At 47.2% G+C, this 71,344-nt stretch overlaps 1 protein-coding gene across 1 annotated transcript; it reads left to right on the top strand.

The window, feature by feature from the left end:
* The first annotated feature begins 47,534 nt into the window (after nt 1–47,534).
* LOC104046115 (guanylin-like) lies at nt 47,535–52,811 on the top strand. Its single transcript, XM_009506205.2, has 3 exons — nt 47,535–47,681; nt 50,650–50,839; nt 51,730–52,811. Exons 1-3 carry the CDS (start codon nt 47,607–47,609, stop codon nt 51,795–51,797), a joined length of 333 nt encoding a protein of 110 aa, XP_009504500.1. The 5' UTR covers nt 47,535–47,606; the 3' UTR covers nt 51,798–52,811.
* The last annotated feature ends 18,533 nt before the right edge of the window (nt 52,812–71,344 follow it).

Here is a 71,344-nt window from a genome sequence, read left to right as displayed (position 1 = left end):
AGTATGGCCCGGACCAATATAGCCCAGTATGGACCGGACCACTATAGCCCAGTACGGACCGGACCAATATAGCCCAATATAAGCCTATATGGACCCGACCAATATAGCCCAGTATGTACCAGACAAATATAGCCTTATATGGACCGGACCAATACAACCCTATATGGACCAGACCAATATAGCCCTATATCGACCGGACCAATACAACCCTATATGGACCGGAACAATATAGCCCTATATGGACCGGACGACTATAACCCTATATGTACCAGACCAATATAGCCCTATATGGACTGGACCAATATAGCCCAGTATGGACCGGACGAATATAGCCCTATATGGACCGGACCAATCTAGCCCACTATGGAAAGGACCAATATAGCCGTATACGGACTGGACCAATATGGACCGGACCTATATAGCCCAATATGGACAGGCCCAAAATAGCCCAATATGGACTGGACCAATATAGTCCTATATGGACTGGACCAATATAGCCCTACATGGACCGGACCAATATGGACCGGACCAATATAGCCCAATATGGACAGGCCCAACATAGCCCTATATGGACCGGAACAATATAGCCCAATATGGTCCGGACCAATATAGCCCAATATGGACCATTATAGCCCAATATGGACCGGACCAATATAGCCCTATTTAGACCGTAAAATATAGTTCACTATGGACCGCAGCAATATATCCCACTATGGACCGGACCTTAATAGCTGAAAATGGACATGACCAATATAGCCCAATATGGACCAGAAGCCTATCGCCCAGTATGGAACAGACCAATATAGCCCAGTATGGAACAGACCAATGTAGCCCAATATGGACCGGACCAATATAGCCCAATATGGACACCAAGACTAACCGTTTGGCTGCTAAAAATGAAGGCTTGAGCTTTAGAAGAGAAGGGGCTTGGACCCCTGGAAGTGAGGGTTTGGCTGCTAAAAATGAGGCCTTTGGCCTTAAATGCTGAGGGACTTAAAACCCTAGAAGTGAGGGTTTGGCTGCTAAAAATGAGGCCTTTGGCCTTAAATGCTGAGGGACTTAAACCCCTAGAAGTGAGGGTTTGGCTGCTAAAAATGAGGCCTTGAGCCTTAAAAGAGAAGGGGCTTGGACCCCTGGAAGTAAGGGATTGGCTGCTAAAAATAGGGGCTTGAGCACTGAAAGAGAAGGGGCTTGGACCCCTGGAAGTGAGGGTTTGGCTGCTAAAAATGAAGGCTTGAGCCTTAAAAGAGAAGGGGCTTGGACCCCTGGAAGTGAGGGTTCGGCTGCTAAAAATGAGGTCTTGAGCTTTAAAAGAGAAGGGGCTTGGACCCCTGGAAGTGAGGATTTGGCTGCTAAAAATGGAGGCTTGAACCTTAAAAGAGAAAGGTCTTCGACACTTGGAAGTGAGGCATTGGTTGCTAAAAATGAGGCCTTGAACCTTAAAAGCAGAGGGGCTTGGACCCCTGGAAGTGAGGGTTTGGCTGCTAAAAATGAGGCTTGAGCCTTAAAAGAGACGGGGCTTGGACCCCTGGAAGTGAGGGATTGGCTCCTAAAAATGAGGCCTTGAGCACTGAAAGAGGAGGGTCTTGGACCCCTGGAAGTTACCATTTGGCTGCTAATAATGAGGCCTTGAGCCTTAAAAGAGGAGGGAATTGGACCCTTGGAAGTAAGTTTTTGGCTGCTAAAAATGAGGCCTTGAGCACTGAAAGAGGAGGGAATTGGACCCCTGGATGTGAGGATTTGGCTCCTAAAAATGAGGCCTTGAGCCTTAAAAGAGAAGGGGCTTGGACCCCTGGAAGTGAGGGTTTGGCTGCTAAAAATGAGGCCTTGAGCACTGAAAGAGAAGGGGCTTGGACCCCTGGAAGTTAGGGATTGGCTGCTAAAAAGGAATCCTTGAGCCTTAAAAGTAGAAGGCGCTTGGACCCCTGGAAGTAAGGGATTGGCTGCTAAAAATGAGGCCTTGAACCATAAAAGCAGAGGGGCTTGGACCCCTGGAAGTGAGGTTTTGGCTCCTAAAAATGAGACCTTGAGCCTTAAAAGAAAAGGGGCTTGGACGCCAGGAAGTGAGGGTTTAGCTGCTAAAAATGAAGGCTTGAGCCTTAAAATAGTTGGGACTTGGACCCGTGGAAGTGAGGATTTGGCAGCTAAAAATGGAGGCTTGAACCTTAAAAGAGAAAGGTCTTCGACACTTGGAAGTGAGGCATTGGCTGCTAAAAAGGAGTCCTTGAGCCTTAAAAGTAGAAGGGTCTTGGGCCCCTGGAAGTAATAGACTGGCTGCTAAATTGAGGCCTTGAACCTTAAAAGAGAAGGGGCTTGGACCCCTGGAAGTGAGGGTTTGGCTGCTAAAAATGTGGTCTTGAGCCTTAAAACAAAGAGCTGGGACCCCTGGAAGTGAGGGTTTGTCTGTTAAAAATGAGGCCTTGAGCCTTAAAAGAGAAGGGGCTTGGACCCATGGAAGTGAGGTTTTGGCTGCTAATAATAATGCCTTGAGCCTTGAAAGAGGAGGGTCTTGGACCCCTGAAAGTGACCGTTTGGCTGCTAAAAATGAGGCTTGAGCCTTAAAAGAGAAGGGACTTGGACCCGTGGAAGTGAGGGTTTGGCTGCTAAAAATGAGGCCTTGAGCCTTAAAAAAAAATGGGTTTGGACCCCTGGAAGTGAGGTTTTGGCTGCTAAAAATGAGGCCTTGATCATTAAAACAGGAGTGGATTGGGCCCCTGGAAGTGAGCGTTTGGCTGCTAAAAATTAGGCTTTTTGTCTTAAAAGAAAAAGGTCTTGGACCACTCAAAGTGAGGGTTTGGCTGCTAAATAAGAGGCCTTGAGCACAGAAAGAGAAGGGACTTGGACCCCTGGAAGTGAGGGTTTGGCTGCTAAAAATGAAGGCATGAGCCTTAAAAGCACAGGGGCTTGGACCCCTGGAAGTGAGGATTTGGCTGCTAAAAATGTGGTCTTGAGCCTTTAAAACAGAGGAGCTTGGACCCCTGGAAGTAAGGGTTTGGCTGCTAAAAATCAAGGCTTGAGCCTTAAAAGAGAAGGGGCTTGGACCCCTGGAAGTGAGGGATTGACTGCTAAAAATGAGGCCTTGAGCCTTGAAAGCAGAGGGGCTTGGACCCCTGGAAGTGAGGGATTGGCTGCTAATCATAATGCCTTGAGCCTTGAAAGAGGAGGGGCTTGGACCCCTTGAAGTTACCATTTGGCTGCTAAAAATGAGGCCTTAGGCCTTAAAACAGATGGGGCTTGGACCCATGGAAGTAAGGGATTGGCTGCTGTGCTGGTTTTGGCTGAGAAGGGGTTAATTCTCCTCACTGTGGGGGTCAGCTACCTTTCCAGCTTCCCGCGCTCTGCCGCGTGGCGGGGGGGGCTGGGAGGGGCAGGGCCATGGTGGGGGCGGCTGACCCCGACTGGCCAATGGCAGGTTCATTCCATACCATGTGACACCATGACCAATATATTGAGGTGGGGGCAGTTGCAGCGAGGGCGGAGGCGGCGTGGCGTCGGGTCGGCGGGCGGCGCGCGGCTGCGGCGCGGGCAGTTTGTTCCGGCGGTTCGTTCCCCCTCTCCCCTCCCTTCCCCCCACCCCCCCGGGGCTTTGCGCCTCTCGTTGTTCTCCTTTACATTGCATTTCTACTGTTGTTTTCTTTTAATTCTCGTTGTTCTCCTTTACATTGCATTTCTACTGTTGTTTTCTTTTAATTTTAATTATTAAACTGTTCTTATCCCAACCCACGAGCGTTACCCTCCTGATTCTCTCCCCCATCTACCGGTGGGGGAGTGAGCGAGCGACTGTGTGGGGCTGAGCTGCCGCTAAACCACGACAGTCTTTTTGGCGCCCAACGTGGGGCTCAAGGGTTGGAGATAATAACAGCTGCTGGTCACAGCACCATGTTGTCCTTTTTGCAGTTGGTGTTACAGATTGGTGTTGGTTTGTTGAGTCTGCTGTGTTCTGCTGTGATTAGTAATGTTTTGCCTACAAGATTTGTTATACAAACACTCGTTTTCAGCTTTATCTGGTATTTGGGGTTTTTGCTGAAACCGTTACTGTACTTTGGATACCACCTTGTTGAGGCAATTAGCAATTATACCTCCTCCTCTGAGAGATTTTATATGGAGGAAATACAGAATAATACCTTTGCAACTTTGTTCTATGATGTCTGTGCCTTTGTTACAACAACGTCTTTGTATCTTGAACATCCTTGGGTGGTTAAGGTGCACTTATTGTTAGTTTTTGGGCAGGTTGTTTTGGTTTTGACTAAGCAACTTAAGAATATCACCCAGAAATCTGCCCCGAGGCTTGATAGTTACGAGTGGCAGGGCATGTGGGATAGCATGGGCAAATCCCTAGGGCAGTGGGCACCCCCAGTGTTTTGGAGTTTCACCCCTGAACAAGTGCAGAATCCTAAAAAACTAGTAGAATATTTGGAGAAAGTATGTTGTTACGCTGGGAACTCCAGAGAGACACAGATAACTGCAACATGCTGGGGTCTGGCCCATGCATACCGAGCCCTGCTCAACAGCATTCAGTGCCCCCAGGGGGAAGAGAATGTCTCTGGATTGAAATGCAAAGTGACTGGCGCTGTAGACAATCCAGCCCGGACGACAGGCACTGCAGCCACTCAAACCCCCACAACAAGTACCGGAGCTGGCTCAGAAAATAAACCCGTACCAGTATCAGTTGCCCCCATACACAAGACAAAATATTGGAAGCGGACATCAACTCGTTTAGAACGGGATGATGAAGAACCAGGGCCATCGCGGGGAGAGGAGGGAGAAGTAATAAATGAAATAGAGACCACCCGATCCCTGTCCTTAAGCGAGTTGCGAGATACGCGAAAAGATTATAGCCGTCGTTCAGGTGAGCACATTGTCACCTGGCTGCTCCGATGCTGGGATAATGGGGCCAGTAGCCTGGAACTAGAGGGAAAAGAAGCCAAACAATTGGGATCCCTTTCTGGGGAAGGGGGCGTTGACAAAGCAATTGGAAAAAAACCACAAGCCCTCAGCCTCTGGAGGCGACTCCTGTCTGGAGTGAAGGAAAGGTATCCCTTTAAAGAAGATGTTACATATCGCCCAGGAAAATGGACAACTATGGAGAAAGGCATCCAGTATCTAAGGGAATTAGCTGTGTTTGAGGTGATTTATGGTGACCTGGATGATCAACGGTCATCCAAAGATCCAGATGAAGCCGAGTGCACACGACCCATGTGGCGGAAGTTTGTACGGAGCGCACCACCTTCGCATGCAAAGTCATTGGCAGTGATGTCCTGGAAAGATGACGAGACACCAACGGTGACAGAGGTGATAGATAGACTCCGAGATTACGACACAAATATCTCTTCCTCGCTTGTCTCTGCTGTGGAGAAACTATCCCAAGAGGTCCAGCAACTCAAAGAAGATCTGTCCTACTCCCCACCTCGACAGAGCAGTGTCTCAGCTGTTAGGAATAAGCGTCCTTTGGCTCAAAGAAGGGGATACACACCACGGGCCACCCTATGGTTCTACCTGCGTGACCACGGAGAGGACATGATGAGGTGGGATGGCAAGCCTACCTCGACCCTACAGGCACGAGTGCATGAACTGCAAGGAAGAACAGTCACTCAGGGGGGCTCTTCCAGGAAAGCTGCTGCTCCAATTTCCAGTGAACAAGTCCCCAGACAGAGGAGTAGAAGCGCAGATTTTATTTCTAAGTGTAATAGAGGGACTCCTGATTCACATTTGCAGGAAGTGAGTTGTGACTGCCATGATCAGGACTAGAGGGGCCCTGCCTCCAGCCGGGTGGAGGAAAGGGATAACCGGGCCTACTGGACTGTGTGGATCCGATGGCCTGGCACGTCCGACCCACAGGAGTATAAAGCTTTAGTGGACACCGGCGCACAGTGCACCTTAATGCCATCAAACTATATAGGGGCAGAACCCATCAGCATTGCTGGAGTGACAGGGGGATCCCAAGAGCTAACTGTATTGGAGGCCGAAGTGAGCCTAACTGGCAATGAGTGGCAGAAGCACCCCATTGTGACTGGCCCCGAGGCTCCGTGCATCCTTGGCATAGACTACCTCAGGAAAGGGTATTTCAAGGACCCAAAAGGTTACAAGTGGGCTTTTGGTGTAGCTGCCTTGGAGACGGAGGAAACTGAACAGCTGTCTACCTTGCCCGGTCTCTCAAAGGACCCTTCTGTGGTGGGGTTGCTGAAGGTCAAAGAACAACAGGTGCCAATCGCCACCACAACAGTGCACCGGCGGCAATATCGCACCAACAGAGACTCTCTGATCCCCATCCATAAACTCATTCACCAACTGAGGAGCCAAGGAGTCATCAGTAAGACCCACTCACCCTTTAACAGTCCCATATGGCCAGTCCGGAAGTCCAATGGAGAGTGGAGACTAACAGTAGACTATCGTGGCCTGAATGAAGTCACTCCACCATTGAGTGCTGCTGTGCCAGACATGCTAGAACTTCAATACGAACTGGAGTCAAAGGCGGCCAAGTGGTATGCCACAATTGATATTGCTAATGCATTCTTCTCAATCCCTCTGGCAGCAGAGTGCAGGCCACAGTTTGCTTTCACATGGAGGGGCGTCCAGTATACCTGGAATCGACTGCCCCAGGGGTGGAAACACAGTCCTACCATTTGCCATGGACTGATTCAGACTGTACTGGAACAGGGAGAAGCTCCAGAACACCTTCAATACATTGATGACATCATTGTGTGGGGCAGCACAGCGGAAGAAGTTTTTGAGAAAGGAGAGAAAATAGTCCAAATCCTTCTGAAAGCTGGTTTTGCCATAAAACAAAGTAAGGTGAAGGGACCTGCACGAGAAATCCAGTTCTTAGGAATCAAATGGCAAGATGGTCGTCGTCATATTCCAATGGATGTGATCAACAAAATAGCAGCCATGTCTCCACCAACTAGCAAAAAGGAAACACAAGCTTTCTTGGGCGTTGTGGGTTTTTGGAGAATGCATATTCCAAATTACAGTCTGATTGTAAGCCCTCTCTATCAAGTGACCCGGAAAAAGAATGATTTCAAATGGGGCCCTGAACAACGACAAGCCTTTGAACAGATTAAACGAGAAATAGTCCATGCAGTAGCTCTTGGGCCAGTCCGGGCAGGACAGGATGTAAAAAATGTGCTCTACACCGCAGCCGGGGAGAATGGCCCTACCTGGAGCCTCTGGCAGAAAGCACCAGGGGAGACCCGGGGTCGACCCCTAGGGTTTTGGAGTCGGGGATACAGAGGGTCCGAAGCCCGCTATACTCCAACTGAAAAAGAGATATTGGCAGCATATGAAGGGGTTCGAGCTGCTTCAGAAGTGGTTGGTACTGAAGCACAGTTGCTCCTGGCACCCCGACTGCCAGTGCTGGGCTGGATGTTCAAAGGAAACATCCCCTCTACACACCATGCAACTGATGCTACGTGGAGTAAATGGGTCGCGCTGATCACCCAGCGGGCTCGAGTAGGAAACCCCAGTCGCCCAGGAATCTTGGAAGTGATTATGGACTGGCCAGAAGGCAAAGATTTTGGATTATCACCAGAGGAGGAGGTGACACGTGCTGAAGAAGCCCCACTGTATAACCAACTGCCAGAAAATGAGAAGCAATATGCCCTGTTCACTGATGGGTCCTGTCGCCTTGTGGGAAAGCACCGGAGATGGAAGGCTGCTGTATGGAGTCCTACACGACAAGTAGCAGAAACTGCTGAAGGAGAAGGTGAATCGAGCCAGTTTGCAGAGGTAAAGGCCATCCAGCTGGCCTTAGACATCGCTGAACGGGAAAAGTGGCCAGTGCTCTATCTCTATACTGACTCCTGGATGGTGGCAAATGCCTTGTGGGGCTGGCTGCAGCAATGGAAGCAAAGCAACTGGCAGCGCAGAGGCAAACCCATCTGGGCTGCCGCACTGTGGCAAGATATTGCTGCCCGGGTAGAGAACCTGGTTGTAAAGGTACGTCATGTGGATGCTCACGTCCCCAAGAGTCGGGCCACTGAAGAGCATCGGAACAACCAGCAGGTGGATCAGGCTGCCAAGATTGAAGTGGCTGAGGTGGATCTGGACTGGCAGCATAAGGGTGAACTATTTCTAGCTCGGTGGGCCCATGACACCTCAGGTCATCAAGGGAGAGATGCAACATACAGGTGGGCTCGTGATCGAGGGGTGGACTTGACCATGGATATTATTGCACAGGTTATCCACGAATGTGACACATGCGCTGCAATCAAGCAAGCGAAGCGGGTAAAGCCTCTGTGGTATGGGGGACGATGGCTGAAATATAAATATGGGGAGGCCTGGCAAATTGACTATATCACACTCCCACAGACCCGCCAAGGCAAGCGCCATGTGCTTACAATGGTAGAAACAACGACTGGCTGGCTGGAAACATATCCTGTCCCCCACGCCACTGCCCGGAACACTATCCTGGGCCTTGAGAAACAAGTCCTGTGGCGACATGGCACCCCAGAGAGAATTGAGTCAGACAACGGGACTCATTTCCGAAATAGCCTCATAGACACCTGGGCCAAAGAGCATGGCATTGAGTGGGTGTATCACATCCCCTATCACGCACCAGCCTCTGGGAAAATTGAACGGTACAATGGACTGTTAAAAACTACACTGAGAGCAATGGGGGGTGGGACATTCAGGCACTGGGATACACATTTAGCAAAAGCCACGTGGTTAGTCAACACGAGGGGATCTGCCAACCGAGCTGGCCCTGCCCAGTCAGAATCCTTACGTACTGTGGAAGGGGATAGAGTCCCTGTAGTGCACACAAAAAGTATGCTGGGCAAAACAGTCTGGGTTCTTCCTGCCTCCGGCAAAGGCAAACCCATTCGTGGGATTGCTTTTGCTCGAGGGCCTGGGTGCACTTGGTGGGTGATGCGGGAGGATGGAGAAATACGATGTGTGCCTCAAGGGGATTTGATTTTGGGTGAAAACAGTCAATGAACTGAATGGCACAATGTGAACTGCTATATAATACTGTGTGTCACCTCTGTGTTGTACCAATGATATCAGAGTACGAGCCTCCCAACCCATGGAAGATCAACTATGAAACAAGCTGTGCAGCAGTGATGGAACGATGACTGACTCGGTATGCAGCAACCCAACGCCACACACCATCCCTCCCACCCGGAAAGACTGATACAACAGATGGAGCCCAGAGTCATGGACTGGATGAACTCAATGGACATTTTTAATGGACATTGTACAGGGAAGGTCCATGAACTAAGGGAATGATGTCTGTGTATTATGTTAAAGGATGGGAAGGGGAGGGGTGGTGGTTGGTATGGTTGTATTGCATCATATGGGACCTGGGCATGGTGTAAATGGTATGGAATAAGGGGTGGAGAATGTGCTGGTTTTGGCTGAGAAGGGGTTAATTCTCCTCACTGTGGGGGTCGGCTACCTTTCCAGCTTCCCGCGCTCTGCCGCGTGGCGGGGGGGGCTGGGAGGGGCAGGGCCATGGTGGGGGCGGCTGACCCCGACTGGCCAATGGCAGGTTCATTCCATACCATGTGACACCATGACCAATATATTGAGGTGGGGGCAGTTGCAGCGAGGGCGGAGGCGGCGTGGCGTCGGGTCGGCGGGCGGCGCGCGGCTGCGGCGCGGGCAGTTTGTTCCGGCGGTTCGTTCCCCCTCTCCCCTCCCTTCCCCCCACCCCCCCGGGGCTTTGCGCCTCTCGTTGTTCTCCTTTACATTGCATTTCTACTGTTGTTTTCTTTTAATTCTCGTTGTTCTCCTTTACATTGCATTTCTACTGTTGTTTTCTTTTAATTTTAATTATTAAACTGTTCTTATCCCAACCCACGAGCGTTACCCTCCTGATTCTCTCCCCCATCTACCGGTGGGGGAGTGAGCGAGCGACTGTGTGGGGCTGAGCTGCCGCTAAACCACGACAGCTGCTAATAATGAGGCCTTGAGCACTGAAAGAGGAGGGAATTGGACCCCTGGATGTGAGGGTTTGGCTGCTAAAAATGAGGTCTTGAGCCTTAAAAGAGAAGGGGCTTGGACCCCTGGAAGTGAGGGTTTGGCTGCTAAAAATGAGGCCTTGAGCACTGAAAGAGAAGGGGCTTGGAACCCTGGAAGTGGGGGTCTGGCTCCTAAAAATGAGGCCTTGCGCCTTAAAAGAGAAGGGTCTTGGACCCCTGGAAGTGAGGGTTTAGCTGCTAAAAATGAAGGCTTGAGCCTTAAAAGAGTTGGGACTTGGACCTGTGGAAGTGAGGATTTGGCTGCTGAAAATGGAGGCTTGAACCTTAAAAGAGAAAGGTCTTGGACACTTGGAAGTGAGGGATTGGCTGCTAAAAAGGAGTCCTTGAGCCTTAAAAGTAGAAGGGTCTTGGGCCCCTGGAAGTAAGGGACTGGCTGCTAAATTGAGGCCTTGAACCTTAAAAGAGAAGGGTCTTGGACCCCTGGAAGTGAGGGTTTGGCTGCTAAAAATGAGGTCATGAGCCTTAAAACAGAGGAGCTTGGACCCCTGGAAGTGAGGGTTTGTCTGTTAAAAATGAGGCCTTGAGCCTTGAAAGCAGAGGGGCTTGGACCCCTGGAAGTGAGGGTTTGGCTGCTAATAATAATGCCTTGAGCCTTGAAAGAGAAGGGGCTTGGACTCCTGAAAGTGACCGTTTGGCTGCTAAAAATGAGGCTTGAGCCTTAAAAGAGAAGGGACTTGGACCTGTGGAAGTGAGGGTTTGGCTGCTAAATATGAGGCCTTGAGCCTTGAAAGCAGAGGGGCTTGGACCCCTGGAAGTGAGGGTTTGGCTGCTAAAAATGAGGCCTTGAGCCTTAAAAGAGAAGGGGCTTGGACCCCTGGAAGTGAGGTTTCAGCTCCTAAAAATGAGGCCTTGAGCCTTAAAAGCAGAGGGGCTTGGCCCCTGGAAGTAAGGGTTTGGCTGCTAAAAATGAAGGCTTGAGCCTTAAAAGAGAAGGGGTTTGGACCCCTGGAAGTGAGGGTCTGGCTGCTAAAAATGAGGCCTTGATCCCTAAAAGAAAAGGGGCTTGGACCCCTGGAAGTGAGGGTTTGGCTCCTAAAAATGAGGGCTTGAGCCTTAAAACAGGAGTGAATTGGGCCCCTGGAAGTGACGGATTGGCTGCTAATAATGAGGCCTTGAGCACTGAAAGAGAAGGGGCTTGGACCCCTGGAAGTGAGGGTTTGGCTGCTAATAATAATGCCTTGAGCCATACAAGAGGAGGGGCTTGGACCCCTGGAAGTGAGGGTTTGGCTGCTAAAAATGAGACCTTGAGCTTTAAAAGAGGAGGGGTTTGGACTCCTGGAAGTGAGGGATTGGCTACTAAAAATGAAGGCTTGAGCCTTAAAAGAGAAGGGGCTTGGACCCCTGGAAGTGAGGTTTCAGGTCCTAAAAATGAGGCCTTGTGCCTTAAAAGCAGAGGGGCTTGGACCCTTGGAAGAGAGGTTTTGGCTCCTAAAAAGAATGCCTTGAGCCTTAAAAGCAGAGGAACTTGGCCCCTGGGAGTGAGGGTTTGGCTGCTAAAAATGAAGGTTTGAGCCTTAAAAGAGAAGGGTCTTGGACCCCTGGAAGTGAGGGATTGGCTGCTAATAATGAGGTCTTGAGCCCTAAAAGTAAAGGGGCTTGGACTTCTGCAAGTGAGGGTTTGGCTCCTAAAAATGAGGCCTTGAGCCTTAAAAGCAGAGGAGCTTGGACCCCTGGAAGTGAGGGTTTGGCTGCTAAAAATGAGGCCTTGAGCCTTAAAAGAGAAGGGACTTGGACGCCTGGAATTGAGGGTTTGGCTGCTAAAAATAATGCCTTGAGCCTTGAAAGAGGAGGGGCTTGGACCACTTGAAGTGACCATTTGGCTCCTAAAAATGAGGCCTTGAGCCTTAAAAGAGGAGGGAATTGGACCCTTGAAAGTAACTTTTTGGCTGCTAAAAATGAGGCCTTGAGCCTAAAAAGCAGAGGGGCTTAGACCCCTGGAAGTGAGGGTCTGGCTGCTAAAAATGAGGTCTTGAGCCTTAAAAGAGAAGGGGCTTGGACCCCTGGACGTGAGGATTTGCCTGCTAAAAATGAAGGCTTGAGCTTTAAAGAGAAGGGGCTTGGACCCCTGGAAGTGAGGATTTGGCTGCTAAAAATTGAGTCTTGAACCTTAAAAGAGAAGGGGCTTGGACCCATGGAAGTGAGGCTGCTAAAAATGAGACCTTGAGACTAAGAAGAGGAGTGGATTGGACCCCTGGAAGTGAGGGTTTGGCTGCTAAAAATGAGGCCTTGAGCCCTAAAAGAGCAGGGGCTTGGACCCCTAGAGTGACCGTTTGGCTGCTAAAAATGCGGCCTTGAGCACTGAAAGAGAAGGGGCTTGGACCCCTGGAAGTGAGGGATTGGCTGATAAAAATGAGACCTTGAGCCATACAAGAGGAGGGGCTTGGACCCCTGGATGTGACGGATTGGCTGCTAATAATGAGGCCTTGAGCACTGAAAGAGAAGGGGCTTGGACCCCTGGAAGTGAGGGATTGGCTGCTAATAATAATGCCTTGAGCCATACAAGAGGAGGGGCTTGGACCCCTGGAAGTGAGGGTTTGGCTGCTAAAAATGAGACCTTGAGCCTTAAAAGAGGAGGGGTTTGGACTCCTGGAAGTGAGGGATTGGCTACTAAAAATGAAGGCTTGAGCCATAAAAGAGAAGGGGCTTGGACCCCTGGAAGTGAGGTTTCAGGTCCTAAAAATGAGGCCTTGTGCCTTAAAAGCAGAGGGGCTTGGACCCCTGGAAGTAAGGGTTTGGCTGCTAAATATGAGGCCTTGAGCCTTAAAAGAGAAGGAGCTTTAACACCTGGAAGTGAGGATTTGGCTGCTAATAATGAGGCCTTGAGCCTTAAAAGAAAATGGGTTTGGAAGCCTGGAAGTGAGGTTTTGGCTGCTAAAAATTAGGCTTTTAGTCTTAAAAGAAAAAGGTCTTGGACCATTGAAAGTGAGGGTTTGGCTGCTAAATATGAGGCCTTGAGCCTTAAAAGCAGAAGGGCTTGGACCCCTGGAAGTGAGGGATTGGCTGCTAAAAATGAAGGCATGAGCCTAAATAGAAAAGGTGCTTGGACCCCTGGAAGTGAGGGTTTGGCTGCTAAAAATGAAGCCTTGAGCCTTAAAACAGGCGTGACTTGGAACCGTGGAAGTGAGGGTTTGGCTGCTAAAAATGTGGTCTTGAGCCTTTAAAACAGAGGAGCTTGGACCCCTGGAAGTGAGAGTTTGGCTGCTAAAAATGAAGGATTGAACCTTAAAAACGAAGGGGATTGGACCCCTGGAAGTGAGGGTCTGGCTGCTAAAAATGAGGCCTTGAGCCCTAAAAGAGAATGGGCTTGGACCCCTGGAAGGGAAGGTTTGGCTGCTAAAAATGAAGTCTTGAACCCTAAAAGAGAAGGGGCTTGGACCCCTGGAAGTGAGGGATTTGCTGCTAAAAATGAGACCTCGAGCCTTAAAAGAACAGGGGCATGGACCCCTGGAAGTGAGGGTTTGGCTGCTAAAAATGAGGCCTTGAGCCTTAAAAGAGTAGGAGCTTTAACACCTGGAAGTGAGGGTTTAGCTGCTAATAATGAGGCCTTGAGCCTTGAAAGAGGAGGGGCTTGGACCCCTGGAAGTGAGGGCTTGGCTGCTGAAAAGAATGCCTTGAGCCTTAAAAGCAGAGGGACTTGGCCCCTGGAAGTGAGGGTCTGGCTGCTAAAAATGAAGGCTTGAGCCTGAAAAGAGAAGGGGCTTGGAACCCTAGAAGAGAGGTTTGGGCTCCTAAAAATGAGACCTTGAGCCTTAAAAGAGAAGGCGGTTGGATCCTTGGAAGTGAGGGTTTGGCTGCTAAAAATGAAGGCTTGAGCCTTAAAAAAGAAGGGGATTGGACCCCTGGAAGTGAGGGTCTGGCTGCTAAAAATGAGGCCTTGAGCCTTAAAAGAACAGGGGCTTGGACCCCTGGAAGGGACCATTTGGCTGCTAAAAATGAGGCCTTGAACCTTAAAAGAGAAGGGTCTTGGACCCCTGGAAGTGAGGTTTCAGCTCCTTAAAATGAGGTCTTGAGCCTTAAAAGCAGAGGGGCTTGGCCCCTGGAAGTAAGGGTTTGGCTGCTAGAAATGAGGTCTTGAGCCTTAAAAGAGTAGGAGCTTTAACACCTGGAAGTGAGGGTTTAGCTGCTAAAAATGAGGCCTTGAGCCTTACAAGAGGAGGGGCTTGGACCCCTGGAAGTGAGGGCTTGGCTGCTGAAAAGAATGCCTTGAGCCTTAAAAGCAGAGGGACTCGGCCCCTGGAAGTGAGGGTCTGGCTGCTAAAAATGAAGGCTTGAGCCTTAAAAGAGAAGGGTCTTAGACCCCTGGAAGTGAGGATTTGGCTGCTAATAATGAGGCCTTGAGCCCTAAAAGTATAGGGGCTTGGACTTCTGCAAGGGAGGGTTTGGTTCCTAAAAATGAGGCCTTGAGCCTTAAAAGCAGAGGAGCTTGGACCCCTGGAAGTGAGGGTTTGGCTGCTAAAAATGAGGCCTTGAGCCTTGAAAGAGGAGGGGTTTGGACCCCTGGAAGTGAGGGTTTGGCTGCTAAAAATAATGCCTTGAGCCTTGAAAGAGGAGGGGCTTAGACCCCTGGAAGTGAGGATTTGGCTGCTAAAAATGAAGGCTTGAGCTTTAAAAGAGAAGGGGCTTGGACCCCTGGAAGTGAGGTTGCTAAAAATGAGACCTTGAGACTTACAAGAGGAGTGGATTGGATCCCTGCAATTGAGGGTTTGGCTGCTATAAATGAGGCCTTGAGCCCTAAAAGAGCAGGGGCTTGGACCCCTAGAGTGACCGTTTGGCTGCTAAAACTGCGGCCTTGAGCACTGAAAGAGAAGGGGCTTGGACCCCTGGAAGTGAGGGATTGGCTGATAAAAATGAGACCTTGAGCCATACAAGAGGAGGGGCTTGGACCCCTGGATGTGACGGATTGGCTGCTAATAATGAGGCCTTGAGCACTGAAAGAGAAGGGGCTTGGACCCCTGGAAGTGAGGGATTGGCTGCTAAAAATGAGACCTTGAGCACTGAAAGAGGAGGGGTTTGGACCCCTGGAAGTGAGGGATTGGCTACTAAAAATGAAGGCTTGAGCCTTAAAAGAGAAGGGGGTTGGACCCCTGGAAGTGAGGTTTCAGGTCCTAAAAATGAGGCCTTGTGCCTTAAAAGCAGAGGAGCTTGGACCCCTGGAAGTAAGGGTTTGGCTGCTAAATATGAGGCCTTGAGCCTTAAAAGAGAAGGGGCTTTTACACCTGGAAGTGAGGGTTTACCTGCTAAAAATGAAGTCTTGAGCCTTAAAAGCAGAAGGGGCTTGGACCCCTGGAGTGAGGGTCTGGCTGCTAATAATGAGGCCTTGAGCCCTAAAAGAAAAGGGGCTTGGACCCCTGGAAGTGAGGGTTTGGCTGCTAATAGTGAGGCCTTTAGACTTAAAAGAAAACGGGTTTGGACCCCTGGCAGTGAGGTTTTGGTTGCTAAAAATGAGGCCTTGATCCTTAAAACAGGAGTGAATTGGGCCCCTGGAAGTGAGGGTTTGGCTGCTAAAAATTAGGCATTTAGTCTTAAAAGAAAAAGGTCTTGGACCATTGAAAGTGAGGGTTTGGCTGCTAAATATGAGGCCTTGAGCCTTGAAAGCAGAGGGGCTTGGACCCCTGGAAGTGAGGGTTTGGCTGCTAAAAATGAGACCTTGAGCCTATAAAGAGAAGGGGCTTGGAACCCTAGAAGAGAGGTTTTGACTCCTAAAAATGAGGCCTTGAGCCTTAAAAGAGAAGTGGGTTGGATCCTTGGAAGTGAGGGTTTGGCTGCTAATAATGAGACCTTGAGCCCTAAAAGAACAGGGGCTTGGACCCCTGGAAGTGAGGGTCTGGCTGCGAAAAATGAGGCCTTGACCCTTAAAAGAGAAGGGTCTTGGACCCCTGGAAGTGAGGTTTCAGCTCCTAAAAATGAGGCCTTGAGCCTTAAAAGCAGAGGGGCTTGGCCCCTGGAAGTAAGGGTTTGGCTGCTAGAAATGAGGTCTTGAGCCTTAAAAGAGGAGGGTCTTGGACCCCTGGAAGTGAGCGCTTGGCTGCTGAAAAGAACGCCTTGAGCCTTAAAAGCAGAGGGACTTGGCCCCTGGAAGTGAGGGTCTGGCTGCTAAAAATGAAGGCTTGAGCCTTAAAATAGAAGAGGTTTGGACCCCTGGAAGTGAGGGTCTGGCTGCTAATAATGAGGCCTTGATCCCTAAAAGAAAAGGGGCTTGGACCCCTGGAAGTGAGGGTTTGGCTGCTAATAATGAGGCCTTTAGACTTAAAAGAAAATGGGTTTGGACGCCTGGAAGTGAGGGATTGTCTGCTAAAAATGAGGCCTTGATCCTTAATACAGGAGTGAATTGGGCCCCTGGAAGTGAGGGTTTGGCTGCTAAATATGGGGCCTTGAGCCTAGAAAGCAGAGGGGCTTGGACCCCTGGACGTGAGGGTTTGGCTGCTAAAAATGAAGGCTTGAGCCTTAAAATAGAAGGGGCTTGGACCCCTGGAAGTGAGGGTTTGGCTGCTAAAAATGAGGCCTTGAGCCTTGAAAGTGGAGGGGTTTGGACCCCTGGAAGTGAGGGTTTGGCTGCTAAAAAGAATGCCCTGAGCCTTAAAAGCAGAGGGACTTGGACCCTGGAAGTGAGGGCTTGGCTGCTAAAAATGAGGTCTTGAGCCTTAAAAGAGAAGGGGCTTGGACCCATGGAAGTGACCATTTGGCTGCTAAAAATTGAGTCTTGAACCTTAAAAGAGAAGGGGCTTGGACCCATGGAAGTGAGGCTGCTAAAAATGAGACCTTGAGACTTACAAGAGGAGTGGATTGGACCCCTGGAAGTGAGGGTTTGGCTGCTAAAAATGAGGCCTTGAGCCTTAAAACAGAAGGGGCTTGGACCCCTGGAAGTGAGGGATTGGCTGCTAAAAATGAGACCTTGAGCCTTAAAAGAGGAGGGGTTTGGACCCCTGGAAGTGAGGTTTCAGCTCCTAAAAATGAGGCCTTGTGCCTTAAAAGCAGAGGAGCTTGGACCCCTGGAAGTGAGGGTTTGGCTGCTAAATATGAGGCCTTGAGCCTTAAAAGAGAAGGGGCTTTAACACCTGGAAGTGAGGGTTTAGCTGCTAAAAATGAGACCTTGAGCCTTAAAAGAGAAGGGGCTTGGACCCCTGGAAGTGAGGGTCTGGCTGCTAATAATGAGGCCTTGAGCCCTAAAAGAAAAGGGGCTTGGACCCCTGGCAGTGAGGTTTTGGCTGCTAAATATGAGGCCTTGATCCTTAAAACAGGAGTGAAATGGGCCCCTGGAAGTGAGGGTTTGGCTGCTAAATATGGGGCCTTGAGCCTTGAAAGCAGAGGGGCTTGGACCCCTGGAAGTGAGGGTTTCGCTGCTAAAAATGAGGCCTTGAGCCTTGAAAGAGGAGGGACTTGGACGCCTGGAAGTGACCATTTGGCTCCTAAAAATGAGGCCTTGAGCCTTAAAAACAGAGGAGCTTGGACCCCTGGAAGTGAGGGTGTGGCTGCTAAAAATGAGGCCTTGAGCCTTAAAAGAGAAGGGGCTTGGACCCCTGGAAGTGAGGTTTCAGCTCCTAAAAATGAGGCCTTGAGCCTTAAAAGCAGAGGGGCTTGGCCCCTGGAAGTAAGGGTTTGGCTGCTAGAAATGAGGTCTTGAGCCTTAAAAGAGTAGGAGCTTTAACACCTGGAAGTGAGGGTTTAGCTGCTAAAAATGAGGCCTTGAGCCTTACAAGAGGAGGGGTTTGGACCCCTGGAAGTGACGGATTGGCTGCTGAAAAGAATGCCTTGAAACTTAAAAGCAGAGGGACTTGGCCCCTGGAAGTGAGGGTCTGGCTGCTAATAATGAGGCCTTGAGCCCTAAAAGAAAATGGGTTTGGACGCCTGGAAGTGAGGTTTTGGCTGCTAAATATGAGGCCTTGATCCTTAATACAGGAGTGAATTGGGCCCCTGGAAGTGAGGGTTTGGCTGCTAAATATGGGGCCTTGAGCCTTGAAAGCAGAGGGGCTTGGACCCCTGGAAGTGAGGGTTTGGCTGCTAAAAATGAGGCCTTGAGCCCTAAAAGAAAAGGGGCTTGGACCCCTGGAAGTGAGGGTTTGGCTGCTAATAATGAGGCCTTTAGACTTAAAAGAAAATGGGTTTGGACGCCTAGAAGTGAGGTTTTGGCTCCTAAAAATGAGGCCTTGAGCCTTAAAACAGGAGTGAATTGGGCCCCTGGAAGTGAGGGTTTGGCTGCTAAATATGGGGCCTTGAGCCTTGAAAGCAGAGGGGCTTGGACCCCTGGAAGTGAGGGTTTGGTTGCTAAAAATGAAGGCTTGAGCCTAAAAAGAGAAGGGGCTTGGACCCCTGGAAGTGAGGGTTTGGCTGCTAAAAATGAGGCCTTGAGCCTTGAAAGTGGAGGGGTTTGGACCCCTTGAAGTGACCATTTGGCTCCTAAAAATGAGGCCTTGAGCCTTAAAAGAGGAGGGAATTGGACCCTTGAAAGTAACTTTTTGGCTGCTAAAAATGAGGCCTTGAGCCTAAAAAGCAGAGGGGCTTAGACCCCTGGAAGTGAGGGTCTGGCTGCTAAAAATGAAGTCTTGAGCTTTAAAAGAGAAGGGGCTTGGACCCCTGGACGTGAGGATTTGGCTGCTAAAAATGAAGGCTTGAGCCTTAAAAGAGAAGGGGCTTGGACCCCTGGAAGTGAGGCTGCTAAAAATGAGACCTTGAGACTTACAAGAGGAGTGGATTGGATCCCTGCAATTGAGGGTTTGGCTGCTATAAATGAGGCCTTGAGCCCTAAAAGAGCAGGGGCTTGGACCCCTAGAATGACCATTTGGCTGCTAAAAATGCGGCCTTGAGCACTGAAAGAGAAGGGGCTTGGACCCCTGGAAGTGAGGGATTGGCTGATAAAAATGAGACCTTGAGCCATACAAGAGGAGGGGCTTGGACCCCTGGAAGTGACGGATTGGCTGCTAATAATGAGGCCTTGAGCCTTGAAAGAGGAGGGGTTTGGACTCCTGGAAGTGAGGGATTGGCTGCTAAAAATGAGACCTTGAGCCTTAAAAGGGGAGGGGTTTGGACCCCTGGAAGTGAGGTTTCAGCTCCTAAAAATGAGGCCTTGAGCCTTAAAAGCAGAGGGGCTTGGCCCCTGGAAGTAAGGGTTTGGCTGCTAAAAATGAGGTCTTGAGTCTTAGAAGAGTAGGAGCTTTAACACCTGGAAGTGAGGGTTTAGCTGCTAAAAATGAGGCCTTGAGCCTTACAAGAGGAGGGGCTTGGACCCCTGGAAGTGAGGGCTTGGCTGCTAATAATGAGGCCTTGAGCCCTAAAAGAAAATGGGTTTGGACGCCTGGAAGTGAGGTTTTGGCTGCTAAATATGAGGCCTTGATCCTTAAAACAGGAGTGAAATGGGCCCCTGGAAGTGAGGGTTTGGCTGCTAAATATGGGGCCTTGAGCCTTGAAAGCAGAGGGGCTTGGACCCCTGGAAGTGAGGGTTTGGCTGCTAAAAATGAAGGCTTGAGCCTTAAAAGAGAAGGGGTTTGGACCCCTGGAAGTGAGGGTTTGGCTGCTAAAAAGAATGCCTTGAGCCTTAAAAGCAGAGGAACTTGGCCCCTGGAAGTGAGGGTTTGGCTGCTAAAAACGAAGGCTTGAGCCTTAAAAGAGAAGCGTCTTGGACCCCTGGAAGTGAGGGTTTGGCTGCTAATAATGAGGCCTTGAGTCCTAAAAGAACAGGGGCTTGGACCCCTGGAAGTGATGGTCTGGCTGCTAAAAATGAGGCCTTGAGCCTTAAAAGAGAAGGGTCTTGGACCCCTGGAAGTGAGGTTTCAGCTCCTAAAAATGAGGCCTTGAGCCTTAAAAGCAGAGGGGCTTGGCCCCTGGAAGTAAGGGTTTGGCTGCTAAAAATGAGGCTTGAGCCTTAAAAGAGAAGGGACTTGGACGCCTGGAATTGAGGGTTTGGCTGCTAAAAATAATACCTTGAGCCTTGAAAGAGGAGGGGCTTGGACCCCTTGAAGTGACCATTTGGCTCCTAAAAATGAGGCCTTGAGCCTTAAAAGAGGAGGGAATTGGACCGTTGAAAGTAACTTTTTGGCTGCTAAAAATGAGGCCTTGAGCCTAAAAAGCAGAGGGGCTTAGACCTCTGGAAGTGAGGGTCTGGCTGCTAAAAATGAGGTCTTGAGCCTTAAAAGAGAAGGGGTTTGGACCCCTGGACGTGAGGATTTGGCTGCTATAAAATGAAGGCTTGAGCTTTAAAAGAGAAGGGGCTTGGACCACTGGAAGTGAGGATTTGGCTGCTAAAAATTGAGCCTTGAACCTTAAAAGAGAAGGGGCTTGGACCCATGGAAGTGAGGCTGCTAAAAATGAGACCTTGAGACTTACAAGAGGAGTGGATTGGACCCCTGGAAGTGAGGGTTTGGCTGCTAAAAATGAGGTCTTGAGCCCTAATAGAGCAGGGGCTTGGACCCCTAGAGTGACCATTTGGCTGCTAAAAATGCGGCCTTGAGCACTGAAAGAGAAGGGGCTTGGACCCCTGGAAGTGAGGGATTGGCTGATAAAAATGAGACCTTGAGCCATACAAGAGGAGGGGCTTGGACCCCTGGAAGTGACGGATTGGCTGCTAATAATGAGGCCTTGAGCCTTAAAAGGGAAGGGGTTTGGACCCCTGGAAGTGAGGGATTGGCTACTAAAAATGAAGGCTTGAGCCTTAAAAGAGAAGGGGGTTGGATCTTGGAAGTGAGGGTTTGGCTGCTAATAATGAGGCCTTGAGTCCTAAAAGAACAGGGGCTTGGACCCCTGGAAGTGATGGTCTGGCTGCTAAAAATGAGGCCTTGAGCCTTAAAAGAGAAGGGTCTTGGACCCCTGGAAGTGAGGTTTCAGCTCCTAAAAATGAGGCCTTGAGCCTTGATAGAGGAGGGGCTTGGCCCCTGGAAGTAAGGGTTTGGCTGCTAAAAATGAAGGCTTGAGCCTTAAAAGAGAAGGGGCTTGGACCCCTGGAATTGAGGGTTTAGCTGCTAATAATGAGGCCTTGAGCCTTGAAAGAGGAGGGGCTTGGACCCCTTGAAGTGAGGGCTTGGCTGCTGAAAAGAATGCCTTGAGCCTTAAAAGCAGAGGGACTTGGCCCCTGGAAGTGAGGGTCTGGCTGCTAAAAATGAAGGCTTGAGCCTTAAAAGCGAAGGGGCTTGGACCCCTGGAAGTGAGGGCTTGGCTGCTAATAATGAGGCCTTGAGCCCTAAAAGAAAAGGGGCTTGGACCCCTGGAAGTGAGGGTTTGGCTGCTAATAATGAGGCCTTTAGAATTAAAAGGAAAATGTTTTGGACGCCTGGAAGTGAGGTTTTGGCTGCTAAAAATGAGGCCTTGAGCCTTAAAACAGGAGTGAATTGGGCCCCTGGAAGTGAGGGATTGGCTGCTAAAAATGAAGGCATGAGCATTAAAAGCATAGGGGCTTGGAACCCTAGAAGTGAGGTTTTGGCTCCTAAAAATGAGGCCTTGAGCCTTAAAAGAGAAGGGGGTTGGACCCCTGGAAGTGAGGGTTTGGCTGCTAAAAATGAAGGCTTGAGCCTAAAAAGAGAAGGGGCTTGGACCCCTGGAAGTGAGGGTCTGGCTGCTAATAATGAGGCCTTGAGCCTTAAAAGAGAAGGGGTTTGGACTTCTGGAAGTGAGGCTTTGGCTCCTAAAAATGAGGCCTTTTGCCTTAAACGAGAAGGGGCTTTGAACCATGGAAGTGACTGTTTGGTTGCTAAAAATGAGGCCTTGAGCCTTAAAAGAGGAGGGAATTGGACCCTTGAAAGTAACTTTTTGCCTGCTAATAATGAGGCCTTGAGCCTAAAAAGCAGAGGGGCTTGGACCCCTGGAAGTGAGGGTCTGGGTGCTAAAAATTAGGCTTTTAGTCTTAAAAGAACAAGGTCTTGGAACATTGAAAGTTAGGGTTTGGCTGCTAAATATGAGGCCTTGAGCCTTGAAAGCAGAGGGGCTTGGACCCCTGGAAGTGAGGGTTTGGCTGCTAAAAATGAAGGCATGAGCCTAAAAAGAAACGGGGCTTGGACCACTGGAAGTGAGGGTTTGGCTGCTAAAAATGAGGCCTTGAGCCTTAAAAGCAGAGGGACTTGGACCCCTGGAAGTAACGGTTTGGCTGCTAATAATGAGGCCGTGGTCCTTAAAAGAGGAGGGAATTGGACCCCTGGAAGTGGCATTTTGGCGGCTTAAAATGAGACCTTGATCCTTGAAAGAGAATTGACTTGGACCCCGGAAGTGAGGGTTTGGCTCCTAAAATGAGGCCTTGAGCCTTAAAAGCAGTGGGACTTGGACCTCTGGAATGGAGAGATTGGCTGCTAAAAATGAGGAGTTGAGCCTTAGAAGCAGAGGGACTTGGACCTCTGGAGGTGATGGATTGGCTGCTAAAAATGAGACCTTGAGCATTTAAAGAGAAGGGTATGGACCCCTGGAAGTGAGGGTTTGGCTGCCTAAAATGCATTCTTTAGCCTTAAAAGCACAGGGGCTTAAAATTGAAGCTTTGAGTCTTAAAACAGGGTTTTGGAACAAAAAAAATGCGGCTTTGGGTCCTACAATAAGGCTTTGGGCCTTAAAAGAGGCATTTTGACCCTGAAAGTGAGGGTTTGGGATCTAGAAATGAGCGTTTGCAGTTGAAAATAGGGCTTTGGACATTACAAATGAGGTTTTCATACCTAAAAGTGAGGTTTTAATGCTTAATAGAGCAGTTTGGGCCCTGAAAGTGGCGGTTTAGAAAAGAAAACTGAGGCTTTGAGCCTTAAAAGACGTGTTTGGCAGCTAAACGTGAAGCTTTGCAAGATATAAAAGAGGCTTTGAGAGTAAAAATGACAGGTTTGCACCCTGAGAGTGATGGTCTGGGACCTTAAGAGGAGGCTTTGAGCCTTAAAAGAGGGGTTTGGAATTCAAAAAATGAGGGTTGGCGGCAGGAGCCCAGAAGCGGAGGCTGCAAGGTTTAAAACGGGTTTAGACACTGAAAGTGAGGCTTTGGGTGGTAAAAATGAGGCTTTGAGCATAAAAAGAGGGGTTTGGACCGTGAACGTGAGGGTTTGGTATCTAAAAATGAGGCTTTGCCGGTGGAAAAAGGGCTTTGGACATAAAAAATGAGGTCTTGGCTCCTAAAAGTGAGCTCAGGTTTGGGTGCTAAAAGTGAAACTTTGGAACCTAGAAATGAGGCTTTGAGTGTTAAAAGGGGGGTTTGAAACCTGAATGTGAGGGTCTGGCACATAAAAATGAGGCTTTGAGCCTTAAACAAGGGGGTTTGACTCTAAAACGTACCATTTGGAAGGAAAAAATCATGATTTGAGCATTAATAGACAGGATTTGATGCTAGAAGGGAGGGTTTTATGTCCCAAGCCCGTCTTTCAACAGTCAAAGCCTCATTTTCAGTCCCAAACCCTCACTTTCAAGGTCGAAACCCCTCATTTAAGGCACAAAGCCTCCTCTTTTAACAGCCAAACCCTGTCTTGTGGGTCCAAACCCCACTTTTAAGGCACAAAGCCTCATTTAGGAGTCCCAAACGCTCACTTTTAAGCTCCAAACCTATCTTTTCCACACAAAGCCTCATTTTTATATCCCAAACCTTCACTTTTAGGGTCCAAATCCCTCCTTTTTATGGACAAACCCTCATTTTTAACAGCCTAAGCCTCCCTTTTATTGTCCAAACCCCTCTTTTAATGCTCAAAGCCTTATAGTCAGGACTGCAAACCTCACTTTTAGGGACCAAACTCCTGTTTTAAAGCTCAAAGCCTCATTTTTAACAGCCAGAGCCACACTCCCAGCGTCCAAACCCCTCTTTTAATGCTCAGTGCCTCCTTTTATGTCCCAAATCCTCACTTTTAGAATTGAATACTGTCTTGTAAAGCTCAAGCCTTCATTTTTTCATTCCAAACTGTGGGTTTTAGGGTCTAACCCCTTGTTTAATGCTCAAAGCCTCATTTTTATCACCCAAACCCTCACTGTAAGGGTCCAAACCCCTCTTTTAAAGCTCAGTGCTACCTTTTTAGGTCCCAAGCGCTCACTTTTAGCATTCAAATCCAATCATTTACTACTCAAACTGTGGGAAACTCTAGCCCGGGAATGGCTAGCAGAAAGAGGGCATTGAAGTAGAAAAACAGGCTCAAGGTCAGAGCGACCTTGGGCCCAGCTGTTGATCAACAAAAGAATGTGAGGCCAGCTGTTGTTGATCGACAAAAGAATGTGAGAAACAAGTAACTGCTAATTGCAAGGCTGACCACAAGAGATAAGCATGGGAGGAGTTGGCATTTACCTCCCAGCCAATGATGAGCTGTGCTTTTGCAATATGTATGTGCTAATTAACGAAGGGTATAAAAGATGTTTGCTGATTGCCAATAAACGAGACTTGCTGATCATCATCGGATGGTGCCTGTCTCCCGCTGGTTTTCCGTCAAATGGTGACCCCGACGTGATGCCACGGACGGTCCAGCGTAGGGTTCGGGTCCTGCAAGCAGAGGGACGGCAAAACAGACAACGCAGCTGGTCTGCGTACCCTGGGCGACCACATAGGTGGGCTCAGCCGATACGTGCTGCCGAGACCTTGGGAGCTGCAACGGTGCCGACGAGCACAACGCAGAGGCAAGCAGCATATGATCTCTTTACATCCCTTTTAGAAAGGCGTAGCATTAAGGGTATAGATCTATGCAAAGAACTACCGTTGCTGATAAGCTGGGGATGCGAGAAGGGACACTTTAGTAACCCACACCTGAAAAGGACTATTTCGGATACAGCAGCGAGAGACGGAGATGCACTGGCAGACGGCGGCCAGGGGGCAAAGAGGAGTCGATTTATGCATCATTTCTGATACGTCCTGACCCTCCGGCCTGGATCCAACCTTGGGATTTAAGAGGGGATCCGCTTTCCGCAATTGAAGCTAACCCGGGAGCGAGAGCCGTACAAAGACGCTGATTTTCCTCACATCGGGCGATGGAGGTCGAGGTAGCTTTCGAATTATTAAAGCGCTTTTTAGAAAAGCGGGGAGTAAGTCAGTTAAAAGACTTGTCAGGATTAGTTGCAGTGGGTAAAGCGAAAGGGTTTTTTAAAGAACCGGAGTCGATTTTTGAAGTAGAGGAGTGGAGAGCCTATGGTGATTGTTTGTGGGATTTGGTGATAGATGACAATAAGACAGCGAAAAAGTTAATGAAACCTTGGCGGGAAGTGATTAACTGTATGAAAAAATATAAAACTGAAAAAAGATTAGCAACAGCCGCCTCTGATCGGCTAGACAACTGTGACCCCAATGCTGGAAAGACTGGAATTGGCTTAGACAATCTCTCACCTCCCTTCTCGGGGATCCCAGTTGTCGTACCTCGAAAGCCCCTTATCCCCCCCCCTCCCTCCCCTGAGAAATCTACATCTGTAGAAACTAGCGGAGGAGGAATAAGCTTGGGAAAGGGAGGTGAAGATATTGAAAATTTATGTGATGTAGTCTCTCCGGTGGAGGAAAATAAGCCGAGCACGTCTAGTCACCGTTCTGTGCCTGCTGTGCGTAGCCAGGTTGACTGGTGGAAAATCGGGTTAGAGGCATTACAGAACGGGGACCTAGAGACTGCCGATTTGTTAGCTCAGGCTTTCCCTGTCATCTATCAACCGGACCCTGCTAACAATCAAAATTTATTAGCACACCATAATCCTCTTGATTGGAAAATTTTTATGAAGGGCCCATTGCTGCGTCAATGTGTTATGGAAAACTCCAACCATGCTGCTAAAAGCATTTTAATTACACTTCCCCTAGACGCAGGCATTGAGGTGATGCTTGAACGCATGAGTCGGGTACCTCCCGGCCCCCGAGCTATGTTAGTTGAAGCATTGAGGGAAGTTGGGCAGGGAACGGTACGCGTTCAGCAACAAGTTTGTGCCGCTCTCGCCCCATTGGGTCCAGCCAAAAACTCTCAACAGTAACCAAAGAGGGTCACTGCCACATGGACTTTCCCAATCCCACTGACATGGCTCACAGCAGTGCCAGTATGGGTCGGGCAGTGGCCGCTCAAACGGGAAAGTCTACAACAAGCCCATATATTAATAAAAGAACAATTAGATCAAGGACATCTCCGACCATCGACAAGCCCCTGGAACACCCCTATTTTTGTTATCAAGAAAAAGTCAGGGAAATACAGGCTGTTACATGATCTACGGGCAGTAAATCAGCAAATGCAAGCGATGGGGGCTTTACAGCCTGGCCTTCCAAATCCAGCCATGCTACCAACTGACTGGCATTTACTAATTATCGACTTAAAGGACTGCTTTTTTACTACAAAGCTGCATCCTCAGGATACGCAGCGGTTTGCATTTACATTACCGGCAATCAACAGAGAGGGTCCTGACTTACGCTTCGGATGGACAGTATTGCCACAAGGCATGCAGAATAGCCCTACTCTGTGTCAACTCTTCGTAGATGCTGCATTGAAAGAAGTGAGGCAGCAATGGCCGGACACTATAATTTACCATTACATGGATGACATCTTGTTTGCGCAAGTACAACCTTTCTCAGCACAGCAAGAATTATATTTACAGCAACAGCTCCAGCTACACGACCTAGTAATAGCAGCAGAGAAGGTTCAACGTTCACCGGTATGGAAATACCTTGGGTGGCGCATCAGTGACTCTCAATTCTTCGCCCAATGTTAAAGGGCACTGACCCTGCCGCGCCGGTCCGACCGACTGCTGAACAAACCTCTATGATACAACGTCTTAGCTCCGAGATCGTCCAGAGAGCAGTAGACCGCCTGGACCCCGATCTCCCCATCGATCTCACCATACTCCATGGTTCTACTCACATTTTGGGTGCACTTACTCAGTGCAAAAAGAAAAAGGGGGAGAAGATAAGGGTGTTGGAATGGCAAAAGTTTTGTTTGTGCAAAAGTTTTGTTTGCATTAAATCACTTATGCCTATTTGCAGAACACGATAACCCTCCTGCGTGGGTGCATGGAAATGACGATAGGAAAGAGTCAAGACAGGCAGTAATGGTGAAGTATCGAGACCCTTCCACTGGTCTATGGCAAGGGCCCGTAGAAGTCAAGTATTTTGGTCGAGGTTACATGTGTGTGCTTACCCCCACAGGTCTGAGGTGGATACCCAGTAGGTGGGTAAAGGCTATGCTTAGTGAACAGAAGAACAAAATCTGCGAAGTAGACGGTGAAGACATATGACTACACTGGTAGAGATAGACAGGATACGGATAGTGTCCCTGATGCGATAAGTGCCGACCCTGGGCACTAAGAGAGTGTCATAACTGTCAATAGCGCAGGTGGGTAAAAACCCATCGAGCTAGGAGGTGGTGTGACGGTTGCTACTATCACCACTTACAGACACATAAGGATTTAATCATCACAGGCCATGAGGTAGAGGGTTCTAGACGATACACCTGAAATATGGGAAGTAACACCAAGGCACTGGGAAAAGAAAGAAAAAATGTACACGAGAGTACTCCCATTAGTCATCGTAAGTATCGTGATAAGAATCACCGAGGGCATATACATACCGCCCCAGCCCAAACAGAATGTATGGGTTACCCTGGCAAATCTAACAGGCCAAGATTCCATCTGCCTATCATTGTCATCACCAGGAAATCCCTTCTCCACCTGTTTGGTTGGAGTGCCAGTTGATAATTGGACGCTAGTGATACCACAAAATACACCACACTTAGGAAGCCTTTGTGATACTCCCCAGAATTGTGTGAATAATTGGGACAGTTGGGCAGTCCATCGCCCTCAAACTAATCTTGAGCCACAAGAGCTTGAGCTATTGGGTTCTTTGTCAATGGATGCTTGTTTATATTTTAATTACACAGGAAAGAACCAGTCTCTTTCTTGGTCTGTGAATGCTACCCTAAGTATATATAAAAATGCTACTGCTTGGTGTAACTATACCTCTGTAAATATATCACGCTCTAACAATATGCCTATTGCGCTACCTGCAGGTTTGTTTTTAATTTGTGGAGATCGGGCTTGGCCTGGCATCCCGTCACATATAAAGGGAGGGCCTTGCTCTATAGGTCGCCTAATGTTTCTTACCCCTAACACTTCAATGATTTATCAACATTATAGAAAGATGAGAAGCGAAAGGAGCACTCATAAGTTTGAGGATAACTGTGACTCTACAGCTGAATTTTGGAATCCTACAAAGATCATAGCTGTTTCCCTCTTGGCTCCTGGAGTTGGTGTTGCTCAAAGCCTCACGACATTAAACAAGCTGGGGTGTTGGCTAGCTAAGCAAACAAATGCCACATCAAAGGCATTATCTGACTTATTACTAGATGTAGACTCTGTAAGACACGCTACGCTGCAAAACCGCGCAGCCATAGATTTTTTGCTTTTAGCCCAAGGACATGGGTGTGCTGAATTTGAAGGGATGTGTTGCATGAATCTATCAGATCACTCGGAATCTATACATGCGTATTGAGAGTTTAAGAAGGAGGGTCTCAGAACTTAGGGAGGATGATCCATGGCATTGGTTTAACAGCTTGTTTAATGGATGGGGCATTGGCAATGGGATCAAGAGTATTTTGCAGATGGGATTAATAATATTTATACTGTTTATTATTATATTAATGTGTGTCCCTTGTATATCGCAATGTATGCAACAAATGATGGAAAGAAGTATGAGTGCCGTGTTCCTTTCTCAAGGAACAAAAGAAAAAGGGGGAAATGTGGGAAACTCTAGCCCAGGAATGGCTAGCAGAAAGAGGGCATTGAAGTAGAAAAACAGGCTCAAGGTCAGAGCGACCTTGGGCCCAGCTGTTGATCAACAAAAGAATGTGAGGCCAGCTGTTGTTGATCGACAAAAGAATGTGAGAAACAAGTAACTGCTAATTGCAAGGCTGACCACAAGAGATAAGCATGGGAGGAGTTGGCATTTACCTCCCAGCCAATGATGAGCTGTGCTTTTGCAATATGTATGTGCTAATTAACGAAGGGTATAAAAGATGTTTGCTGATTGCCAATAAACGAGACTTGCTGATCATCATCGGATGGTGCCTGTCTCCCGCTGGTTTTCCGTCACTCAAACCATCATTTTTTGCTCCAAACTGTGAGTTTTGGGGTTCAAACCCATCTTTTAAGGCTCAAAGCCTCATTTAGAAGACCCAAACCTTCACTTTTAGGGTCCAAACCCCTCCTTTTCATGGACTAAATCTCATTTTTAAATTCCAAATCCTCCCTTTTATTGTTCAAACCCCTCTTCTAAGGCTCAAAGCCTCATTTTTAGGTCCCAAACCCTCACTTTTAACAGCAAAGCCTTAGAGTTAGGAGCATAAACCTCACTTTTAGGGTCCAAACCCCTGTTTTAAAGGTCAAACCCTCACTTTTAGGACCCAAAGCCCTCTTAACACAGTTAAAGCCTCCATTTCAGCATCAAACCCCCTCTTTTAGTGCTCAGTCCTTCATTTTTAGGTGCCAAACCAACCCTCACTTTTAGCATCAAATCGACTATATTATTGCTCAAACCATAAATTTTTTGTTGCAAACCATGAGTTTTAGAGTCCAAACCTCTCTTTTAAATCTAAAAGGCTCATTTAGATGTCCCAAACCCTCACTGTTAGGATCCAGACCTGTCTTTTTTACTGTCAAAACCTCATTTATATCTTGCAAAGCCTCACATTTAGGGTCTAAATCATCGTTTACGGCTCAAAGCATCATTTTTTGGTCCCAAACCAACCCTCACTTTTAGGACCCAAACCCCTCCTTTTTAGGGACAAACCCTCATTTTTAACAGCCTAAGCCTCCCTTTTATTGTCCGAACCCCTCTTTTAAAGCTCAAAGGCTCATTTTTAACAGCCAAACCCTCACTTTCAGGGTTCAAATCCCTCTTTTAACTCTCAAAGCCTCAGTTTTTAGGTCCAAACCTTCACTTCAAGCATCCAAACCCCACTTTTCAGGCACAAAGCCTCATTCAGAGGTCCCAAACCCTCACTGTTAGGGTCCAAACCCATCCTTTTCATGGACTAACCCTCATTTTAGAATTCCAAACCCTCCCTTTCGTTGTCCAAACCCCTCTTTTAACGCTCAAAGCCTCATTTCCAGGTCCCAAAGACTCACTTTAAAGCACCCAAACTCCTCTTTTAACACCAAAGCCTTAGAGTTAGGACTGCAAACCTCACTTTTAGGGTCCAAACCCCTCTTTTAATGCTCAAAGCCTCATTTGTAACAGCCAAACCCTCCCTTTCAGGGTTCAAATTCCTCTTTTACAAATCAAAGCCTCAGTTTTAACACCCAAAGCTGCACTTCCAGCATCCAAACCCCACTTGTAATGCTCAGTGCCTCCTCTTTAGCTCCCAAACCCTCACTTTTAGCAGTGACTCCGGTCCTTTAATGCTCTAACCATCATTTTTTCTTTCAAAACCGTGCATTTTTGAATCCAAAACCCTTGTTTAAGGCTAAAAGCCTCATCTATAGGCCCCAACCCTCACTTTCAGGGTCCAAACCCCACTTTTAAAGCTAAAAGCCTCCGTTTTAAATTCCAGACCTTCTCTTCTAGGGTCTGTAGTGGTTTGGCCAGCAGCTCAGCCCCACACAGTCGCTCGCTCCCTCCCCCAACCGGTAGATGGGGGAGGGAATCAGAAGGGTAACGCTCGTGGATTGGGATAAGAACAGTTTCATAAATGAAATTAAAAGAAACAAGAACAGAAATGCAACGGAAAGGAGAACAAGGAGAGGCGCAAAGCCCCGCGGGGTGGGAAGGGGTGGGGCGGGAGAGAGAGGGAACGAACCGCCGGAACAAACCGCCCGCACCGCAGCCGCTCACCCACCACCGACCCGCCGCCGCGCCGCTCCCGAGCCGCAACTTCTCCCCCCCACCCCCGCCCCCCCCCTTAATATCCTGGTCGTGGTGTCACGTGGTATGGAGTGAACATGCCACTGGCCAGTCGGGGTCAGCCGCCCCTACCGCAGTCCCGCCCCTCCCAGCCCCCCCCCACCCACGCGGCAGAGCGCGGGAAGCCGGAAAGGCAGCCGCCCCCCACGGTGAGGAGAATTAACCCCTTCTCAGCCAAAACCAGCACAGTCGCCTCCCCTTATTCCACACCGCTCACGCCGTGCCCAGGTCCCACACCTGGGCTGCTGCCCGCCGAGTCAGCCATCGCTCCGTCGCTGCTGCACTCTGCTTGTGTCGCAGTTTATCTTCCATGGCTTGGGAGGCTCGTACTCTGCTATCGTGGGTACAACACAGAGGTGACACACAATATTATATAGCAGTTCGCATTGCCCCATTCACTTCATTGCCTGTTTTCGCCCAAAATCAAACCCCCTTGAGGCACACATCGGACTTCTCCGTCCTCCCGCACCACCCACCAAGTGCGCCCAGGTCCTCGAGCAAAAGCAATCCCACGAATGGGTTTGCCTTTGCCTGAGGCAGGAAGGACCCAGACTGTGTTGCCCAGCGTACTTTTTGCGTGTGCTACAGGGACTCTATCCCCTTCCACAGTATGTAGGATTTCTGACCGGGCAGGGCCAGCTCGGTTGGCAGATCCCCTCGTGTTGACTAACCACGTGGCTTTTGCCAATTGTGCATCCCAGGGCCTGAATGTCCCACCCCCCCTTGCTCTCAGTGTAGTTTTTAACAGTCCATCGTACCGCTCCATTTCCCCAGAGGCTGGTGCGTGACAGGGGATGTGATACACCCACTCAATGCCGTGCTCTTTGGCCCAGCTGTCTATGAGGTTGTTTCGGAAATGAGTCCCGTTGCCTGACTCAATTCTCTCTGGGGTGCCATGTCGCCTCAGGACTTGTTTTTCCAGACCCAGGATAGTGTTCCAGGTGGTGGCGTGGGGGACAGGAGATGTTTCCAGCCAGCCAGTCGTTGTTTCTACCATTGTGAGCACATGGCGCTTGCCTTGGCGGGTCTGTGGGAGTGTGATACAGTCAATGTGCCAGGCCTCCCCATATTTATATTTCAGCCATCGTCCCCGACACCACAGAGGCTTTACCCGCTTCGCTTGCTTGATTGCAGCGCATGTGTCACATTCGTGGATAACCTATGCAATAACATCCATGGTCAAGTCCACCCCTCGATCACGAGCCCACCTGTATGTTGCATCTCTCCCTTGATGACCTGAGGTGTCATGGGCCCACCGAGCTAGAAATAGTTCACCCTTATGCTGCCAGTCCAGATCCACCTCAGCCACTTCAATCTTGGCAGCCTGATCTACCTGCTGGTTGTTTCGATGCTCTTCAGTGGCCCGACTCTTGGGGGCGTGAGCATCCACATGCCTTACCTTTACAACCAGGTTCTCTACCCGGGCAGCAATATCTTGCCACAATGCGGCAGCCCAGATGGGTTTGCCTCTGCCCTGCCAGTTCTGCTTCCACTGCTGTAGCCACCCCCACAGGGCATTTGCCACCATCCAGGAGTCAGTAGAGAGATAGAGCACTGGCCACTTTTCCCGTTCAGTGATGTCTAAGGCCAGCTGGATGGCCTCTACCTCTGCAAACTGGCTTGATTCACCTTCTCCTTCAGCAGTTTCTGCTACTTGTCATGTAGGACTCCATACAGCAGCCTTCCGTCTCCGGTGCTTTCCCACAAGGCGACAGGACCCATCAGTGAACAGGGCATATTGCTTCTCATTTTCTGGCAGTTGGTTATACAGTGGGGCCTCTTCAGCACGTGTCACCTCCTCCTCTGGTGATATTCCAAAGTCTTTGCCTTCTGGCCAGCCCATGGTCACTTCCAAGACTCCTGGGCCACTGGGGTTTCCTACTCGAGCCCACTGGGTGATCAGTGCGACCCATTTACTCCATGTAGCATCACTTTGTGCTAATCCCACCTGGCACTGCTTGTGGTTCTCCCGAGTGCGGGGGGCTTTGAAGAGCTCTTGGCACACAACGGGCACCCAGCCTCTGTTCGCACCATACCCGATCGTCGCTCATGGGCTCTTCCCTGAGCCTGTCTGACCGTACGCCGGCAGAGTGGCATTATAGCCGTGCCAGGAGCTCTCCAGCGCTCCCTGACCATGATCACCAAAGACCTCTCTCTAACAAATGATCAAGTGCCCCCTCTTCATAAGCGAGCAGGCAAATGCACACACCACCACTGCTCTCTGGCAGGAGAGCCCTCACTAGCAGTTTAAATTAGCAATCAAGACTGGCAAGCACACTTGACAGTAACACTCAGTTCCAGCAGGACAGAAATGCAGATAAAATCTAGCCACTGCTTCACACCAGGAAAGTGATAAATGCCGGTCTTTTGCGTTACGCTGACATGAATGTTCATAACGGGAGATAAAGGAACTGACCGGCCTCCAGCTGCGTATCAGTGACAGCTGCTTCCAGCTGGTTCTTTGACTCAAGGCTTACCTGGCCCACGGAACTGCTGGATCCTGCGGAGATGAGCATGCCGTTCTCGTCCTTTAGGAAGCTCCTCTGAGACCAATAGGCTGGATCAGAGGCAAAGGCTTTCCTGTGCCCTGGATTCCTGGGGTCATCCATGCTTGTGCTGTCGCTGTTCACAGCAGTCACACACCGCCTTCCTGCATCCTTCTCTCTCTGTCTATTAACATTACAATTGTAGTATCAAACTACCAGCAATCAGGCTTTCACTAATAAGTCATGGTTTAGTCTGGGTTTAAACCCAGTTCAAGAGCAAGGCACACCACACCGATGGCTGCTGTGGGATAAGCCTGCTCTTGAACCACGCTGGGTGATGCACAGCCCAGGAGTGGGTGACCTGAACCAAGAGGCACATCAGGAACCGCCACTTGCATTTTTCCCTCTGCCTCACGTATGGGTCACCCACACAGCACAGTGCATTGGAAAACGCTTTTTATTTGAGGAACAGCTGTAATTCAGAAGGAACTGCAGAACATTTCTCTCTGAGCATCTCAAAGGCACTCATTATCGTGACTACTTTGGTGAGAACAGCATTCCTGCGATGGAAACCTGCAAGTTTTGCACAGAAGACAAAAGTACCAACAACATAAGAAACAAATGCAAACTTACTATGAGAAATTCTATTATTTCATAGCATTTTCCGACTAGCCTAGACTAAGAGGTTACAAGCATTGCCTAACAACTCACAAGAGGCTATGGGCTGGCTTCTGCCTGGAGCTTGCTTCTTCCCCACCAGAAGCTATTTATGGTTGGTTACATGGGAAAGGATGAATTGCAGCAAATAAATGGATTGCGCTGACAACCCTGAGAGTCATCTTCCATGAGAAGGGGTTCTGATAGGGGATTAAACTAATTAGTTATCTGCGGCCTTATTTGCACGCTGGGCATGTCCTTATAGTACGATCTGTCCAAGGTCTTGGTCTTTTCTCATGACAAAAGGAGAGTAGAGAAGGACAGTAACTGACCTTCATTGCCCTCAAGTCCAAATATACCAGAATTGAGGGTGATTTGGCCGTACCACCTGTAGGAAACTCATCTGACAGCTACTGGCCTCTTTCCTGCTCTTTAATATTCTGCCTATTTTTAAGTAAAAGAGGCAGAAACAAAGCAGAAATGTGTCAGCAAGTGGGAAGAGATCACTATTTGATCACACAATCAAGTCTAGCAAGATGTGTACACCAATAGCTTGATGGTAATCATTGTTTTAGTTTCAGCTCTCTTAAATTCTCTAAACACATTTACCATAATATAAATATATGTATTTTGCATAACAAACATTATCATAACAGAAAAAACTCTCTCTCAACTGGGTTTCTGCTCATTTCCTACCCATAACTCTCTAACTTTGGCCAACACACGACTGCTGAAAGGTTCTCTTGGATCCACATTTCCTGCATTAGCTTCTTTTGTTACCGTTGAGAATGGCTTTGGTCTTGCAGCTGTAAAGCACGAGGGAAAAACGATCAGCCTTGTGCAATCAAAGTGATGGTCAGTTGTGCGTTATGTTCCCCCCCAAAATTACCTCCCCTTGGTCCGGATGAAGGCACATGGTAAGGTTTGGCTCTCTCTACAGCCAGCTGCCTCTGACCTCTAGGAAGGGTCTTGCCGTGTTCGCCTGATAGAGAATTTCTGGCAACTGCTCTCTGTCTCCAGCAGGGAGCACGATCATTCTGGTGAACAAAAAGCGTAAAGCAAGAAGTTTCACCCTGTATTTTTAGCCAAGCAGAAGGAAGACTAGAATAATAACAGAACCTACAACTTTAAGTTAAAACCATGCCGGCACCCTGCAGAACCTGATTCTGACAAGCTTGTCAGCACCCACAAGTTTCATGTGGCTGACAAAACAGCAGCCTTTCCCTTGTTTTTCCTGAAACGCCACTGCCCCAGGTGACTGAATCTCCAGGGCAGCGGCGGGTTACGTTGGGCAAAAGGAAGTGAGGATTAAAATGAGGAAGAGAAAGCTGCCTACACACCCCTTCCCCCGGGATGGAAGCTTTCAAATGCAGGACCTCAACCTTCCAAAACCACCTGGGTAAGTTTGCTGCCCTGGAGAACTATGGTTCCGGAAAACAGCACATGGATCACAGAACCACAACAGAAGTTCCCATAACACAAAATTTGACCTGCCTATTTTGAGATACAGAAGTTAGGTAAGAATTTTGGTCCTAAAAGTGGTAAAATGAAAGCTGTGGAATTGCAGACCTCACGCTATAACTTGAGGAAATAATAAAAAGAACAACCCGTAATGTAAATTTTGCCTGTGGGTTGGCACCCAGAGTTGTGTGCAAGATAACAGAGATGACATACAACACACTCTTCATTCCACAGTGACCCAAACAACTTCCAATAATCCGAACCCTACATAACGTATGTCTCTGAATATCTGAATGATAAGAGTGGCTGACAGGAAAGATACTTATTTAATCCTCAGACACAAGCAAACTGTTCGAAGTGGAGTCAACAACAGCCCTGAACACAGAATTTCCAACTGCACGGGGTAGCTTTGGAGTAGTGACATATTTTGTTCAACTTTTAGGTTCAGCTGTAACGTGAGGTGCAGAGGCTTATTGCAAGTATTTCAAAGAAGGGTGTGATAAAGAAAGCAGGATTCTTACTGAGCGCTGTTAAATCGGTCAGTAACCCCTGAGAGAAACTGGCTCACTTGGCAGGACTTTTATGCTTACCATGAGATGAATGTTCATCACCTGGTTCAGCTGTGGGGCTGCCGTACAGTTGGCACGCTGCAGGTGCCGCGCTAAAAGAATTTCATGACTCTGTAAAAATTTCTCCAAACACTTCTACGAGAAATAACACATTTTTAAAACATATATGATGATCCTGCCTCTTCTCTTGGCAAAGAAGGGATTCATATTTTCCTCTTGCCCACACTTACTTGTTCAGAGTCTGTGAAAGGCAGCCTCAGGAAGTCTTCCACTAGTCCCATCTCCCGACAGATGTCATACATATCTTTTAATAGCTCTTCCTCCTTTAACTGAGCGGCGTCTTCCTGCAGCAGAGCCCAAGCCTCCGCCATGCACCTGTAGTTAATTTTTTGAGATGTAAAGGCGTATTAATAGTATAACTAAAAAGATGCCCCACAATTATTGTGCTCAAAGTTTAAAGGAAACTTAGGGGATTGTGATTTCTAGTGTTTGTTCTCCACCTTTCACAGTATTTCAATGCCAAAATGGTGGCATATATTTCTTTACCTATTGGACAACAGCACAGTGAGGAAAAGCTGCTCTTCACAACTGCTTGAGAATGGTGGCTTCATCACCTGCATGTATCTGAGGGCTCGCCTATGCTCTCCTTGGCACATGAGGGACCGAAGAATTCTCACGTGTTGCCACGACACAGGTTTGATAGTAGCTGGGTGAAAGAGCAGGACCAGGGAATTCTGCAGAAGGTGGAGATAAGGTTTACTAAGATCACAGAATCCCAGGTTGGAAGGGACCTCAGCGATCATCTAGCCCAACGTTTCTGGGAGGAGCCCAGTCTAGACAAGATGGCCCAGCATCCTGTCCAGACGACTCTTGACGGTGTCCAACGTGGCTGAGTCAACCACGTCCCTGGGGAGATTATTCCAATGGTGACTGTCCTCAGTGTGAAAAATTTCCCTCTGGTGGCCAATCGGAATCTCCCCAAGAGCAACCTGTGTCCATCCCCCTTGTCCTCTCCATGGGACTCCAAGTAAAAAGGGAGTCTCCACCTTCTTTGTAGTACCCTTTAAGTGCTGGTACACGGGCAGCTGCGAAGGAGTCGACGGAAGTTTCTGTTTTGTTCGGAAAGGAATGTATGATGTCTAGCAGCGAGTAAATTGTCTGATAACAAGTATCTAATTAAGGCTAATAAATTTGCAAGACCAACAATTTATCACATGAAATAATCACATGAAATAATATTATTCCTATGATTAATATAATAGGAATAAATAATAAAAGGAAATAAGAATATCATAGTGGTAGGACGCAGAAAATACTCATGTATTAGTCTCGCCATTTTATGCTGTTGCAACCTGAAGATAGACAGGCCCTAACAACAAAATTGCATTCTGAATAAATAACCAGAAAGACAGACTCTTTGATTTCTCTAAGGCATTCAGAAAGTTTGCCTTTCAATATTTAAACAGTTCCATTGGAAACTCAGACTCCCTCTTTAGTCACTGGAGCCACCAGCTGGACATTCAAAACACGAGAACGGCCAATGCTTGATTATTAAAGCAAACAAATTCTACAGTTGGTTTTTCCCTCCTTTCCAGCGTATATGAAACAACTGAAATTAGGGTGTCCTTACAGCACAGCTTAGCTCTGAATGATTAAAACTGGATTTAAACCAGTATGGGGATCACTCATTGGCAGTGTCGTTTTCTCTTTCTGACAGCTGTTTTGGGGGGTCTATTCTCATCAGAGGGCTCCGGGGTGCAACAGCTTTAAAGCCCCTGCTCTCTAGGCTCCCCTCTCGGGTCAGGCAACAAACAACCAAACCAACACAGTGTATTTCGGCAGCTTAAAAATTCAGTTTCTGCCCAATGGCTTTTCTCTTCTCTCTCTTTATTATTCTGTGTGCCTGCACTTGTAACAGCACAAAAGCAAGCCCTCTTAGCTGTGCTGGAAAATGGATGATTTCAGCAAAATCAGGTCCTGGTACACCACTGTCAGAAATCCTTTTGCTCTGAAGCAGCACATTCTAGTGCATCGCTCGAGGAAGCAGCCGTTTGCTACAGCTGTGGGTGCTTCAAAAATGAAAAACAGTTTACATTTTGAGAAAACCTAAGGGAGTTTTCTACCTTTAACATTGCTTAGTAAACCTGTTTTCTCATATCAGAAAAGACTTTGCAACAAAGCATTTTAAAAATTCCTAAAAAATCCACAGTACAAACAAATAATCAATGCTTCCTTCTGTGCCTTCATTCTATACTACATGTTTTCCCTTGCATTGTGTTTGAAGCATAAATTAGAAAATGCATCGAACACATAGGTGACAGACATTTCAGACCACTGATGCGCGTATACTGGAGGTGTGACAGAAATAACTCCAAGGGATACAATTGCACGTTTGTGGCTTTCTTCAACGCCTTCTAGCAAATACAGCTCCAGCAGTGCCTGAAATGAAAAGGTAAAAGTCTTTTAAAAACTCCTCTCTTTGAGAAATCATTGGCTTTGGGGGAGGGCTGGGCTGGGGCTGGGGTTTGTGGTGGTGGTGGTTGTTTTCAGGGAACACAACACTCACCTGTAAACTAGGAGGTGGGTATTTCCCAGTTCCTCCTTCCTCTCTCCGCCACATCTCCTCAACTTGGTCTCCCAACTGGGAAACCATCCCATCGACCATCAGGCAGTCAGAGTCCCGTTTGCCTCTGGAACAAAACGTAGCGAGGATTTGACAGAGGAAAACACTAATCCCAGCCTCTCAGTGTCACAGATTTCCTTCAGGCAAAACAAACTCAGCAAAAGCTCCCACGAGTCCAAGAAAGGAACAAACAGACAAAGGCACGATCGTGACTTGAAATCGACTGGAAAGAAATTTCGGAGTCAGGTGAAAGGTGCTCATTAGATCCTAGTGAATTATTAAAGGAGCTCCAAATAGGAATCCAAAAAGCTCCCTTATTAAGGGGAAAGTTGCAACGACCTTTTAGTTTTCAGTTTTTCTTTTGTGCCGCATTACTTGTAATACAAGGGCAGTGTGAGCAAAGCTACCCCAAACCTCACGCCCCCAGCGGGAGTGTTCCCACACACAGCGGTGAGACCACAGCACGGCAATGTCAGGCTTTGGTCTCAGCACCTCGCTTCTGTTACTGAAAAACAGTCACGGTCAGAAAGCTGAGCCCGCAGCTGAATTCTGGTATCCCCTGAAGCAGCACGTTTGCGCCTCTGCACGTGCCATCACAGTGACGGAGGGCTGGCCTGTGAAACACTGCATTCCTCAGAAGCCCATCGCAGGCTCCTGCGGGCTGCGACGCCAGCCTTTCATTTCCCGAGGAGGACGAGCAGAAGCAGCACGCTGGAGGTGGTGCTTCTAAGGAGCCCGTGAGCCTGTACGAGAGTTACCTGAGAAGGACGCGCAGGAAGAGGAGCTTGAAAGCCAACACCTGACATAGAGCAGCTTCCACCTGGACTCCTCCTGCTGCACCTTGCTCACGGTGCCACAGCCTGAGCTTCTTTAGGACTTGCTTTAGTTTACAGTACAGGTGCCAAATTAAAATCTGTTCTCACCTAACCCAAGGCACATCACCTATATGCCAGGGAGCCACTCCAGGAAAGGGAGTTCCCGTGAGGAAGGGGCTTTTATCCAGTAGCCAGGAGAGCGCTGGCTGTGCCAGCTGCGTGGACCTCTGCCCACCTCCTTAAAGCACACCGCGGTGCTTGGGAGCAGGAGATTTGGGCCAATCCCCTTACCGCCATCTACTACTCGTCAAGGAGAGAGATTATTTTTGGTTTTTAAAACATGCTTTCTTCTGTGTCCAGAACAATTGCTCTGCAAAGGCCGTGCCTTGCTGACCTGGCCGTGACTGATCCTGTTCTCATCACGTGGCCTTTTCCAGCAGTAACAAATCACACAAAATAGCCAGTGAATTACGTGCACTTCAAAGAAACGATGATACCAACAAAGGGCACTAAGCAGAGGTATATATCAACGTTTTAACACAGGAAAGTAACCTCTGTGTTCAGCAGAACACACGCATCACTGAAGTCAAGGCTGCTGCCGGCAAATGCATGAACCGTAGCAAATGCAGCTGTTGATGGAAAAGCCACTCGCTGCTGCTTCTGAATTTGCAGTGGAACTGTTCTAGAGCTTTCCTGTATGTCTTACCTTGATAAACGCTCCAGTTTCTGTTGATGACCCGTGTAGTAGCTCTGAATCAGAGGATAATTGTAGAAAGGTCTAGAGAAACGCATATCACCTCCTACAGGCAATAAATAAGAAGTAAGTTAAAGAAGTCATATCATATTTTCAACCTACAGTTTTTGACTAAAAAAGACAGAACACAGAAGCTGAGCATCAAAATCACAGGCCAGCCTCTGACTTTGAAAGAAGCCAATCCTCCTTCTGCCTTTGCTAAAAGAGACCGAAGACACAGGAGTCAATTCCTTCTTGTCCCAAGCGCCATTTCAAGTTTATAGCTGAGGTAGCATCCAGAACACGTAGTGTCAGCTGAAGTTCACTATAAAGGAAAAAAACCCAATTCTCAAAGGGAATGGGTTTTTAAACATGTCACGTGAGCATGCGTAAAGACAATTAAGGCTGACAATAGAATTTATAACCCATCCAAATGATGAACTATTTCCAAGGTGTATTTTTTCCTCAAACAATCAGTAAAAAGTTCAAAACATGCAGGCCATGCTTTTACTGTAAAATCAAGCATTCCCGTGTTGGTGCTTTAGGAGTTACTTGTTTAAAATCCCAAGTATTTCAAGCTGTGGGCACGAGCAACTCCTTCACTCAGAGGCTTAGTGCTATTTCTGAGAAACATCCCGGAAAGAAACTGTTGGCATCATTCTGCACGATGTAGTTGAAAAAAACCAGTCAAACCTCCATTTCAGCAGCAGAACTTCAGCATATGCTGTCACTGACAAGCACGACTTGGTATTGATGAAGCACTGACAGAACCATGGCTAAGCAGGTGTTCATAGGAGCCACTTACTGCTACAAATGCAGGACAGTTTATGCTTACCTGAGCCCTCTGGGATGATGAAGAACCAGGGCCATCGCGGGGAGAGGAGGGAGAAGTAATAAATGAAATAGAGACCACCCGATCCCTGTCCTTAAGCGAGTTGCGAGATATGCGAAAAGATTATAGCCGTCGTTCAGGTGAGCACATTGTCACCTGGCTGCTCCAATGCTGGGATAATGGGGCCAGTAGCCTGGAACTAGAGGGAAAAGAAGCCAAACAATTGGGATCCCTTTCTGGGGAAGGGGGCGTTGACAAAGCAATTGGAAAAAAACCACAAGCCCTCAGCCTCTGGAGGCGACTCCTGTCTGGAGTGAAGGAAAGGTATCCCTTTAAAGAAGATGTTACATATCGCCCAGGAAAATGGACAACTATGGAGAAAGGCATCCAGTATCTAAGGGAATTAGCTGTGTTTGAGGTGATTTATGGTGACCTGGATGATCAACGGTCATCCAAAGATCCAGATGAAGCCGAGTGCACATGACCCATGTGGCGGAAGTTTGTACGGAGCGCACCACCTTCGCATGCAAACTCATTGGCAGTGATGTCCTGGAAAGGTGACGAGACACCAGAGGTGATAGATAGACTCCGGGATTACAACACAAATATCTCTTCCTCTCTTGTCTCTTCTGTGGAGAAACTATCCCAAGAGGTCCAGCAACTCAAAGAAGATCTGTCCTACTCCCCACCTCGACAGAGCAGTGTCTCAGCTGTTAGGAATGTAAAATGTGTTCATCTGATTCGTGTCAATATGGAACAATGCTAGAGTCACACGGTGAAGTGTGACCCTCTAGCATTTGACCGTTCTGTTTGTGCTTGTGTAACCGAGGGCCGTTCAATTGACTTGTTAACTGTCTTAATGGTTGGAATGTTGATTGGCGATTTGTTAAGTTAATTGTTAAGAAAGAATTTTAGTTAGGAGTAGAAACTAACACCTGAGAATTTTAACAAGATAATAAATAATGCTTAGGCCAGACAAGAGGGCATTAGCAATGAATGCTGCATTGACAAGAAGCCTCTTAAAAAGATACAATTCAGTAGAACTTCAAGGACTAACAGTGGAAACACCCTGCTACAAAGGAGAGTGCCAAGATAAGGGAAGGCCACAAATCAGCCAGTAACGATAACAGGGAACTTCTTGGCTCAGAAGGCGCTGAAGCATGGAAATTGGGGGAAAGGTAATTCCGGCAGGGGGTGATTGCAACCACCAACCCAATTCAGGACCAAAAAGACTTGCCCCCCCCACACCCGTAAAGAGCATGCGGGCTAATCTACATGGCAAGCGTGGCTAATTTAACTACGGCTGACCAAAGGCAAGTGGGATGCTTATCACTGACCAATGAGTGTAAACTTAGGCGTGTTTTTACTAATTGTTATTAATTAAGTAACTGAATATAAACCCTGTAATTTTGTATGACGGTATGCACGTTAGGCGGAAGGATCCCCCGTGCATCCAGCGCTGCTTGCTTGTCTCTATTCAATAAATTGTAAACTTTGATTGAAATTCCGTTGAAGGCTAAATTAATTATAACAGGAATAAGCGTCCTTTGGCTCAAAGAAGGGGATACACACTACAGGCCACCCTGTGGTTCTACCTGCGTGACCACGGAGAGGACATGATGAGGTGGGATGGCAAGCCTACCTCGACCCTACAGGCACGAGTGCATGAACTGCAAGGAAGAACAGTCACTCAGGGGGGCTCTTCCAGGAAAGCTGCTGCTCCAATTTCCAGCGAGCAAGTCCCCAGACAGAGGAGTAGAAGCGCAGATTTTATTTCTAAGTGTAATAGAGGGACTCCTGATTCACATTTGCAGGAAGTGAGTTGTGACTGCCATGATCAGGACTAGAGGGGCCCTGCCTCCAGCCGGGTGGAGGAAAGGGATAACCGGGCCTACTGGACTGTGTGGATCCGATGGCCTGGCACGTCCGACCCACAGGAGTATAAAGCTTTAGTGGACACCGGCGCACAGTGCACCTTAATGCCATCAAACTATATAGGGGCAGAACCCATCAGCATTGCTGGAGTGACAGGGGGATCCCAAGAGCTAATTGTATTGGAGGCCGAAGTGAGCCTAACTGGCAATGAGTGGCAGAAGCACCCCATTGTGACCGGCCCTGAGGCTCCGTGCATCCTTGGCATAGACTATCTCAGGAGAGGGTATTTCAAGGACCCAAAAGGTTTCAAGTGGGCTTTTGGTGTAGCTGCCTTGGAGACGGAGGAAACTGAACAGCTGTCTGCCTTGCCTGGCCTCTAAAAGGACCCTTCTGTGGTGGGGTTGCTGAAGGTCAAAGAACAACAGGTGCCAATCGCCACCACAACAGTGCACCGGCGGCAATATCGCACCAACAGAGACTCTCTGATCCCCATCCATAAACTCATTCACCAGCTGAGGAGCCAAGGAGTCATCAGTAAGACCCACTCACCCTTTAACAGCCCCATATGGCCAGTGCGGAAGTCTAACGGAGAGTGGAGGCTAACAGTAGACTATCGTGGCCTGAATGAAGTCACTCCACCATTGAGTGCTGCTGTGCCAGACATGCTAGAACTTCAATACGAACTGGAGTCCAAGGCGGCCAAGTGGTATGCCACAATTGATATCGCTAATGCATTCTTCTCAATCCCTCTGGCAGCAGAGTGCAGGCCACAGTTTGCTTTCACATGGAGGGGCGTCCAGTACACCTGGAATCGACTGCCCCAGGGGTGGAAACACAGCCCTACCATTTGCCATGGACTGATGCAGACTGTACTGGAACAGGGAGAAGCTCCAGAACACCTTCAGTACATTGATGACATCATTGTGTGGGGCAGCACAGCAGAAGGTTTTTGAGAAAGGAGAGAAAATAGTCCAAATCCTTCTGAAAGCTGGTTTTGCCATAAAACAAAGTAAGGTGAAGGGACCTGCATGAGAAATCCAGTTCTTAGGAATCAAATGGCAAGATGGTCGTCGTCATATTCCAATGGATGTGATCAACAAAATAGCAGCCATGTCTCCACCAACTAGCAAAAAGGAAACACAAGCTTTCTTGGGCTTTGTGGGTTTTTGGAGAATGCATATTCCAAATTACAGTCTGATCATAAGCCCTCTCTATCAAGTGACCTGGAAAAAGAATGATTTCAAATGGGGCCCTGAGCAACGACAAGCCTTTGAACAGATTAAACGAGAAATAGTCCATGCAGTAGCTCTTGGGCCAGTCCGGGCAGGACAAGATGTAAAAAATGTGCTCTACACCGCATGGTGTAGAATGGCCCTACCTGGAGCCTCTGGCAGAAAGCACCAGGGGAGACCCGGGGTCGACCCCTAGGGTTTTGGAGTCGGGGATACAGAGGGTCCGAAGCCCGCTAACTCCAACTGAAAGAGAGATATTGGCAGCATATGAAGGGGTCTGAGCTGCTTCAGACGTGGTTGGTACTGAGGCACAGCTGCTCCTGGCACCCCGACTGCCAGTGCTGGGCTGGATGTTCAAAGGAAACGTCCCCTCTACGCACCATGCAACTGATGCTACGTGGAGTAAATGGGTCGCGCTGATCACCCAGTGGGCTTGAGTAGGAAACCCCAGTCGCCCAGGAATCTTGGAAGTGATTATGGACTGGCCAGAAGGCAAAGACTTTGGAATATCACCAGAGGAGGGGGTGCCACGTGCTGAAGAAGCCCCACTGTATAACAAACCTTTATGTACTGTGCAAGGGGATAGAGTCCCTGTAGTGCACATAAAGAAAATATGCTGGGGAAAACAGCCAATGAACTGAATAGTTTGCTGTTAATCGGAATATAATGTTGTATGTCATCAATATTATGGTTGCTATGTCATATCAACGGTATCATGGTGGGAATCTCCCAAATTAATTAAAAATATGAACTTTCATTGAACCAAGTAAAGTGCAGCAGTGATGGAACAAGAACTGACTTCAGCATGCAACAATCCAACAACACCCACACCATCTCTCTGGCTCTAAAAGACTCGTACAATAGATGGAGCCAAAGTCATGGACTAAATGAACTCAGTGTACATTTGTGGACATTTCACAGCCATTTTCCAGGGTTGGTCCATAGACTAAGGGAATGATAGACAATATCTGTATATTCTAATAAAAGATGGGAAGGTGTGTGGAGGTTATTGAAGTTGTATTGGATAGTATGACACCTGAGCATGGTGTAAATAGTATGGAATAAAGAATGGGTACTGTCATGGGTTTAGATGGGATAGAGTTAATTTTCTTCGCTTTAACTGGTACAGTGCTGTGCTTTAGACTCCAGTATGAAAATAATGTTGATAACACACCAATGTTTTAGTTGTTGCTAGGTAGAGTTTAGACTAGTCAGGACTTTTTTAGCTTCCCATGCTCTGCTGCGTGCACAAGAGGCTGGGAGGAAAGGGAACACAGCCAAGAGGGCAGATTCAAACCAGCCAAAGGAATATTCCATATCATGTAATGTCATGCCAGGTATATTAATTGGGATGAGCTGGACGGGGGGGTGGGGTGCAGCAATCGCGGCTTGGGGACCACCAGCGTCAGTTGGCAAGTGGTGAGCAGTTGTATTGCTTCTGGGTATTTTTTTAACTTTCCTTTTTATTTTATTATCATTATTATTTATTATAATTATTAAACTGTTATCTCAGCCCACAATTTGTTTATTAATTTGCTTTTCCAATTCTCTCCCCCAAGCCACAGATGTGGGAGCAGTCAGTGAGCATCTGTGTGGTGTTTAGTTCCAAATGGGGATGAACCATGACACTAGCCTCCCAAAAATCCCAAAGTTCTCTCCCTCTCTGACTCTCATTTGCACCACTGACGGCCTCCAAAATCCCGAACGTTCCAGGATTGCTCCCACACCAAAGGGGCCAGCGCCAAAAGCTATTGCCGGGCCTCACCGGCCCTTGGCAGCCCTTCCACAGACACACCAACACTGGGGTTCTGCAAAATGCCCAAAGTTCTTTCCCTCATTCCCTCTCATTTTCACCACAGATGTCCTCCAAAATTCAAGAAGTCCTAGCATTGCTCCCACACCAAAGTTGTGACTACTATGGCATGCCATCAGTGTGTCAGGCATGACACTGGTTATAAGTGGTAGTCCATACTCCAGTAGGTGTCCTGACCCAGCGGTTTTGGAGAACAAGTATCTAATGGGAGGTGTGGTTTCATTCACCTCTTTCATGCCTCTCAATATACATTTTTCTCCCCTGCATTTAACTGCTTTCTTACCCTTGGCTTCACCTAACTGGATTCTAGACATGTCTGTCTCTTTTGATACCTCTGCAAAGCTTCTAGAAGGAGGTTGTTATACCCTCTGTTGTTAAACTCTTGACAAATATTAATTAAGGGCACAGGTGTGAGTTGTTCTGGAGTTGCAAGTGGTGTTGGCTGTTGGCCATGGCAGCACAAAAAGCAGCGAATGCATAACAGCAGAGAAAGAAAGCTCATTTTGTGGTAAAAAAGATGTTTCTAGGGGTTCAGATTTCATGACGGAGGCTGAACTGGTTGAGAGGAGAGAAGCAAAGTCTATCACTAAGCAGTCAACACTGTCAGCTAAGGGGTAGCTTCAGCTTTATTGAAATTTTTGGGGTACACTGAACCAGAGAAGTCCCATTCCCTCCTTACGAGCTCACTGCCTGGGAAGTCCAGGCTGCTTTAATTTCTGGAATTCTATACCAAGCAGCATGGTGGTTTTCACTGTAAACTTATCAATAGATTGGAATACAGTAAGAACTAATTAGAGGTTTTGCTGGCATAAAACATTGCTGAGAGCTGAGAAAGTTTCCTAGTGCTTGACTGTTGCCCTCTTCTGTTCTGCTGGTATCAGGAAGATTGTTTGGCATGGTGTCTGTAGTTACTCCAAAGCCACAATATGCCAGAAATCATTTACAGATTAAAGGACCCAAGCTTGATGGGCAGAACTGAGCTGAGTGAGGCATCTTGGTGCTTATCCATTTGTGTGACGTTACCATGTCCTGGATAAGACTGAAAGTCACAGAGAAATAGACTTGATTCATGGCAGTCTTTATCTTTAATGAAAATCCCTGTGCCTTTTTATGTGTGCATTTTGACTAGGTGCTAAAAAGCAGCAGCAAGATGACATTTTATATCTAGTCATATGCAGGCACAGCCTGTGTTCAGCTGCCTCGGCCCATCGCTACCATCTTAGGTCTTAGTACCTGGAATCCCCAAAAGAGGGAACTGCCTGGCTAGCAATCAGTGCAAGAGATCCATTTTTTTTCTATCTCCTTCCAAATATCTTTCTTTCTCACAGCTCTGCGGGAAGTGGCCAGAAACCTGAGTACATCCCCCATATGAAGACTGAGTTTCAGATGTTCTGTTAGATCAAGCTCTGCCATTTATTTGTTGTAGGATGGAATGTTTTGCCTATCTGTGTCATGGCTAGTTTCTCAAAGTGGTAGAGACTCATAAACCCCAGGATCTGCCTGGGTGTGACTGACCTACTCTGCTAAGGATTAGATAACTGGTAGTCTACTAAGAGTTTATTATATGCCAATAAAGAGTTCAGATTAATGGATTACCAAGCAAATGCTGTGTGACGTCTTTATAAAGCTCCAGTTTTGCACTGGGAGCATAGAGAGCTCTGACTGCTAGGCAGTCTGAGAGGCACAAAAGACAAAGAAACACCAAAGCCAGAGAAAATAAAATATATACAGGTTAGGAAAGGCTATAATTTTCAGGCACTATGAAAGGCTTTCTTTCCTTTATAGTCCTTGCAGTCCTTTTACTGGTGCACATCTCCCAGGCCGTCTATGTTCAGGTGAGTTTTCTGCTCTCTAATTTGTTGGTATCACAAGTTCAACAAAGTACTGATATTATGTGAAGTGTTGGGCTGCAACAGGGATCTTGAACTGAACTAATAGACCTGAATTTTTGCTTTGCTTTCGCTTGATATCCTACTTCATCTCCCTATGGTTCAGTTTTCGTTTCTGTAAAAAGCTTCAGGTATTACTAACATGCTGCTGCAGTTTCATTAACCTCACCAGCCATATTTCACTGCTCTGAAATCCCTTGCTGACTGAGGCATTGCATTTCCAGAGTTTTCTTTTGCACACAGCCCCATGTGTTGTGAAGCTGCAAGAACTGGGGACACCTCTAACTTTATAGAATGAGGTAAACAAGATATAACAAAAGAGAATTTTTCTTGTCTCACCTGCTTCTAGAAAGAAGGTTCTTTATGAAAATGACCTGCAAGCTTATGTGATGGAGCCTACACACATATCACATATAAAAACAGAAGTGCAAGAAATGCTTAGCTGGAGTCAATGAAATCTTAATAGGCAGATAAGCTATTAGAGGAGGCTATATAAATTTTTCCTAAATACATCACACCTATGACTGACATTACATGCAACATGGAAACAGTTAAGAAGGTACTTCAGTGTTCTTGTCCGTACTTGGGAGTGTGTTGGGAGTGTCTGCACTAATCCTTAGAAACAGTCTGGGAGAATTCAGTTTGATTGCAATGTAAATAACTTCCTCAAAGTACCAAAAGAACTAATATTTCTTGAACAATTATTGACTCTCTTTATTCCAGGAATAAGGTACTATCTTTGTGCATTTAAATATCCTCTTTTTTTCCTTTGGGTGTCAGAGATATCAAGAGATAGCAGGTGTAATCTATTCCTTTCTTCTAAAACAGTCTTTAACACTTAGAGTCTCCAGGCAAACAAATGATAGCTTCCACTTAATGAAAAAATCTCATTTTTCCACTTGAAGGGGAAAAAAAAACCCCACTAACAAAAACTAAATAAGAATAGCTGTTTCTAGGTTGGGTAAAAGTGTAGAAAGGGTAGCTCTGGAGTTTCAGCTCCTCTTTCTAGTTTGAATTCTTATCTCATTAATCATTAAATCTATATTTTCCCCAACACAGTGTACTCCACATGTGTGTTGCACTCCCTTCACTATGACTACTTGAGGTCCCTATGGTCTGACTAATTACTCAGTGCACAATGTTGGTTTATGTTTTTGTTTTCTGAAATTCTTCCCAAGACTTCCCTTCCCTGTCCCATAACATGTCAGAAGTCATTAATTTAACAAAATGTCTTACAAAGCAGAAGTGACATTCATTTGACTTCATATCATGTTTTTGAAGACGGAGTATCACTGTCTTGATTTTTTCCATCACAGATCTTGTATGAATAGAATGGAAATTGAAGGAAAATGGTTTACGAGGTGTGGAGTAAAACCAGAAAAACCACAGAGATAGATTGTTCTGGCCTGCACTATTTCTGTGATAAAATCTCTTAGTTCAGCAACACAGTACACACTTTCACCTTGGAGGGAAGGTGTTGCTCAGACTTTGCTCTCTCTAATACATCTTTCTTATCTGAGGTGGTGGGGGTTTTGTTTCTTTTTTTATTTTTCATTGTTCCTTTGTTCCTTTTTTTGTCACCAGGACGCACACATCTCAGTGTTCATTCCTGGTTTCTCTGAAACTGTACCTGTGGAAATCCATCTTTTTTTTCATTCTTTGTTTTATATTTTTGAGATCTGTGACCAATAGCTGAATCTAGAACTTCATTTATACAGGAAAAGTTATTTTTTCATAGGCAACCTGAGTAAAATCATAAACTGATTGCAAGTATAAAAGAGTTTGACTTTGTTAAGTAAATGCATGCCCAGAGTTTATCTGGTTAGGTTTGTTTAATTCTTTAACACCAAAATTCTGTGATTCTGTAAAAAGCCCCAACAAGCCAAAGCCAACTACCCTCCCCCCATCTCACACTGTTCAACACTGGGCTCATGAGACTGAAACAAGTAGCAATATTTGGTCTCATGCTGTATCAGAGTCACTTCACTTTATTGTTTTTAATGATTAGGTGTTACTTGATCGTCCTACTGACTACATGTTGGTCATTAAACCAGGTTAAAACACATGCTAAAGATCAATTTGAAAAAGCTTATTTCTCTTCTAGGCCAAACTGATTATCTGCGGGCATACACAGACTTTATACACCTGGCTTAGCAGTTACAGCACCTGCAATTTAAGTTTATGACCTCAACAGTGGGATTCACTTGAAACTGAGGGAATGACCATTAACAGATGCACAGGGTCTAGCAATGTGAAACATGGAAATATTTCCCATAAAACTATCCCGGCCTCCCAAAGCTTTTGGTATGAGCTTTGAGTCAGAACAGTCATATTTATGCTGCCTATAACTTGTGTCCCATTAATCATGTGTACAAGTTTTAAATTAATGGAAACCTGCCGCAGTACCTTGGGATGAGGGATTTCAGCTCTGTGCAATGTGAAGGAGTAGCTCCTTTTGTGTGGTTAGAGCCTGCCACATGACAACCAGCACTTGCAATTTCTCTACTGGTGTATAAGAGTCAACAAAATACATTCCCATTTACCCCCATTCAACACCTGATTTTGTAAATCTCTGCCACATATTTCCCAGTCATCTCTCTTCAAGGCTGAAGATTCACAGCCTGTATCTTTTGACCCCAGATTTCATGGGTGTGATTTCATCCACTGTGATACGTAACAAAAGTCCTGACTAGCCAACCAGGTCTCACTGTTGCTCTAAAAGGCCTTTGCCTTGAAGAGCTGATCATTTTGCCTTCAGTCAGCACTGATCTTATCTTGGCTTACTTTCAACACTGTCTGTTCCCTGTAGTATAGTTTTTGGGAAAGCTTATGGTTGAAATCGAATGGATTTGCCCAAGGACTGACTTCCTTATGCCTTCTTTTATTTTTTTTCCCTCTGGTTCTGTCTACATAGGATGGAGACCTGAAATTCTCCCTTGAGTCTGTGAAGAAGCTAAAGAAGCTTATGGATGAGAACAGACAAATTAACCCTCGCATGCTGGTTTCAATGTCTAGCTATTCTCCATGTGATGAAAAAGAGCTCCCTGAGGAGTTCCAATGTGTATGCAAAAGAGAAGATGCATCCATGATTTTTGAGAGGCTGAGTATGTAGCTCATATTGCACAGTTGTCATTTTTATCACACTTTTCAACCTTAAACATTCAAATAGCAGCAGGCAAACAAGTGTAATGACTCTTCTGCCGCTTCTAAAGCACCTGAAAGAGTCCATGCTGCCTTTCTACTATGCCTCCTACAAGGGTTGGACTACACCAGCTGTGAGCCCCCTACAAGAAAATTCCTGCTGTACTGTGCTTAGCTGTAGCCTGTACAGATCAGGCTGTTGTAACCATGAAAAATCTTTTTCCAAGTAGTTGCACACTAACTTACACGACTTTAAGTGACAGGGCCCTCAATCTCCTCTGGCTTACAGGTAAAGCAGGGTTATATCACTCACTTGTAGCTGACTAAAGGTTATCAGCAGGTCTAATTACTGTCTCTAATCAGTGTGGAAAAAGGTGTTTTTCCAGGTAAACTAAAAGAGGTGTGAGATATAAATAGGGTGAATAACTCTTTGGCATGATCTGTCTCCAAGACACACAGTGATTCTTGAACTAGCTGTTACAGTGTCTGCTTTTTTATTGTGCTGCATTTATCTAATGTTCAGGACACTGGACAGTTTAATAAGAAATACTACCAATATAACAAAGGTTGTGATTCTACAAGCCACATCCCCACCACCCTCCCACAAGATGTCCTGTTGTTCTTTTGCCTCCACATGTTCCCATTGTTTCCCCAATGAATTCAGGTTTGATTTCATTTTTTAAGCCAGATTTTTGCAAGAACTGATTTTACTTATACCAGTAATAACTTCAAGGAATATTAAAACTCATAAAACAGTATTGGAGCTAAGTCCACAAATTCCTTGATATGTGGCTCTGCTCTCCAAGAAATTCTCTTGCCATCTCATTGAAACCCTCTCTTTTCTTTCTAACAGACCTGGCTGTCCGAGAAGTTGATTTGTGTGAAATCTGTGCCAATGCTGCCTGCGCTGGTTGTTTTTGAATAAGGATGAAACAATCCAAAGAAGATGTGTCGAGCTAGGAAGCTTGTGCATTCATATTGCAAGATCCCATACTTTCACAGATCAATATTTGGGCTCCATCTCCACTACAATCAAATAGGAGCTGCTAGCTCATGCAGACATACCAGGGGTAGTCCTCAGGTAGTTGGATCAGGTGCCACCAGTAGTACAGTTCTGGCAACAGGGAGACTGTAAAACTCATCTGAGAGGTTTCAGTTTTGCATGAGTTGTGTCACACTGGAACGAAAATGTCCCAGGCACAGTTTAATTTTCCACTGTTTTGTCTGGATTGGAACACAATGAGTGAAACTGAGAAGTCTCCTGCAGCCTTTTTAATATCTAAATCTGCCTGTGATTGGCCTCCCCTACTCATAACAACCAGCAGCATTGGGTTATCGGCTTTTCCAGCCCATGCTTTCCAGTGTGTTGGGTAACTATCTCTCTACCTGTAGGCCTGCCTGTGACATGCCTATATTTGTAACAGAACTGCAGCAAATAACTTGAGGACAAGTTACTGGTGTTTAGCAACACTTTCATAGCCAGAAAATTATGTGTCTGTTACTTGTACTAATTGTTGCCATTTTAGGGAATGTATGTAGAGGAGCACAGGAACACTTTTGACATAGTTGTATGGAAGCACCCTTCTTTTGACAGATATTCATGTTCATTAAGCTGTATTTAGGAGAAAGGAAATCCCAACTGCCATGCTGGAATCACCTTGAAATTTAAACATTGCCTTGTGTTTTTATTTATTGGTGGCAAGATTGTGGAGAAAGGGTCTGCCCATGTTTATATACTATATATGAAATAAAAACTAGTAACAATTTGGGTGGGGTTTTTTTGTTTATGTTTTTGCTGGGTTTTAGGGAGGTTTGGGTTTTTTGTTTTTTGTTGGTTTTTTTTTTTTGTGATAGTCTGCTTGCCTACTTGCTTGTCTTCTATATAAGGTCTTTCATACCTGGGTCTTCACTGGAATAAAATTTATCTTGATAATATTGTCCTGAACTTAAAATAATTTGTGGTCGTTATATGGATCACAGTAATATAAGATTACATCATAGTTTTTAAATTATTCCCTTTTACTTCTACTGATGAATTATTATCTCCATATGGGGCCCTCCACTCAGCAACCAAGTTCTGAAAAGTCTGTCAATGCTATAAAGCTAAGCACTTATCCCAGGAACTAGGTGCCTAATCCAGAACTGATGTTCACAAAAATAATATTAGTTGTAAAAATTCCTGTTTCATTTGACAGAAAAGCTATGTGGGTGCAGAAAAGAATTCCTCACAGCCAGTATGTTGACTACTCCAGCATGAAAAAACATGCAACAGAGAGTCTCACACTAAGGCTCTTCCTGCTGCCTTGGGAAACTGCTTTCCTAACTCAAAACACTGCATGGGGTTATTTTAACCCTGAAGTTATTTCTCTGCATATAGAAATGTGGCTAATTATTTTCTGTTAAAACTCACTTGACAAATCATTAGGTCTTATGTAGCTGTACGCTTCTACGGGAGAACTCATCTTGGGCCGCATACCTCCGGGACACAGGGCTCTACCCACCCTGGGGACAGTGATGCACAGACACCAATATGATGGATACAAAATATCCGTCTATTTGGCTGCGTCACACGCTTATATAGCTCTCGCGGTTCCTGTTCCTGCCACTCCTATGGGGAGGAGTCTATCTTTCCGTCACAGCCCGTGATCTTCCGGTCACCGATCCCTGTCTATTCCCCTACATCTCCCCCTCCCCATGCTACTAAAATTCTACAAAGCTACTTGCGTAAGCGGATACATATTGCGGTCAGGTCTATATTCATGTAACGCTCGCAGGCGCTCTTTGATTTGTCTTATAAGACAGCATAACAATGGTAGCCCACAAGTAACCATGATTACTACACACAACAAGATCCCCCCAATTATTACTATCCAGTTCCAGTTTATATCCCTCTTTTGCCGCCCTTTCCAGTGTCGCTCTCGTTGCAATATTGCTTGTGATCGTGTCAAGGAGCTCATTTCTTTTCCCAATGGCACGGCTGGCATGAGGATCCATGTCAGCAGACCCTGCAAAGAGACAACTCAGAGAGGGATTATTCATTGTACATCCTTGCACAGTTCTGCTTTCACACACTTTGCAGGCACCCATTCTATGCGCCCCTCATTCTCAACCGCGGCGTAGCCCCTCCCCAGGCATCCCAGTTTCCATCCTCTCTCCCATTGCTCACTGCCTGGGAACCTTACTCGTACCTGCGGATAGCGCTCGCCTGCTTGAGCCTTGCCAAAGTGCTTCTCCACTGCTGTAACTTGCTCCTGCCCGCGTATAAAATGATTAAGCGAATATAATGCACGCATTAAAATAGTTTGCTGAGCTGCTATGGGTATAGTTCCCTTATACCCCTCCCCCTCCCCAAGCTGTATTATTTTTGCTTTCAAGGTGCGCGTTCTACTATTGCCTGCCCCGTGCTATTGTTAGCAATGCCATGTTTTAATACAATATTCCAAGCTTTACACCATTCTTGGGTACTTCGAGCCCGAAAGCATGGTCCATTGTCTGTTTTTATCTCGGTAGGCTTTCCAAGCCACGCCATCACCATGGTCCAATGCGCAGTCAAGTGCGTTGCGGTCTGCTTCCGATGTTGGGTAGCCCTGATGACTCCACTATATGTATCAACTATAATTGCCAGGTGCCGTCCGGGGGCCAACTGTGGACATTCAGTAAAGTCAGTCTGCCAGATAGCATTTGCTTCCAGTCCTCGAGGGTTGACTCCTGCCTCCCACAATGGCGAGTGCTGACAGTAAGGACAGGTGGCTACTACTTCTCTCGCTGCTCTTATTGAGATGCCACACTCCTTTGCCAAGGCTTTAGCACCCAGGTGCAGTTGTTCATGCAGTTTCTTCACCTCGTCAATGTCCAGACTCCCGCGGCTGCCTCATCAGCCGTGCGATTCCCCTCAATCAGTGGTCCAGGCCCCGTCTGATGACTGCGAATGTGAATTACTGTCACCGTTGCTCCTCGCTGCGATAAAGCAATCTCTAGCATCAAGGCAATTCCTGTGTGTGGTACACCCTCTCGTTTCATGGACATGACTAATTTATACACATATAAGGAGTCCGTGCACACATTTATATGCCGATCTATATCCTTTCGCAGGGTCATCTCTAGCGCTTTCGCCTCCAGCCACTGCACACTTTTACCCTGCTCCTCATACGTCTGGCGCATCCAACTATTTTCCTCTTTCCACACTACCGCCGCTCTGTTTGTCTTCGAGGAAGCGTCTGTGAAATATGTTGGTCCTGGGTGAGGGGTATCCAAAACTCTACTATCCACACTCAAATCCACCACTTTGGCTGTCTCGGCCCACCTCTGTACCGTGCCTGTGACGATTTTCCCTGGGTATGAGTATACTGCCAATTGTCTATCCTCTTCACTCTCTACCACCTTCTGCCATTTCTCCCCATTCCACAGCACTGTGAGCTTATCTGGCTCCTTCCCAAAGATTCCCTTGCTTTCCCGTCGCAGCCGCCAAATCATTCCCCCGGCTACCTTGACTTTTGTGGAGAATGCATCCTTGGGAACCTTCTGATATACCCATCGCAGTGGTTTTTCTTCCCCCGCCCGTATTTGATATAGCAATCCTAATCCTCCACCGGCGGTCAGAATCCAACCTGCCATTAATTCCTCCTGAGGGTCCCACCGCCATACTCCTTCCTTTTGCATTTGACGTTCTATCATCTGCAACTGCTGGACTGCCTCAGGGTCTAAACTCCTGGGCTCCCATGGGTCGGTCCCTTTCAGTAACGCATAGAAAGGTTGCATCTCCTCACCGGTGACGCGCACAAACATCCGCAACCACTGCAGTGCTCCTACCAGCTTCTGGACATCGTGTAAATTATTAACCTTAGGTGTAAGTTTAATAGGCTGAGCTTGTACGGAATCCCCTTGTATTCTAGCACCCAGAAATCCACACACTGGTCCTCGCTGTACCTTTGCCTCAGCTACCTTGAGGCCCTGTACCGCAAGGCCCCTTTGGGTGTCTGAAAAGACTTGTTCACACAACGCCTCGGTGGGCGCAGCTATGAGGACGTCATCCATGTAGTGGATCATGTAGATTCTCTCCTGATAATGCTGCCTTACTTGCTGCAATGCAGAAGCCACATACCTCTGGCAGATCGCTGGAGAGTTTTTCATCCCCTGCGGAAGTACTGTCCACTGCCATCTACTACCTGGTTCTGTGCGGTTCACTGCAGGCAGAGTAAAGGCAAATCTCTTTCTATCATCTGGATGTAGCGGAATACTGAAGAAGCAGTCTTTGATATCTAAAACAATGACTCGCCATCCTTTCGGGACAGCACTCAGATCTGGTAGGCCAGGCTGGAGAGGCCCCATGTCCTCCATTTGCTGATTTACTGCTCTAAGGTCATGCAGCATCCTCCATTGGTTTTTATCTTTCTTTTTTACAGGAAATATAGCGGTGTTCCACGGGCTCATCGAGGGCTCTAGGTGCCCTGCTTTGTGCTCTCGTTTTACTATAGCTCTTACAGCCTCTGTTTTCTCTGTTGTCAGGGGCCACTGCTCCACCCAGACGGGCTGTTTGGTTTTCCACACTAACTTGTGCTGACGAAGCCCCTCTGAGGCAGTGGCCCTTATGCTAAATTTTTCAACCCGATCCCCATCTGGGCAAGGGTGTTCTGCCCCAACAAGGGCTTGCTACCCCATCTGCTACTGGTATGGTCACTACGGCCGTGAGGAGCTTCCCTGCGTCCTCGTCCATGACTTCGAGTTTCACAGGGCAAGTACTAGTCCTCGTCTGTTGTTCTCCTCCCACCCCTATGATACATTTTCCCATGGCGAGGGGCCAAGTTGGTGGCCACCGTTCGAGTGGCATCACTGTGACGTTTGCCCTGGTATCCACTAACATTCCCAGGCATATCCGTGCCGGGTAACTCGGTTCTTGTGGGGTAATCATCACTGCTGCCATGGGTCTCTCGTCACAGCCTATGACCAAGGCCACGCGGGGGCTGTAACCTGCAAATCTTGCCCCCCTGCGTGACGGTTCACTCCCCCTTGGCTGGCTACGGTGGGCCAAGCTCCTGGCACTGGTACCATGATGGGGGCCATTTGACTCACAGGAGGCGCAAATCCCCCTCGCTTCGCCCTCCCTTGGCCGTTTCCCGGCCTCGTAGTTGGACAATCTCTTGCCAGGGGTCCTGGCTTCCCACACACCCAGCACCTCCCTACTGGGCGCGCTCCTCCTCCATTACATCCTCCCCTTTCCGCTAACGGGCACCCAGCTCTAAAGTGCCCTCGCCGGCCACACAAGTGACATCTCGGCCCCACCCCGGCCGCTTGCACCATCGCCCTTTCTTCGCTTCCACAGTCAGGGTTCTGGCAGATGTGCGCTCTCGCACCGCCATGCTGGTTCAATGCTTCCTGGCGCAAGACATGCCTGATGGTTTGACCCAATGGCGCCCCTACCGCCAGGGTGCGGAGGATATCTTGTGTTTGCGGATTTGCTTGATTTCGGAGGCAATCCATAAGGACTGCCTCCTTGGCTGCTGGTGGCAATTCTGATTCTATAATAGCCTTTTTCAACCTATCACAAAACGTTGTAAATGGCTCTGCTAGACCTTGCTGTATCTTTTGCCAAGGTTCTGCTTTTTTCTCATACCTGCCCACTTCGCTATACGCTCTGCGGGAACTCTCCGTTACCGCTTGCAGCTCCCTGCCCCTTAATTCTGCTGCTTGCAACTGCGGGGTTTCCAGTCCGTGACTTCTGCCAGTGAGCCGGTCAAGGGTGGTCCCCCTCAGCGGGTGGCCCGGAACTGCCGCCACTTGCTGTACGAGGGCATGGCAGGCACTGTGCATTGCCTCCTTCCAAAGTATGTACATTGTGGGAGCTAATATTGCTTTCACCAACTGCTTAGCATCAGAGGGGGTCAATGGCGCTGCATGCGCAGCGTCCAGCAGCAATCCTACTCCTTCGTCTTTCAGGCCCTTTTCTCTAATTTCTTGCCATAAAGTTCGCACTAGCTTGGCATCTATCGGCGGCCACTCCACTCCTCCTCCTGGAGCTAATCGGACAGGGAAGATCCCGGGCATCTCTATCCTTACTCCATCGAGGCTACAATCTCTAGCTATCAGCCACCAGTTAGGTAACTCAACTGACTGTCGCTGGGGTGCACCCTTCGTTAAGAGTCCTGTCTGCCGCCGAGCTACTTCCCCTAGTGCGCGCATAGCCTGCTGCAGCTGCCGCAGCACGTCCTCCGGAGACCCCTCCGGAGCTGCAGCGCCCCGGACCTCCCCTTTTGGCGGTCCCTCTTTTCCCTCACTCTGGTTGGTCCTCAGAGTCCCTGCTGCCTTATGCCTCTTTTTTGCGCGCCGCAGGCAAGCTGCTCTCTCTTCCCACATGTGGGCATCGGTTTCTCCCCCAATTTCTGATTCGCTGCTACTCGAAGTTGTTCTATACCCCCCCCGTCCTCCCCTCCAGGCACCCCAATCCCCCTCCTCGTCCGACTCCCATCTCAAGGGTTGCCCCGGGAGCCAGTCTCGAGGGTCAGGCAGAGGGCTGTGCCGCTGCCGGCGCTGCTTCCGGCACTGGTCATCTTTCTCCTTCCGCTCCATCACTCCCGCTGCGTCCGCTGCCACGTCCCCCTCCCCGCGCGCGGGCTCCCGAGCCTGTGCCAAATCATCCCAGGGGTATGCGGGGGGGGGGACTCTCTAAAGGCCCCGCTGGCTCAACAGGGAACACCGCCGCTTCCCGATCCACCTCCTTGGGAGCCTCAGACTGAGTCGCTGGCCAGGCTGCTCCGTCCGAACTCTCCCCTTCTTTCCCATCCCCCGCGATGCTTGCCCCTGTCTGCGTCCCCACCGCCCCTCCTGGGTCTCTTTCCAGGCTACTGTCGCCTGTAGCACCGTGCAGGCACCGCCGCGCCTGCCGCCACGTCTCCTGATCATCCCGAGCTTTCAATAGTAACCGGTGTATCTTTCCCCAGAGCTGTATGTACTGGGTTTTTCCCATCATAGCCCTTTCGGCTAACTCCTCTTTAATCCTCACCCACTTATCCTTATTAAATATGTCTGCAGGACTTCGTATGAGCCCCTGCATAATCATCCATCGGATGGCCTTTGAGGTAGGCGTCTTCGATATCGAAGTACCATATTCCTTCCCCAATCCCTTCAGTACCTTTACGACTGAATCCATGGCGCGCCCGCTGACCTGCGGCTCCCCGTCCCGCCCCTGCGTGCCCCAAGCTCTCTTTCCCCCCGGCGAACCTGCCAAGCCTCCCCGCTAATCACGTCGGGGTCACCACTTGTAGCTGTACGCTTCTACGGGAGAACTTATCTTGGGCCGCATACCTCCGGGACACAGGGCTCTGCCCGCCCTGGGGACAGTGATGCACAGACATCGATATGATGGATACAAAATGTCCGTCTATTTGGCTGCGTCACACGCTTATATAGCTCTTGCGGTTCCTGTTCCTGCCACTCCTATGGGGAGGAGTCTATCTTTCCGTCACATCCCGTCATCTTCTGGTCGCCGATCCCTGTCTATTCCCCTACAGTCTTAGCACAACAGTTTGGAGCTGCTCATGTAGAGGAGTCAGGTTATGCATTTTGCAAGGAAGACTTGCTGGCAACAAGACTAGAACCAAGATCTCCCTGCTGATATGCTGCCAGTGTTCAAGTGACCCTCATGTGTGTTGTCCCACAAATCTTCTGCCCCTTTGTATACAGTGCCCTGCCATCAACAGGAGCAGCACAGACTGATTATGGCCTAGTGTGTAGAGCACTGTCTTGATATACAGAAAAAGGGAGTTAAAAGAGGAAATCAAACCTCCATTTTTTACTTGCTGGATGAGATTTCTATCCACCCAGTAATCTGGGGAATTATACAGAAGGAAGATTGTGTCCCTGGGGGAGAAGTCGGGGGTGGGGGTGTCACACAATAAAAGAAACAAACCAAGAAACAACAAGCAAGAGTGGAGCTCCAGTTTTGTAGCAGGCTGAAGAAAGCCAACTAGAGAAACCAAATTCTGAGGACCGTGTTTCCCAACAGTCTTTGGGAACCAGGGCTGTAAGCACAGCGTGTTCAGAGAATAGCAAAGATTTCATCAGACTGGGTTAGCAGCTTGGCCACCAACCCACAGTCACCTCCACACAGGCTGTGGGAAACATCCTGCAGACTTCATACTTGTGCAGAAACTCCAAGCTGACTTGCTGAACTGCTAATGCTGTGTAAAGAGACATACTAGCCACTGGAGGGGTGTGTGCATTAACTAGCGAGGTGTTATTACTTTAATGGAGAAGATTTGTTTGCTTTAAGAAGTAACCCCCATGACAAAAGTTAAAAGTGTTCATCCACACAGGAAAGCTTCTTTCTCCTCCTCTGACCCTGTAGTCATCAGTGTCACATTCAAGGTCAGCATACTGAAGACACACACAAGGAGAGAGCACATGAAGGAAAAACAAGATAAATTTCAAATAAATATCCTCTAGTTTTCATTGCTTTTATTGACAGAGATAAGACAAGGTCTTCAGCTAATCACAGCCTTTTACTCAGAAGCAGTATGCTGCTGGCTCAGCTCAGTTTTCTCACCTAATTGCACCTTTTGAGGGTAGAGAGGAGAACCATCGTAAATTGTAACATTAGCCAATATCCTCAGGCAAGCATCAGATACCCTGAGATTAACGACGCATTTTTAGTCTATTTTTCCTCCCAGAGCCTCGCCTCAAAGTGTGTTCAAAGGCAAGCACACTTAGGCTGTTCACTGATTAATAGAATCATAGAATGGTTTTGGAAAAGACCTTTAAGATCAACAAATCCAACTGTTAATCTAGCACTACCAAGTCCACCACTAAATCATGCCCCTAAACACCACATCCAAACATCTTTTAAATACCTCCAGGGATGGTGATTCAACCACTGCTGGCTCATGCTCAGCCAGCTGTCAACCAGCACCCCCTGGTCCTTTTTGGCCAGGCAGCTCTCCAGCCACTCTTCCCCAAGCCTGTAGCGTTGCATAGAGTTGTTCTGACTAAAGCACAGAACTCTTGGTTGAACCTGACCTGAGACTTTGGGTCTGCGCTGCTCATCTCGCCCAGGTGCTGTGGGACTGCACTGTGGCTGGTGAGACCCCTGCCCACTTACCATGGGATTACCATTGGCTTCCAATCCCCATCTCTTAGGGAGCAGATGGCTCTCACTGCACACCAATAATACTTCACGATGTTTATGCTTCTAACCCAAATACCAGCTTGAATGAAAACCTGCCTTAGAAAGAACTACTTTTGACATAGTCAACTTCTTGGCATCAAGCCACAGTCCAAGCCTCTTTCTTCAAGACCTCAGCCCCTGAAAATTGAGCTATAATTAAGTGACTCACTGGCAATCCCACGAGGTAATTTGCATTATGAGAAAAGATCAGGTTGATTCCCTTATTTTTCACCAAACTACTAGGCTTGTGTTACCTCACACTTCCTTCTAGTTTCCAAATTCATTATTTTTCCCTTAAAATTCTCCTATTATAAAGTAGATTATTTTCTTCCACTTCTGTTCTACAAGTGACTCCTGAATCACAATGCTTTGTGTGGATGGGGAGCCAAGCAGAATCCCATGGCCGGTGGGGCAAGGGCCTTAGCAGCCATGCTGCAGTCCCACAGCCCCTGGGTGAGGAGGCCATGGCAGACCTAGAGGTCATAGCCAAGCTCAGCTAAGACCAGATGATTAAAAGAGTTTATGGTGACAAGACAGGGCTGACGTCAATCTGGAAAGTCAATGTGCAGGTCAGGTTCAGGTCCAATGACAGTAACCAGGAGCTGATTCTGCCCCATGAGGTCCATAATAAAAAGACAGGTCCAAAGTCAGCCTGGGAAATCAGACCATGGGTTGAGGTCCTTTTAATGGGGTTCATGGGCATAGGCATGTCTGTGGCTGTGGTGGAAACAAAGCTCAGTCAGGAACTGAAGACCATGGGCAGGTTGTGGGTGGAGACCCCAGCAGAGTCTGGTCAGAGCCATTAAGGCCTATTCGTGCCCTCAGAGTCCTGACACTGTCTCAATCTAAAAGGCTATTCAACCCTTTCAGATTCCAGAAGCTGAGAGCTCTCTCACTTCCAGGGGAGAAACAGCTGTTCAACCCCCCAACTGTACTCACCTTTCAATGGTTCAAGCATACTTGAGTTTTTTGTATGAAAATAGCCAGCATTGCAAAAAACTGATTCAGAAGCCCGGTTCCTAGCCAAGGGCATCACACAGCCACTTCTCATCACATTAAGAAATACATTAATTCACAAGTTAGTTGTTTTTATTTTTAATAATAACAGTTGGAGAATGTGACCCCCCAGAGCCAAAACAGAGGGACAGACTCCATTCCTTCAGATATAGGCTTATAGATCTTGAGACACAAGTGAGTGTCTCAAGAAAATTCGGTCAGCCTTTGACTTCTGCTCCTCAAACTACTGAAACCTCTTCATGGTCAAGCATACACAATACTATGTTGCAAGCTGAACTGCTTCTTGGTCAGCAGTTTTAACATCTCTCAGATGGCTCAGAGAGATTCATAACAATCTTCCTTCATTTGGACAACTCCTGTGTATCCAATGTCCATCATGGCTTGTGTATTCTTACCATTCCCTTCTCAGAATGTAGTTTGTACTCTTCAGCCTGAGGTCCCTTCCAACCTGTGATTCTGTGATTTATTTGGACTGTGTTGAAGAGTTCACAAGGGAGTTGCACAACATAAAGCAGGATTAAAATAATGATTTAACTTGTCATGGCACACAGTATCTTCCCCTTCAGACTACTTCTGCCTTTCATCAACTGAAAGAAGTTTTATAAATATTCCTGTGTCCAGTTAGCACTTCTCAAAATGAGCTTCACAGGTTAAGCTGAGATTCACCATATCCTTTCTATGGTACCATAAATGTTTCACATTATTTCAGGTAGTCACCTAGAGTTGGGGTTATGGAACTATGTTTGATACTGAAAGGGACTGCAGTTCAAATAAGTCTGAGAGCTATAGCTAAAAACGGGGGACCAGTGAATTAGGAAGGGGATTTTCACATGGATCATCTTCTGAGCCATCTGTCTTTGCTGAACAGCCTCTGAAGGCAACAAAGTGGACTAGAAAAGGAGAACAGGGGTATCACACAGGCATATTGTTCTCCCCAATAGAAGATTTTACACTCCAGCATGTTACAGACTGAAGCTGGAAACCTGAGTACCATACCAAAGCTTCATAAACACAATCAAATCTTCCTTACCCAAACAACCCAGGCATCTAGCGTGCATCAGGTCTAGGAAAAGGACCAAGTTCACCTGTGTTGTGGAGAAGGATGCACAGGAAAAAGCACACTGCCTGCAGGATGCACGCTGCTGGTATTGGTGACTGTATCTGCTTTAGAAAGAGCCCAGGCTGCTGGATAGCCCAAAAGTCACAAACATGAGGTAGTCATGGAAATTAATACTGAAATTGGCCAGTAAAATTTTCTTCTCAGAAGATTCTGGAGGGACCGTTTGACCACTTAAGACTCTGAGCAGAGGATTACCACCACCCTGCTGAAAAACAGTCTGACTTAAATTTGATTTCAGAAGTGTGGTAGTTCTTGAATGTAGAGATAAATTTCTAACTGCATATGGCATCTGCATTAAGTACCATCAGACGCTGCAACGTGTCAAGTGCTACAAAGGTGGAAAGGAAAATAAAAAGAGGACCAGGGGATGAAGGAATTCTTCTCCAGTACAATGATGAGATCAGTCCTGTAAGTTACCAAGGCCACATAAAACATCTTAGTGTGATGTACTTTGAGAGTTCAGACAGTTTAATATGTTCATTAAGCTGATACAATTTAATTGGTTCATTTGGGGCAATATATGAAAATTACCCCTTACGCATTAAAAATACAAAGAAGAAAAGCAAGATCTTCTTTCGGGATTCCACTTTCTGGGAGTCTAAGAAGGAAGGAAATGAGAAAAGATCACTTTTTCTTTCTAGCAGGTACTGTTAATTTGTAAATTCTTGGACTCACTCTTGGCCGTGGAAACAGGACCAGTGCAGTGTAGGGAATGCTGTAACTGGGCTTTGTTGCCCCTTCCCATAGCAGGCGTTATGAAAAGACTGTAATTCAGTCAGAACTGAAGTCAAACTTCCCTCTGTCAGATGATGGGAAGACTGTGGATGCTTGGGGTAGACTAGATACCATCATCCTCCATGCTGCAAATGTTTCCCTGAGAGTACTCAGGGGCCTATCCCAGTGGGAAAGAACTGAGGTTTTACATGAATCTGTTTCATGTGCAAAGAGTGTGTGAAGGATCCTCTTGTCAATGCAGTGATTTTTTTACATCTGGATCATGCTTAACTAGTGGCAACATCTCTTAACTGCATGATCAAGTTTCACATTCATTCATCTGCTGGTGGGTCATTCATCTGCCTGGAGAAGAAAAGGCTCAAGGGATCTTATGAATGTATACAAACACCTGAAGGGAGGATGCAGAGAGGACAGAGCCAGGATCTTTTCAGTGGTGCTGCATGACACAACCAGAGGAATCGGGCACAAACTGAAACACAGAAGATTCCCTTGGACATCAGAAAATGCTTTTGCACTGTGAGGGTGACCAAGCATTGGAGCAGGTTGCCCAGGGAGATTGTGGAGTCTCCATCCTTGGAGATATTCATACGCTATCTGGACACAGTAACCAGCTCTAGGTGGCCCAGTTTGAGCATGATGATTGGACAAAATGACCTCCAGAGATCTTTTCCCACCCTCCGCCGTTCTGTGTTGCTATGATTCTGTAATATTTTAGACAATATGTAGCTTAGTGTACACAGCATATATGACAAATAATCATACACTGACTACTCAATGCATGATTTGCAGATATCATCCAATTATAGAATCATAGAATAGTTTGGGTTGGAAGGGATCTTTAAAGGTCATCTAGTCCAAACCCCCTGCAGGGAGCAGGGACATCTTCAACTAGATCAGGATGCTCAGAGCCTCGTCCAACCTGATGGTGTTTCCAGGGATGGGGCATCTACCACCTCTCTGGGCAACCTGTTCCAGTGTTTCACCAACCTCACTGTAAAAAATTCCTTCCTTATCTCTAGTCTAAATCTACCCTCTTTTAGTTTAAAACCATTACCCCTTGTCTTATCACAATAGGCTGTGCTAAAAAGTTTATCTCTATCTTTCTTATAAATCCCCTTTAAGTACTGAAAGACCATAGTAAAGTCCCCCCAGAGACTTCTCCAGGCTGAACAACCCCAACTCCCTAAGCCTTTCTTTACAGCAGACATGATCCAGTCAGATCGTTTTTATGGCACTCCTCTGGACCCACTACAGCAAGTCACAGACTCACAGAACCAGAGCATAGTAGGGGTTAGAAAGGACCTCTGGAGATCATCCCTCCCAACACCCCCTGTTTGAGCAGGCACCCCCAGAGCAGGGGCACAGGGCCGCGTCCAGGCGGGGTGTGAATGTCTCCAGGGAAGGGACTCCACAGCCTCTCTGGGCAGCCTATTCCACTGCTCTTTCACCCTCACGGGAAAGAAGTTTTTTCTCATATTCAGGTGGAAATTTCTGTGCTACAATTCGTGCCCATTGCCCCTTGGCCTGTCATTGGGCACCAATGAAGAGTCTGGCCCCATCCTCTTGACAACCACCCTTTAGATATTCATAAGCATTGAAATATAGTTAAGCATTGATAAGCATTGATGGTTGGACTTGATGATCCTAGAGGTCTTTTAGAACCTTAATGATTCTATAATTCTATGATATGGTCCCCCCTCAGTCTCCTCTTCTCCACGCTAAACAGACCCCAGTGTCTCAGCCTTTCCTCATAAGGGAGATGCTCCAGTCCCATGATCATCTCCGTAGCTCTCCGTTGCACTTGCTCCAGCTGTTCCCTGTCCTTCTTGAACTGGGGGACCCAGAACTGGACTGTGTACTCCAGATGGGGCCTCACTAGGGCAGAGCAGAGGGGGAAGATAACCTCCCTTGCCCTGCTGGCCACACTCCTTTTCACGCACCCCAGGACACCATTGGCTTTCTTGGCCACAAGGGCCCGGTGCTGGCTCAGGGTCACCTCGCTGCCCACCAGCACTGTCAGGGCCTTCTCAGCAGTGCTACTTTTCAGCAGACCAACCCCCAACCTGTGCTGGTGCAGGGGGTTGTTCCTCCCCAGGTGAAGGACCCTACACTTGCTTTTGTTGAATTCCATGAGGTTCCCCTTGGCCCAGCTCTCCAGCCTGTCCAGGTCTCATTGGATGGCAGCACAGCCCTCCGGTGCATCAGCCACTCCTCCCAGCTTGGTATTGTCAGTGAACTTGCTGAGGGTACACTTTATCCCTTCATCCAGGTCATTAGATGATTATATTGAACAGGACTGGACCCAGCACAGACCCCTGGGGAACACCACTAGTGACAGGCCTCCATCCAGACTCTGCCCCATTGATCACAACCCTCTGAGCTCTGCAATTCAGCCAGTTCTCAATCCACCACGCTGTCCATTCATCCAACCCACACTTCCTTAGTGTGTCCATAAGGATGTCATCGGAAACAGTGTCAAATGCCTTGCTGAAGTTGAGATAAACACCATCTACTGCTGCCCTTTCATCGACCCAGTGAGTCACGCCATCATAGAAGGCTATGAGGTTGGTCAAGCATGAGCTTCCCTTGGTGAATCCATGTTGACTACTTCTGATAACCTTCTTTTCCTCTGCAGGCCTGGAGATGACCTCCAGGATGAACTGCTCCATCACTTTTCCGGGCATGGAGGTGAGGCTGACTGGCCTATAGTTTCCCAGGTCTTCCTTCTTGTCCTTTTAGAAGGTTGGAGTGGCATTTGCTTTCCTCCAGTCCTCGGGCGCCTCTCCTGCCCCCCATGAACTTTCAAAGATGATGGAGGGTCGCTCAGCAGGACCATTTGCCAGCTCCCTCAGCGCTCGTGGGTGCATCCCATCAGGGTCCATGGATTTGTGAGGATCCAGTTTGCATAGGTGATCTCTAACCCAATCCTCCTCAGCCAAGGGGAAGCCTCCATTTCTCCAGATTTTTCTTCTCACCTCTGGGGGATGAGATGCTTGAGTGTCAGCCTTAGCAGTAAAGACTGAAGCAAAGAAGGCCTTCTCTGCATCCTGGGTCACCAGGGCACACACCTTGTGCAGCAGTGGGCCCACAGTTTCCGCAGTCTTCCTTTTACTACTGATGTATTTAAGGAAGCCCTTCTTCTTGTCCTTGACATCCCGCACCAGATTTAGTTCCAAGTGGGCCTTGGCTTTCCTCGTTGCATCTCTGCATACCCTGGCAACGTTCCTATATTCCTCCCAAGTGGCCAGCCCCTTTTTCCACATACTGTGAACCTCCCTCTGCCATTTGAGCTTTTCTAGAAGCTCTTTGCTCATCCATGCAGGTCTCCCAGCTCCTTGGCTTGACTTCTTCCTCACAGCAATGCACCGATCTTGAGCTTGGAGGAAGTGGTCCTTGAATACTGACCGGCTCTCTTGAACCCCCTACCTTCTAGAGCCCTAACCCATGGGACTCCTCCAAGCAGGTCGTTGAAGAGGCCAAAGTTGGCTTTCTTGAAGTCCATGGTTGTAATCCCACTTGTCACCCTGCTTCTACCACGCAGGACCCTGAAATCCACCATCTCGTGGTCACGGCAGCTAAGGCTACCCCTAACCCTCACATCCTCAAACAGCTCTGCCATGTTCAATAGTGTTTCGTTCATATTATAAATATCTTTTAAAATGGTTCATGCTCCAAGGTGGACTCTCATATCAGTTTGAGGCACTTCGTGAATTCTGATTGCATCTCTGTACCTGAGGAACACTAACTCCATTTACTTTATGAAATGTCTTGAGCACCTCATGTCTCTGGTGTACACAATGATATGGTTCCAATGGAAATATTTCAAAGGCATCAAAAAATAACACAGCAGATCAACACCATGGTCTTAAAAGCAGTGTTTTCAACAGGAAAATGTTAGCTATTCCTCACAAGGTCCCTTCTCAAGACATTCAGCATGTTTTGTATCCAGTCTGCTTCCTTTCTCCATTTTGTTAGTATTTTTTCACGAAGATGCAAGTTATAAAGTCGTTGCTAGATAAACATATAAACTAAGTTCCTACAATGAGCAAGCAGAAATGAAGCTTCCATAAAAAATTCCCTCTTGTGTAAATTAAGAAGAGAGTAGAAAAATAAATCACTGTGAAAAATTCTTCTAACTGTCCATGCTTATGTTTGATGCTCTGTTCATTTCACGTGCAAGGACATGATACAGGTGTTTTGCATCATGGACAGCATGTACTGCATATGGTGATGAGACTGCAACAAAGTACCCAGGGGATAGTAAAAGAGTCAAATATAATGTTGACAGTTGCTGCTGGCCTGGGAACCATGGAAACTTAATCAGAAAAGCTTCCCTAGTTATTTCTCATATCTTGTTCCTCATGATATTCCCTGAGCCCATGGGCAGAAGACAGACGTAATCTTGGCAGGATGTGGTCTTAAGTTAAGTTTGTGTCTGTAATGACTGTGATTAAGTTAATAGTTTTGCCTCTACCTAGCCTTGAGGATTAGGTGACCAAAGGGAGTAAACACATATACACTACTTGAATGTGAAACCCCTTCCCAGTGGGAGCTAGAAATACTGTTAAATTCCTTTTCTCCAGTTGAATCAGTGGCTTTTCAAAATGTTCCTGACTAGAATACTCAAATTACAGAAATAAACGGCAGGTCCTCTAGTGAAGGATATATGAGAGAGGTGGAGGAAAGCCTTTTCTAAAATCTAGTAATGCCGGCTGCAACAGAAACGTTTTGAAATTTAATAAACAATTATACCTTTATTACATAAACATAATAAAAGCGTCATATTGTATATTACCTTTAGCACCAGCTTTTGCTTCAAGGCCAAAAAGTCACACAGGGAGATTAAGAATGGATTTCAAAGTCTGTATCTGATAACTACAACTTGGAGTTGTCTCCACATCTTTCTGTATGGCATCACATGTGTACTGGAACATGCTCCCATCTCCATCTTCCTTTTTTGGATAAATCTTGGAACCCAGCATGCTTCTTACGGGACCATTTAACCACTCCAGGCAGCTGAAGAAGCAAATTCTCAGGATACATCTCCCCATTGCAGTGCAGCATGGCTACCTCTGCCATTCCCAGGCTCTTCTGGATGAGAGAACAGTGGCATCTGCATGCATTTCCTATTAATGTTTAATCACTAGTGAGAGTATTGACGTCAGCCTGTTGCTGATATCTTTATCCCCTCCTCATACGAGTTTTACAGACAATCAGCTCTTGACTCAGGGCTCTTGTTAGAAAGATCTGTATCGTATTTCTATATTGCTGTACATAATAAGTACGCACAACATGTAACAAGAGGGCAAAGGGCAGAATAATGCAAGAAATCACATAGGACTGCTGTGAACAGATCCTACAAAGACTCCATACCATATTTCCATGCTGCTTCATGCTGTCTGCCTCTCAGTCTACCTCTAACCACAGTACAAGTTGGATCACTGGGGACCTCCGCACAGTGCTAAGTTCTTTAAGGCCCAGCAAGTTTCCCTGTCTGTGAGTGCTGCCTGGGAAGAAATGGCAGAATTTAATCAGTATTATGATGAAATCCAGTGAATGAGAAAGACCTGTGATTTAGCCATAAATCACACTTTATCACCCATGTCACTAAATCAATAGTCATTACATCAGAACAGTAAGTTCAAAGAACACTTCCTAGGACAGAAAGAGAATTCAAGGGCAAATATATTCACCAGCAGAAATGCCTAGTCTTCTGCTAGGCTAGACTGGGATTTTTTAGAAGAGTAACACAACATGAATATTGACACAATCACATTTTAATCATTGTAGCTGATCACAGATATTCTTCATCCTTGTTTTCTTGTTACACATATTAGCTTTCTTTAATACACATTCTCATATCTCATTGATGACAAATAGATGTCAGTCAGAAGAAATACACCTCCAGCAGGTATTCTGGAGAGTACAGAAAAGCAGAAGTGTCCAGATTTCCCCAGTTATCTTCATCAGATTTATGTGGAAGCCTGATCAAAGTGAATACTAATCAGAAGTTTTCCACATGAAACTTGGGAATATCTCCCACGTGAGATATTGCTTGGGTGCACTTGCATCTTCAAGTTCAACTTCAAATGAACATATGAGAGTAGTCATAAGCACATCTCTGGTAATGGAGGCTGCCACTGATAGTTGTGTAAGGAGAGATGCCAGTGGAACAAACTCTGTGTACGCTCAATCTTTGGGGATTGCCCCAAAATAACAAGATTTTCGTGGTAGGTTGGTTCTGAGTGCTCATCCAACATCCCAAAGGACCAGAAGTACAGTTCTGTAAACAGATTTTAAGCAATCTACGGGCTTTCATGTACTGACCTGAGACAGTTTTAGACTAATTTTGAAATTTAGGACTCGCCCATGTTTACGTGCAAATCTGTTACTTCTGTACATTGCACTATTTCTGCTCCCTTGTTAAAGGCCTGATATATTACTTTAACAGGGAAAAAGGATAGGGAACACTAATATATACTTTTCTGTGACTTTTTTTAATAATTTGGGAATTTTTTCTCCAATTTATAGGTTGTTTTTGGTAAGCATAACAAACAGTCTCCATGTTAAGCAACACAAATTTATCTGTACACTTTGTTCATGAAAACACATGCACAGCAATTATGTTTATATGATCATGATAAAGCAGGGCTGCAGTGATGCAGATTGCATAATTGAAAAAAAAAAAAGAAGATACTTTCTGATCTCCTCCTGCTGGTTACTGACACTGTACTATTCTTAGTTATAGCACCGAGGGCTTGAGACAAATCAGGATGTAGGAAATTGAAAGGAGATTTAGGGCTAAGTCCCAAAGAAAGACTATGGGATAAAGATTTTAAAGGGTTTTAGTGACTGTGGTGGTGGGTATTCCCTTTTTTAAGAAAGTCATCTGCTCTTCCTATAAAGACTTCTTGAACCCTTCTTTTTGCAGCACCAACTCCTTGCACAGTTTCCTTTAGTTACTATTCCTCACCTACAGCCCACAGGTTACTTCTGCCATTACCTGTGCGCTCTGCTCCAGGGAGCAGCCTGGGCCCAGCCAGCCTGTGTCCAGAGTCCTGGGCAGCCTGGTCATGCAATCACTGCATGCTACTCAGAGCTGAGATTATTCTTAATGAAAAGTCAGTGGTGACTATCTCACCTGCGTGCTTTGAGACACTTTCTAAAACTAGGCTTCTTCAGGGAGATTGCTTAACTTCTGTTGACTATGGTGTTTAGTGACCCTGGCACACCTTGACCTCGGTTCCTCTCTTGTAGAAGGATCAGAGTTGCTTCCCTAGATATAAGTTTGGGGACCTCCCTTTTTGCTCCTGTATAGCTCCTAGTAAAAGGGGATCCAGTAAAAGTGACAGCGGTATCTATCTTCACCTATTAGACTCTCATGGTCTCCAAAACAGCGTCCCAAACTTCTCACACCTATCAGACAGGGATTCCTTTCTA

Source organism: Phalacrocorax carbo, unplaced genomic scaffold, assembly GCF_963921805.1.
Source record: "Phalacrocorax carbo unplaced genomic scaffold, bPhaCar2.1 SCAFFOLD_126, whole genome shotgun sequence".
Taxonomy (NCBI): Eukaryota; Metazoa; Chordata; class Aves; order Suliformes; family Phalacrocoracidae; genus Phalacrocorax; species Phalacrocorax carbo.
The sequence above is the reverse complement of the archived record's forward strand: the minus strand, read 5'-3'. Positions and strand labels throughout refer to the sequence as shown.

Coding starts and splice junctions, on each gene's coding strand:
- LOC104046115 (XM_009506205.2), top strand. CDS start 47,607: ATGAAAGGCTTTCTTTCCTTTATAGTCCTTGCAGTCCTTTTACTGGTG. Junction 47,682..50,649: donor CCCAGGCCGTCTATGTTCAG/GTGAGTTTTCTG, acceptor CTGTCTACATAG/GATGGAGACCTGAAATTCTC. Junction 50,840..51,729: donor CATGATTTTTGAGAGGCTGA/GTATGTAGCTCA, acceptor TCTTTCTAACAG/ACCTGGCTGTCCGAGAAGTT.